Source organism: Canis lupus, chromosome 34 (genome assembly GCF_048164855.1).
Source record: "Canis lupus baileyi chromosome 34, mCanLup2.hap1, whole genome shotgun sequence".
NCBI lineage: Eukaryota > Metazoa > Chordata > Mammalia > Carnivora > Canidae > Canis > Canis lupus.
Window position 1 is genome coordinate 28,941,655 of NC_132871.1, and position 72,089 is coordinate 29,013,743.

At 34.7% G+C, this 72,089-nt stretch overlaps 1 long non-coding RNA gene across 4 annotated transcripts; it reads left to right on the forward strand.

The window, feature by feature from the left end:
• Positions 1-8,293: 8,293 nt before the first annotated feature.
• Positions 8,294-48,924, forward strand: LOC140624143 (uncharacterized). Of its 4 annotated transcripts, none has more exons than XR_012023671.1 (5): positions 8,294-8,788; positions 15,426-15,585; positions 33,746-33,939; positions 38,224-38,381; positions 47,524-48,924. It is a non-coding gene; the product is annotated as an uncharacterized lncRNA (long non-coding RNA). The 4 variants fall into 4 exon arrangements; XR_012023672.1 differs by lacking the exon at positions 33,746-33,939 and adding an exon at positions 35,513-35,601 and having other exon boundaries at positions 47,524-48,923; XR_012023670.1 differs by lacking the exon at positions 33,746-33,939 and having other exon boundaries at positions 47,524-48,919.
• Positions 48,925-72,089: the final 23,165 nt, after the last annotated feature.

Genomic DNA, 72,089 nt, shown 5'->3' on the forward strand with positions numbered 1-72,089 from the left:
CTCACACCCACCAATAATAATGATGATAATATGAAAAAATAATAACAAATAGTCATTATAACATAGTGTTTACTAAGTGCCGGATGCATTTCAAAGAAGTATTCACATGCATTAAGTAACTTAAACTTTACCAAAATTCTATGAATTAGGTACCATTATTAACCCAATTGCATATGTGAAAATTGAGAAGAAAACTTATTTAAGCAGTATTTACTAAGATCACAGAACTAATAAATGGTGGAACTGTGTTTTGAAACCAGACAATCCAGCTATAGACCCTGTGCTCTTAACCAGTGTGCCACAGCACCTTTAACTTAACTTCGAAGAGCAGACCTACAGAAGAATTTGCAAGACAACTGAGAGTTTTCAGAATTCTGCAATGTGCCATCGTAGTTTTCAAAACTGAAATCTAATTTTTAAAAAGCCAGAATATCTGGCCACATAAAGGAGACTAAAATATAGACTCTCTCTTCATTCCTGCTGCTCTGTACCCATAAGGAAATCTGTATGTTCTATATATATGTTTTAACATCCTTAATGTTAAAAAACATCCCTCATGCATAATGACCAGTTTTTATTAAAGTCTTTTTTTTTTTTTTTTTTTTTGTTATTCCCACGGCCGAACTCACTCCTTTTTTTGTGATCCTGGGAGACACGGAGCATGTTCCCCTTGTTAGGGCTCTGGGTCCACTAGGTGCCAGACCCCATGGTAAAAGTCTCCACAAATGAAAACTAGAAGTAGAAACAGCAAACAGAAGCAGCAACATACGTAGGATAATAGCAATAAGAAGTTTATGCAAAAACCTATTTGTTGGCCTGGCAGTTAATGACGGCAAATTGTGAATACATTGATTAGCCTCCATTTCTTCCAAAATCCTTGCCAAGATAAGAGAACAATCTTTCCAAAGAAGGGAGTGGTGATGATGGTGATGTATAAATCTACAAAATTAAAATGAATATAAAAAGAAGAAATAAGAATTTTTCGAAACTTGGACATATAGATGTATGGTCACTGTCTTAGAAAACTCCAAAAAGAAAACCCTATAGTCCCTATGGGAAAAGCCAAGAAGACTATGTGCACTTCAAGGTTTCACTAGCTGAACTTTGAAGTCCCCTTTTCTTCTAACATTCAATGTATTTTATTTATATTTGTTCTTGAAATTCTGACTATTCCAACCACCTTAGTTTAATTTTCTAACTCTAAGCTTAAATGGCAAAGTGTTAAGAGTTAAAGAAAACTTAAATTCCAAAACACTTTAAAATGCACTAATGAGAACTTTAAGTAAACTATTCATACTTATTGCAAATTTTCTCCCTCCTTTTTTTTTTTTTTAAGATTTTATTTATTTATTCGTGAGAACACAGAGAGAGAGAGGCAGAGACACAGGCAGAGGGAGAAGCAGGCTCCATGCAGGGAGCCCAATGTGGGACTCGATCCCAGGTCTCCAGGATTGGGCCTTAGGTTGAAGGCGGCACCAAACTGCCAAGCCACCCGGGCTGTCCTCTCTCCCTCCTTTTAGAAGGAGGGCACTGGGGCCGGGTGGCTCAGTGGTTGAGCGTCTGCCTTTGGCTCAGGGCATGACCCCAGGGTCCTGGGATCAAGTCCCACATCTGCTTCCCGCAGGGAGCCTGCTTCTCCCTCTGCCTATGTCTCTGCCTCTCTCTGTATCTCTCATGAATAAATAAATAAAATCTTAAAATAAAATAAAATAAAAAGGAGGGTACTTGTGATGAGCTCCAGGTATTGCATGGAAGTGATGAATCACTAAATTCTGTGCTTGCAACTGTTACAGTGTATGTTAACTAATTGGAATTTAAATAAAAACTTGAGTAAAAAGGATTTTTGTTACTTCAAATATTTTATTAATTTTGGGGGGGCAGGTCACAAATATCTTTTAAACTTTTTAATGCAATCATATTACATGGTTGTTAGGTGTAAGTACCCAGTAACACCTGAAAACAATAATAACAATATTGACAATAATAATAAAAATATAGTTAAATCAGTAACAAATAATAACAAAGTTCTCAAATACATAAATCAACACATTGGCAAAGATAAAAGAAAAATTAGAAAAATCTACAATTACAATTGGAGACAAACAACAATCTCTAAGTAATTGTGTAAGTAGATTAGAAAATAATAAATTGAACAACAACATCAATTAAGTTAACCTTAGGGATGTTTATACAGTCAAGTAGCCAAAAACAGTAAAATACTATATTTTTCTCACATTTGAATACCGTACTAATATTGACCATATGCTGAGCCATAAAACAATATTAAATGTATTTCAAAAAATCAAAGTCATTCAGAGCATGTTTACCCACTACAATGATATATTTTTTATTTTTATTTTTTAAAATTTTTTTACATTCAGACACACAATATTTTATTAGTTTTAGAGGCAGAGGTCAGTGATTCATCAGCCTTATATAATATCCAGTGCTCATTACATCACGTGCCCCCCTTAATGTCTGTCACCCAGTTACCCCAAACCCCCACCCACTTCCCCTCCAACTCTTAGTTTGTTTCCTATGATTAGTGGTCTCTCATGGTTTGTCTCCCTCTCTGATTTTGTCTTGTTTTATTTTTTCCTCTCTTCTCCTATGATCCTCTGTCTTGCTTCTTAAATTCCATATATGAGTGAGATGATGTAATTGACTTATTTCACTTATCATCATACCCTCTCCTCTAATTCCATCCACATCATTGAAAATTTCAGGATTTAACTTTTGGATGGCTAAGTAGTATTCCGTTGTGTGTGTGTGTGTGTGTGTGTGTGTGTGTGTGTGTGTGTATCCATTCATCTTTATCCATTTATCTGTCTATAAACGTCTGGGATCTTTCCACATTTCCACAGTTTGGCTATTTCACTAAAATGGTATTTAATTATAAATCATAATATAATAAGATATTAAGGGCATAAAAACCACACTGCTTATTGAGTAACCAAAGGGTTACTTGTGTTTTTAAAAGTTAATAGAGAAAGTAAAAGAGAAAATCACAACGAATCTAGAATATAAATGATTAAGTGATACTAAAAACATAATGTATCAGAATTCATGGGCAGCAGCCAAAGCAGCCTTCAGAGGTCACTTTCTGTATCAAAATGTTCTCACAGTCTTCCAACATCTTTGACAACTCTTTCTTGCTCTCCTCTGATGGCATTTCCCTCTCCCCTATATTCTTCGTATATCTTGGTATGTTTCAAGCCTCTATCCTAATCTCTCTTTTTTCTTATACTATGCAATCTCTAGAAGATCCTGCACATCTTGAATTACTAATGATTATTATTACGTCATTTACAATACAACTACCTCGGCACTAAACCTGACAGCCATTTATATATTTCAGATATGATTGTTCATAGATCCTCAAACTCAATTTATAATTAAACTTGATTTCACCATCTCTTTCGTATTATTTCTCTTCTTGTGTTATTTTTATCCATTAAAATCCTTTTCATAAAGCTGAGAGTCAATTTGAATTGTTGTTCCTTACATTCATTCATTCTCCTCATAAATTAACCTCCAGATTAAAGTCAGGGTGATAATTCTAAAAATGTAAATCTGATCATAATTCTTCTCTACTTCTGTTATCATCAAAGTCCTAGTAAAAATAATTGATCATTTTTAGACAGGTCTTGAGATTTTTTCTAATTTAAAGACAAGTAAAGACTTGAAGTGTTTAAACAGAAATAAGTAAACCTATGCAATATCAAATGACAAAAGACAACAAAGAAAATTTATTTTGAAAGGAGTTTATTCATGTGTAAATATTATAGAAATATTTAATGGAGCAATAGCCCAGGAGATATACCCTATGTCTTCTCAAAATTTGTTTGACAATTTAATACAGTCGACTAATACATAAATCAAAACTGAAAAATAGAAAATCTTGCTGTTAAAAAACAACTTTGAATAAATTTGTAAAGGATCAAAAGAGTAAATGTGTGCTAAATATAGTATAGATAATATACATAATATTATATATAATACACTATATAATATCCAGAGATCATTTAACTAAAAAAATAAGATGTAGATAAAAATATATACAAAAATTTTTGATAAAACATTCCAAGCTGGTATTTAAAAAAATATATATATGTTATACACTGAGCTAGCCACAATTCCCATGTCCCTTTGGAAGGACTTATAGCCTCTTCCCACAGTCTCTAGCTGTCAGCTCTTTCAGGGTTTACCTCAACTGCAGAGAAGACCAACTCCTCAGGGCTCACACTTCTTTGGGTGACTCATATCCCACAGCTGATGAAGAAGAGGGTTTCAGGGCAGCCCTTTTGATACCACACAGGACAGCTGGGGTGTGTCATGTATGCTCCAGTGTTCCACATGGAGTTACCTGAGGTGTTTAAAATTTTCATGGCAGTTCCATTTCTCTCAGTCCTGCCTCCCACCTTCTCTTCCACAGGTGTGGATCCCTAAGAAAGTCTGTATTAACATCCAATTGCAGGAAACTCAATCTACAAATATTCTTCATGGTTATGAGGAGATGAAGGACTTTCTCATTTTATATAGTACTGATCCATTCTACAATGAGCATGTTTTCTGCTTTTCCTTTTCACGTGTAATCCTATAAAGGAATTACATTACTCACATTCTTTTATCATCATGCAAAGGTTTGGAAATTATAAACTAAACTTTAAGCAGCAAAGGAAAATCTAGCTACTTAATTAAAATGACCAATTCTACTTGAAACTTTGAACAGAAAGAAATCAAAATTACAACTAAGAGGTATTTGGAAAATAACTATAATGAGCATGTTTTCTATGAAAACTTATGACCATTGTCTCAAAGGTTTACCTCGTGAGCAAAAATGCTATCATTTTTAAAAAGCATAACTAGAAAATAATCAATTAAACATCCAATCCATAGAGTTAGGCAGAAAAACTCTAAAAAATAAGAAGAAGAAATTAATTATGGAAAAATGAAACTACCAAATCAGATAAAAAGAGAAAAAATAATTATAGACATAAATGTGCCCAACATGTAGCTATATAGTACAAGGATAAATATCATTAAGAAAAAAAAATGGCAAAAATATTTACAAGCATGTGATTTAGGCACGTAAAAAAGATTATTACTATATATGAAAGTGATTTTAAACAATTAACTTGTAACTACATGCTAATAAATGTAGCAAGCTATAAGGAATTAATGAAGTTGAGAAAATATAAATTATCAAAATTAATCTGAGAGAATGAGTACATAAATTGCCTTAGAAGAAATTGACAAATATTTGAATTTGCAAATAATTATATTCAGAAATTATACTGATTTTAGATGTTTTCATGAGGTGATTTGTGGCTGATTTTTAAGGAATAAATAATCTACATGTCAGTTAGGTCCTGCATATTCTATAGCCTTATTGAAAGGAGTTCATTAATTAATTTTAAGATGCTTTTATGGCCTTAATATAAAAAAATCTGATCAGGGAAAGAAAGGTGGGGGGAAAGACTGACAAGTACCATTTATAACTATATGTTTATTGAGCATTCTAGCTTCTATGCTAAGGACTGTACATGCATTATACCATTTAACACGCTCAACCATCTGAAAGCGTAGGTTATTTTATTATCTCCACATTACACCAAAAGTACTAAGGCTGAGCTGGTTTGGACCAGTTGCCTAAGATTACAAGCTAACCTAAGATGCCAATGGGATACAAATTCAGATTTTTCAAGGCTTAAACTATGAATCCCTGTAGTCTGACTCAAAATATCATAAGTATGATATTAGAAGAATATCATCAAATAGAGTCTCAAAACTGATAAAACTGCTAAATGTGCTATTTTCTAAAAAAGAAAAAATAATTCAATATTCTAATATCTATGTATATGGTTTTTCACATCGATAGTTCAAAAGGGAGAAATATATTAACTCCTCAATATATGCTAAGAAGGTTATCAGAAATATTTGAAATGCTTTTCTAATTATACAAAAATGCTACTGTTCTATAAAGCTATGACTCGTCAAATTTGAGCTCTAAATATTAGTTTATTTTAAACCATGGGTTTTCTAGCACTTGGCACAATAGCTCATTATTATTATTTGCTTATATCAGACAACATTTCCTATAATGACAAAACATAAGTGCAATTCCTGTTAAAATTCATAATCTTTATATTCCCATATCTGTTGTTTAATATCTTACCAATACATCAAAGAAAAAGAAAAAAGCTATAATAAGGGAAAGAATTATCATTATTTGCAGAGAAGATAATTATTATTGTAGCAAAGTAAATCCACTAAACAATTGTTATACCAATTAAGAGAGTTCAATAAGATGACAAGTAAAAAAATAAATATTCAAAAATTAAGAGTTTCTTAATGAAAGCAATAACCATATAGAAATATAGTGAAAATGTTTCTGCCATAGCGAAAAGAAAATCTGAATATTCAAAATAATAATCATGTGCAGGTTCTAGAAATCATGTGCATGGTTTCTAGAAAACCATGAAATTTTAAAGGGAAAATATATAGAGAGAGAAATGACACTAATCAATGAATGAAATATTGATGCTGATCACTATTGACAGGGAGTCAATGCATGGGAAATGAGTTCATGAAACGTCTTATATATAGTAGAACTCAACAAATATCACACACAGTGGAGAAATCTAGTACCGCCTATACTGTCAAGATCATTAAAAAAATTCTTCCTCGAGTTGGAAAAATAAAAGTATATTGAATACAACCTTTGCATTAGAAAATGCTCAGGCAGATACGTGAGGAAGAAAAGGAAACTTTTTGTTATCGTGTTTGTATTTGTTGCTGAGGTAAAAAGACACCAGTGATTTTCTTCTAATCTATTCTTTAAAGCCTTTGCATTCTCCCAGAGTAAAATAAGAATTCAAATGGCACTCTGGCATATGACACTGCCTCATTTTTTTTCTTAAAGATGTTATTTATTTATTCATGAGAGACACACAGAGAGAGAGAGGCAGAGACACAGGCAGAGAGAGAGGGAGGCTCCCTGTGAGGAGCCTGATGCGGGACTCGATCCCAGGACCCTGGGCTCACGCCCTGAGCGGAGGCAGATGCTCACCCACTGAGCCACCCAGACACCTCAACGTGGCCTCATTTGATACTTGAAATCTGTTTTGAGATTTAGCTGCAGGTGTTTCTTTTGTTTTGTTTTGTTTTTTGTTTTGTTTTGTTTTAAAGTAAGGTGTAAGGTAAGTTACAAGAAAGAAAGAAAGAAAGAAAGAAAGAAAGAAAGAAAGAAAGAAAGAAAGAGGAAGGAAGGAAGGAAGGAAGGAAGGAAGGAAGGAAGGAAGGAAGGAAAGAAAGAAAGAAAGAAAGAAAGAAAGAAAGAAAGAAAGAAAGAAAGAAAGAAAAAGAAAGAACAAAGGAAGGAAGGGAGGGAGGGAGGGAGGAAGGAAGGAAGGAAGGAAGGAAGGAAGGAAGGAAGGAAAGAGAAAGAAAGAAAGAAAGAAAGAAAGAAAGAAAGAAAGAAAAGAAAGAAAGAAAGAAAGAGAGAGAGAGAGAGAGAGAGAGAGAGAGAGAGGGAGGGAGGGAGGGAGGGAGGGAGGAAGGAAGGAAGGAAGGAAGGAAAGAAAGAAAGAAAGAAAGAAAGAAAGAAAGAAAGAAAGAAAGAAAGAAGAGAAAGAAAGAAAGAAAGAAAGAAAGAAAGAAAGGAAAAAAAAGAAAGAAAGAAAGAAAGAAAGAAAGAAAGAAAGAAAGAAAGAAAGAAAGAAGAGAAAGAAAGAAAGAACAAAGGAAGGAAGGGAGGGAGGGAGGGAGGGAGGGAGGAAGGAAGGAAGGAAGGAAGGAAGAAAGAAAGAAAGAAAGAAAGAAAGAAAGAAAGAAAGAAAGAAAAGAGAAAGAAAGAAAGAAAGAAGAAGAAAGAAAGAAAGAAAGAGAAAGAAAGAAAGAAAGAAAGAAAGAAAGAAAGAAAGAAAGAAAGAAAGAAAGAAAGAACGAACGAACAAATTGTATCCCGGGGCGGGGGGAGGGGGTACTTTTATTTTGATTTTCCTTTTTTAGTTCCGAACATTTTTTCCTCTTAACCAAGACGTCCATAGAATGGTGCTAAATTCAGGTCACACTCTACGTAGGGCCCCGTGCGAGGAGCCGGGCAACATTCTTAGGCTTTTCTCCCCGTTACCAGTAAAAGCCCAGGGCCTCGCACACACCGGAGTTCAGTGAGCAGTTCTGGAGGAGGTGCAGCTAGAAGAAAGTCATGATTCGCCTGGATCGTGTTACGCAACAGGGAAGGAAACGGAAGAACGCACGGGGCCGGGGACGGGCCGTCGCGGGGCCGCGCACGGGGCGAGCGAGCGTCGGTTTCGGGGAGAGTCACCCCGGCTGAGGGCGGAGCAGGCCGTGAGGGCGGCAGGCCGGGGGCGACGAAGGCCTGTAGTTGACTGAAGCGAAGCGGGACACTTCGTCACGTTCGTGAGGGTCGCCGGTTTTCTGTGTGGAGGTTAACCTCGAGGGCTCACGGTGCAACTAAGGAAATTCGTTGGGAGGCGACTGGAAAGACTTTAGGCCCGACTTCGTGCTGGCCCGGGCCAGAGCGTCAGCGGCGCGGCGCTCGGCCCCCGTCGGACGTCACGTCACGCAAGAGCCCGCGGAGCGGCGCGGACGCCCCAACCCCCCCGGGCCTCTCGTCAGGCGCACGACGGTCCGCAAGTTCCTGCCGGCGCGGCCCCGGCGCTCCCCCCGACTTCCGGTTACTTTCTGCACGGGGGCCCTCCTGTGCGTCGGGCCTGCTCGCGGTGTGACGTCCTCACAGAAGGCTGCCGGAACAGGGCCTCAGGTAGACTTGCATTATTTCACTCTTGCCTTGCTTCTTCTTTTTTTTTTTTTTTTTTTTTTTTTAAGATTTTACTTATTTATTCATGAGAGACAGAAAGAGAGGCCGAGACCCTGGCAGAGGGAGAAGCAGCCTCCATGCAGGGAGCCCGACGCGGGGTCACGCCCTGGGCCGACCGCAGACGCTCAACCGCTGAGCCCCCAGGCGTCCGTTGCCCTGACTTTCTTCACTTCATAGCCTTTATCAATACCCATTTTTTAGATTATTTTTATTCTCCCTTTCCACTTTTAAAACATAAACATAAAAGAAAATATCCTATTTGGAAAAAAAGAAAAACTCATTCCAGCTTGACATGAAAATTGCTGTAGATGTTAATGATGTGACTTTACTGGGAAAAAGGTCTAAAATCTCAGAAATGCTAATTGAATTCTACAGTCATTTACAATTTGTGTTCTGTATCTTGTTCATTATGTTGTTTTCCATCAATTTGATAATTACATTTAATCATAAATATAAGAAAAATTACTAAACCTACATGTAGCTTCCCTCACATTTACCATTTCATCACATTAAAAAAAAAGAAATTTCTATTAAAAAAGGGGGTACCTAATCATGAGATCCACTACATTAGTGATCTAATATTGTCAATGTCTTCTTAGCACTGAGTATGTTCCTGGTCCCTAAATTAATTCAAGCAGTTTACTGAAGACCTTGGGGCCCCTGGGAGGCTCAGTCCACTGTGGCCTTCAGCTCAGGTTGTGACCCAGAGACCTGGAGCGTCTGGTGGGCCTCCCTGCTCTCCCTCTGGGCATCCCCACACCCCCCAATGTGGTCTTTCTTTCTTGCTCTCTCTCCCCCTCCGTTTTTCAAATAAATAAATAAAATCTTAAGGAAAAAAAGAAGTTTACTGAAGACCTTATATCTACAAAGCGACACAATTCAATTAGACATTTTTCTTGCCTTCAGAAAACTTTTAGTATTTTGCTATCAATTTCAGAATGGACATCTTAACAATATTGAGACTTTTCATCTATAACCACAATGTTTCTGCATTTATTTAATTTTTTAATCAGTGTTCCAGATATGGATCTTGGACATACATCTTAGATTTATACTTAAGTGTTTCATGGTTTTGATGCTATTTTAAATGGTACTTTTTCCAAAGTTCCTTAAATTTCCCATTCTTTTCCTATTCATATATTGCAATGCAATTGATTTTTGTATATTGTCATTATATCCTATGACTTTGCTTAATTTACATTAAATTTTTTGTAGATTCTCTGGAATTTTCTAGAAAGTCCCATCAATCTAAAAATTAAGACAATTTATTTCTTGTTTCCAATCCATATGAATTTCATTCATTTTTCCTATCTATTCCATTGTTAGAATCCCGAATATGATGTTGAATAGCGGTGGTAAGAAAAGATTTCCTTTCTTTATTCCATGTCTTAGGGTAAAAAAAAAAAAGCAGTATTTGAATAATGAAATATAATGTTAACTCTAGTTGTTTTGTAGATGCACTTTGTATAGATAAGTATTTTCCGTTATATGCTATGGATATTGTGACTTACAATTGATTGGCTTATGGACATTGAACTGGCCTTGGATTTTCAGGATAAACCCCACTTATCATGAAATATTTTTTCTGTTTACATATTATTGGATTCATTTGCTGGTAGATTGTCAAGTGTCTTTGTATGTATGTTCTTAAGAAATAATGGTCTACAATTTTCATCTTGCCTTTGCTTTTCGTAGCAAAGTGATGCTGGTCTCATAAAATAAGTAGTAAATAGTCACTTCTCTATTTTTCAAGAGATTGATACTATTTCTTCCTTAAATGTTTGGAAGAAATTAACGGTTGAGCCATGTTGTCCTGATATTTTCTCTGTTGGAAGACTCTTAGCTACAAATTCAAATCCACAAATAACAGAACAGTTCAGGTTATATATTTCTTCTGTAGTTACGTTTTGATGGAGACTTTCAGGATTTTATCCATTCCCTTAAAATTCTTGAATTTATAAGCTTAAGGTTATCTATAATATTCCCTTACTGCCTTTTTATTGTCTATTAGATCTGTAAGGATGTCCCGGTTAAATTGCCAGTATTGGTAATTTTGACACATTTTCTCTCTGTCACTTGTTCTCTGTCAATCTCTCTGTGCTTGGTCAATGCTGGCTAGAAGTCTATTAATTTTATTGAACGTTTCAAAGAACTAGCTTTTGACTTGGCATTTTCTGTTGAAGTTTTGTTTTCAATTTTATTGATATATAATCATATGTTAATTATTTCCTTTCTTCTGCTTGCTTTGTATTTAGTATTTGTTTCTAGTTTCTTAAGGTGGAATGTTAGATCGAGATGATTTGAAATCCTCCTTGTGTAATTCATTGTATAGTTTCTATTTTTATTTGTACTAATTATATAATAATATATTTCATATATAATTATTATTTTATAATAAATTATAATATGTTCTATAATATTCATATTATAGTTATAATGTTCAATTTAATTAATTTTCCTGCTAAGCACTGCTTTAGCTGCCTCCCTTAAATTTTGAAGTTTTTTTTTTTTTTTTTTTTAGGATTTTATTTATTCATTTGAGAGAGAGAATGCATGAGCAGGAAGGGCAGAGGGAGTAGGAGAAGCAGACTCTCTGCCAAGCAGAGAGCCTGAAGTGGGGCTCAATCCCAGGACCCCAAGATCACAACCCAAGCTGAAGGCAGACACTTAACTGACTGAGCCACCTGGATGCCCTGATATGTATTTTTTTGGGGGGGGTATTAAATGTTTTATTTATTGTTATTAAAATGTTTTCATAATTTAGTAGACAAAAAATGTTATCTTATTGTTTCAATTTGCATTGTTTTGATTTTTGGTAAGGTTGAGCATTTTTCCTAGCTTAAGAGTTTTATTTCCTTTTTTTTAAAATTTATTTTTTATTGGTGTTCAATTTACTAACATACAGAATAACCCCCAGTGCCCATCACCCATTCACTCCCACCCCCCGCCCTCCTCCCCTTCTACCACCCCTAGTTCGTTTCCCAGAGTTAGCAGTCTTTACGTTCTGTCTCCCTTACTGATATTTCCCACACATTTCTTCTCCCTTCCCTTATATTCCCTTTCACTATTATTTATATTCCCCAAATGAATGAGAACACATAATGTTTGTCCTTCTCTGATTGGCTTACTTCACTCAGCATAATACCCTCCAGTTCCATCCACGTTGAAGCAAATGGTGGGTATTTGTCATTTCTAATAGCTGAGTAATATGTATTTTTTAATGCATTTTAATTTTCATTCAATTAAAAATGTTTCTACTTTCTCTGGTGAATTGATCTCTGACCCATTTTTTTTTTTAATTAAAAAGATATGTTGCTTAATTTCCAAATAACTTAGGGTTTTCCCACTATCTTTCTGTTAATGATTTTCTCTTTAACTCTCTTATTTTGTGGGGGAGAGGGACAGAGGCAGAAAGAGAGAATCTTAAGCAGGCTCCACATCCAGGACAGAGCCCAAGGTGGGGCTCAATCTCACAATGCTGAGATCATGACCTGAGTTGACATCAACAGTCAGACGCTTAACTGACTGAACCACCCAGGCATCTCCATACTCTAATTCCTTTTTCATTAAAAAATAGAATCTATATGATATCAATATATATTAATTTCCTTGAAGTTTATTTTATTGCCTAGCATATAGCTACCTTGGTGAATGTTTCACATGGTCCTGAAAAGAACACCTGTCCTGCTGTTTCTCTTTAATTCTCTATTAGGCCAATTTGATTTATACTGGTTTTGTCTTTTTTTTGGGGGGGGGGGTTCTTTTATGTCTTTCCTGATTTTCTATCTACTGTTTCTATTTATTATTGAGAGAGAAGTATCGATATCTCAAAACATAATTTTGAAATTCTCTGTAGATCCCCCCCCTCCATTTCTATCATTTTTTGATGTGTTTTGATGTTTTGCGAGGCAGTACATTCACACTTAGGATTGTTACACCTTCTTGGTGAATTCATCCCTTTTGTCGTCATGGAATGTCCCTCTTCATCCCAGATACTAAATCTTATTTTTAAGTAATAAGTCCTATTTTAAAGTCTGCTTTATCTATCCGCAATCACTACAAGTTTTTTTTAATAAATGTTTATACAATAAGTATTTTTCATGCCTTTATTTTTAACCTCTCTACATTTCCATATTTAAAATATACTTCTTGAACTCAGCATATTGTTAATCTACCCTTCTTCTAATAATCTAACAATCTCTTTCTTTTAATCTGTTTGCTTAGCTTATTTACATCTAATTTACTATTATGATTGGATCTAAATCTATCAACTTCCTACTTGTTTTTTTGTTTGTTTGATTATTTTCTCCTTTCTTTTTAGGCCAGTTTTAATGTAACTGAGTATTTTTTTGCAGTTCTATAGAAAGTATAATACATTCCTAGTGCATTTACAAAAGGCCAGCTCTTTTAGGTAAATAAACAATAAGATAAAATACTTTAATTTTCCCAACTATCAGGAAATCTTCATTTCTTTGTATGGATTTGTTTCTGCATGGCACTGTAGTCCTTTATGTCTAAAAAACTTCCTTTAAAATTTTTGTGATGCAGTATAATGCAGTATAAATTTCTTCATTTGAAGGGGAAATCAGCAATATGAAGAAATTTACATTATTAAGGAGGTCTGTACCAGGAAGTGAGCTATTATCAGAGAAGATAACTTTTACCCAAAAACTCACCTGGGTAACAGAGCAACTCTTGTTTTCTCTTTTTTTTTTTTTTTAAGATTTTATTTATTTATTCATGAGAGACCCAGAGAGAGGCAGAGACACAGGTAGAGGGAGAAGCAGGCTCCACACAGGGAACCCCATGTGGGACTCAATCCCAGGACCCCAGGATCACACCCTGGGTCAAAGGCAGGTGCTAAACTGCTGAGCCACCCAGGGATCCCCCAGAGCATTTTGTTTACCAAACATTTCCTTCTCTCACCTACCAGTGTATTTAATACCACAACCACAGAAGGCCCAAACCCCTATCTCTTCCTTAGTTGAGAATGGTGTATAAATCGGAATGGTGTGGGTGATTTTGAGTCTCAAATTTTTGTGGAACTCCCATAGGTACGTAATTAAAATAGGCTGTTTTCTCCTGTGAATCTTGTTTGTCAATTTAATTCTTAGATGAGCCACAGATCCTCTTCCTCTTTCTCTGGTATAATCATGCACTTAGAGTGTGGACTGTTTGCTGGAGGATGTTTCTCAGTATTGCTCCTTTAAGAGCTCTGAGACCTCTTCTGGGTACTTGCATCTCAGAGACGATCTCTATCCCAGGTCTTGCCCCTCTCTGAGGAGACCAACCTAGCTTGTAACTCTGCTACCTAACCTCCTGCTTGGGGGTGGGGTCTCTGCTGGTCCAATTCAGACCAGTCTTAGGTAGACCTGTGCCACAGTGACACAAGACATCCAATAGTTTACACTTAGGACAATTTCATTCTGTTTTTTCAAAAAAGAAAAAAAAATAGGAATTTTTACTTAACTTTTCCCCAGGGACCACAGGTCTTCAACAACTCCGTGGGGCTCAACTTAGTGGGGCTGACCAGGTTTGCTGCTAGTTCCTCACCAGCGTAGCTGAATAGCTTTGCTCCTTAAGAGGAAAGAGGCCTGAAGGGGCTTCAGCCTCTCCTCTCTCACAGATCTGAAATTCTTAAGGTAGTTTTTTTCCAACTTCTTGCCCTGCCCTAATCTTTTTCTTATGCACCCCGGAAGGTCAGTAGAGAAGATCCCACTAGTGGATGTGAACTCCGCTTATGTCTGCTGCTCCCAGGGATTCTAGGACTGTAATCTCATGCTCTCCCGCATTCATCATTTATCCATTCATTAGAGATTTTAGGTGAATTCTTTTCCCTACTTGAAACAAAAGCTCTTCTGATTCTTGCTCCCACAGATACCCACTGTTCTTGCCTCACCTCCCCATGAAGGTGTATCTCTCTTTCATTTGATTTCAGACAACGTGGTTAACTTGAGACTTCAGTTTTAGTACGTTCAACAAAAGTTATGATTTTGAGGATTAACTGGCTTTTTCTTTTATTGAGTGACAGCTACACTTTTTAGTTTTCTCCACCTTAGATAGAAACCAGAAGTAGTTTGTTAGCAATGACATACTTCTCACATTAACCAGTTAATGTGTTGATTTCTTTCCTCTTCATTATTTTTTGGATTTCATTTTTTTCTTTTAGTTTCAATTTCCTTCTGTCTGAAGTATATCTTAGTATTTTAATTTTTTTAAAGATTTTATTTATTTATTCAGGAGAGACACACAGAGAGGGGCAGAGATACAGACAGAGGGAGAAGCAGAGTCCCTGTGGGGAGCCTGGTGTGGAATTCGATCCCAGGACCGTAGGATCATGACCTGAGCCAAAGGCAAATGCTCAACCACTGAGACACCCAGATGACCCAGTATTTTAATTGTTAATAAATTATATGTAACTGATAAAATCTTTCTGTATTCATTTGGATGGCATTGTCAGTTTACAGTTTAGGTAGAGAGATACTTTTAGGTAGTTTATATTTTCTTCCTGACTGTTTTTGTTTTCTCTTTGCCTTTAGCTTATTTTTGTTTTAAGATTTTATTTATTTATTCATGAGAGACACAGAGAGAAGCAGAGACACAGGCAGAGGGAGAAGCAGGCTCCCCGCGGGGAGCCCGATGCAGGGACTCCGATGCAGGGACTCCATTGGATCCCAACCCAGGACTCCAGGATCAAGCCCTGAGCCAAAGGCAGATGCTCAACCACTGAGCCATACCAGGTGCCCTTTCTTTGTCTTTAAAATTAGAAATTCTATTATAATGAATCTAGGGTTTTTTTGGTTTGCTTGCTTATTTGTTGTATTTAACTTGTGCATTTCAGAGCTCAGTGAGTTTTCAGAACAAACCTGAGAACTCCTCTTTTTTGCTTATTTGTTTACATATTGGAAAATTCCCAGCCATTATTTCTTTCTATGTGTCTTCTTCCCAATTTCCCTTTGTCTCTTTCTAGAAGTGTTAAGAAATACATGGTGGATTTTCTCATTCTACTTTTCATGCCTTTAATCCCTCATATTTTCTAGCATTTTTGTCTGAATTCTGTTTCATTTCCTCAAATCTGTTACGCAATTCACTTATTTTCTCTGAATGCATCTATTTTAATCCATCAATTGTATATATTTTAATCCATCTATTGGGTTCTTCTCTTCAGTGAGTACACTGTAGTATTTCTTCTATTCTAACATGCATGTTTTTATATTTAACACCTCTGAAATTGTGATATATTTCATACATAATTACATATTAAAATTGTTATCACCAAATGTGTGTTATTATTAAGTGGTCATTGTTTCCACATGTATAATTAAAAGCCTTAGTCTGAAACTTGTAGAGTGTTTGTGAGTCCATTCATTTAAAAAATCTTCATGTAGATTTTGGGTTTAAAGATGGAATTATATTGCTCTTAGTGAATGCCAAATAACTGGCCATGCATCATACCTACCTCTTATCTTTCTCATAGTTACATATGTTACCTTTAAATGGCACTTCATTTTCTTTTTAAAGATTTTATTTATTTATTAATGAGAGACACAGAGAGAGAGAGAGGCAGAGACACAGACAGAGGGAGAAGGAGACTCCATCCAGGGAACCCAATGCGGGACTTGATTCCGGGTCTCCAGGATCACACCCTGGGCTGAAAGCAGGCACCAAACAGCTGAGCCACCGAGGGATCCCTAAATGACACTTCATAGGGCCAAATGGATCATATTTTACTTAAAAAAAATACTTATAAGCTAAAATAAAATGATGATATAATTTTCTGTCATTTGTCATTTAGTTAAAAGTAATAAAAATCAACCAGTATTTTTTAAGATTTTATTTATTTATTCATGAGAGACACAGAGGGAGAGAGGCAGAGGGAGAAGCAGGCTTCCTTGGGGGAGCCCCATGCAGGACTTGATCCTGGGACTTCAGGATCATGCCCTGGGCTGCAGGCAGGCGCCAAACCGCTGAGCCACTCAGGGATCCCAAACCAGGATTTATTGAGAAGCTACTATGCCATGTCACTAGGTATATATGATACTGGTTAAGAAAATGGCACTTGATTCAGGCACATGCCAGCAGACTATTTTTCCACTCTTCCTAATGACGTGAACCTAATTTTGAGATTAACACATTGCTACCAAGAATAAATTCTATGTTATCCAGCCTACATTATAGATATAGAAGGCCATGCAGATAGATTCTGGACTATCTAATATAAGGAGAAAAGTTGTGTGGTACTTACTGGAAGGTGCCTTCAGAGGATGAGACAAATCCTGTTTTCCTTCTTCACTTTTCCTACTGGTTGAAATATCAACGTAACGATTGGATCTCTACTTGATATCTTTGATAACTTGGTGATCTGCTGAGTAAGGCAGGAGAGAAAGAGAGAATTCTGATTTCCTGATGGTACTTTGGAGTCACCATGGTAGCTCCAGCTCTGGTCTTTTTTTATGTGGCTGTATATATGTAATTTTGTTAAGGCACTGATATGTTTTCTTGTTAGATGCTGATGAGCTAATCTTAGCTGAATCATCTTTTAACTTTTCATCTTCTCATGTGTAACATTTGTATAATTACAGTAACTATTTCATTAGGTTGTTTGTTGTAAGGAATACATAAGGTAATGTATTAAATTGTGAAGCCCGGTTCATGGCAAATAAAACCTGTTTTAAAAATGTTAGCTATTTTTATGCATTGTAAAACAATTGGTAAGGTGGTTTCTTCCTTTGAGAACCTCATTTATCATGAAGTCCATATTTCTCTCTTTTTTATCTTCTACAATCCATGAAGCCAATAATAGTGTGATTTGAAAATTATTTGAACATATAAAATTTATCAGACTAGCTAAAGAATATATTTTATTCCTTTTCAAAGCATTTTATTAAATGTTATTTTGTTCGAAAGAAAATTATTTCTTGTATATGATGCATATGTCATTTATGATTACCGTACAGTACAGTCCTTCCATGTATAAATAAAGTCCACTCAGACTTTTGTAGAGGAAACTAAGAGAATTTTATTTGTCTTTTTTTAAGCATAGGTACTATACAGTGATTTAGGCAAAAGTTTTAATATGCATGTTCAAAATTTTGGAATAAAGTGTGGTTCTTTAATACCTATAAAATTGTTCTACTTACAGTGGCTCCGTCATTAATTTTCTACAAAATATTCCTGGAAGATCAACCACTTTTTAGGTTGAGTGAAAAATGTATAAACATGGGGGATTTTATTTTAGCCTACTGGAAGCCAGCCATTGAAATTTCACATCCTTACTCGTTTACGTGAATCCAAAGTTACTGACAACCCTGGAATTACATTGCCTATGAGATTACATATTTTTTGAGCCAACAAGGAGATATCTGCATGTCAGGAATGAGTTGCATTGTTGTGATTGACTATGTGTCCCCATGTATTAGAAGGCAGGGTAAATGGTAAAGAGAATCCAGAAATCTTTTCTTTGAATCCATATCACAGATAAGGTGTCTTCTGAATTAGTCTAATTCTCAGTGGGTGTCGAATCACAGAAGCTTCTGCAGCAGACACATAAAGAGACCTAATTTTGTTGACGACAGAATGCACATGTTGTGTTATGGAGGCTGTCTTATCACAGTCCTTGCATACGTACAGCGCAATTCTGCAATGCCTTTGATAAGTACTATTTCTTATTTTATAGAAAAACAGTAAGTAGTGACATAAAGCCCATATAATTTGCTGGCTTGTATGTTAAAGCTTCGGATAAACCATCCTTTCTTTTGTCTTGTCCCCCACACTTGCAGAGCAATCCCAAAGTCAAATTGCTGTACCTTGAGAGGATTTTTTATACTCTGGCCCCCCAAATAATACCCATTGAACGTGTTTTATTTTTCCATACCTTAAATGTGATCTTTAACCTACTTCTTTCTTCATTGTGTTATCCATGAGTGAGGTGCATATATAAACCTTAAGATGCCTGTTTTGGTCAACGAGACATACATTTTAACATCCCCCCCCCCCAAAAAAAAAGTAATATTGAAAATGATGTTTTATTGACTCAGAAAGTGAAAGTGTTAATTATCCTGTGTTGGAACAGCACTTACCTTAATACTGATGTAAAGGCAGATACCATATTTATCTTAAACTACCCCAGAGCAAAGAACCTGTGAAGAAGACAGTTACCTTCGGAACCATATTTATCATGTAAATAGCTCAGGAAAGGATACTGCCAGTTACATCTTTAAAATACAAAAATGCATGCATCTCACTATTTTGTAAATGCCAGAGAGATGCAGCATCCGTTAGAGTTAACGGTGCGGCACTTTTGTGTTCAGTAGCATGAATCATTAATCATGAGACAGGCCATATTCTTGTACTGCTTCTGCTTTCATTACTTGGCCTAATTAAACAGTTCTCTGAACTGGAATCTCAGATTCCTCTGTTACAGATTATCATTAATTATGGTGAAAGTGCTCAGAGATGTTGGACTCAATTATATTCTACTCAACTCTGGCATCGTGTGATTCATTGCGCAGTCTGCTCTGCAGATGTACTTTTCTTATCTCGCACTCCCACTTTTGTAAATTGGGCTCTGGCAGCCAACAAACTAAGAGTTATGTGCTGCGTTTTCATTAAAAACATGTTGGAGAAGCAGAGACCAATTAAGGATTCTGTATTTTATAAGGAGTGATGAGATGAACGGTGGATTCTGGGAAAATTAGCTCAGTGAAGAAGCAATCTCAATCCCATTGTATTGCTAAATTTGGCATCTATTTTCTGTTCAGGGTTCAACTGGTGAAGTCTCTGGCTTGAAACTATATATATATATATATATATATATATATATATATGATTTAAAGTATATCAATGTATTGCTAGTCAAAGAAAGAAATTCAAAATTTTGTTTGATACTGTGTGAGCTACTGGAAAACATGCCCAGTGGCATATGCCAAGCACATTATACCTCCAAAGATACTAATTTCATCAATTTTGACAGTAATTTTTCATGCTCTCTAATGAAACTTGTTCCATGAGCACTTGGTCTAGGCAGGGTGGAGTAGTATATGGCATAGACTGAGCCAGAATATCAGGATTTGCAGGCTTTTCGTAGTATTTGAGGTGTGCGTTTGGAGGAAAAGGAGTGTATGACTTAACATATGGCACATGCAAATCAAATTATCCCAAAGTAGTTCTATTGCATCTAGAATTTATTTGAGGAGTCTCTTTTTTTCTTCTTTCCTTTCCTCCTTTTCTTCCTTTAAGAAAAATGAAAAGATTTTCCTTTTGCTTTGAATATTGTGGAAATTGTGTGCATTTCAAAAATGCGTTTTAGCAATTAAAAAAAAAGCAGCAAACCTTATGATAGCATGATTTCTAAAGTTTTCCCATTGGCTACAAACCTACACAAAAAAGCCAAATGTTTAAAATGAATGGCATTAAAACATTTCATAGAAAGACAATGTGTTTATCTAATTTAAACTTGAAAACTACAAAAAAGAGATCATTTTTAATTATAGATTATCCATTAAGAAGTTGGATGGATTTTGATAGCTCACAGATCATAATTAGGAGATTTATAGAAATTAAACTACAGTGATAAAGTATGCAAACACATTTGGGAAGAGTCTGAGAAGGATATCCAGTTTTCCTTTCTTAGCATGCATTTTAAATTATGATAGAAATGATCTGCTTTTAGAACAGCTGTTCTTAAAGTGAAATCCATTGTCATTCAATTTACTTCTACTGTCATTTCTTTTTAAAACATAACAAATTATCAAGATATTTACCTGAAAATATTTATTTAATAAAAAATGAGTATTGATACTGATTTGGATAATATGGAAAGTTTGTGTTATTGATAAGAAAAGATAATTATATAGTTCAATAGGAAGGTTTTTTCAAAAATGTGAAATGGTAGGATATGATTTCACATCTCATTTATAAGGAAAAAGCTTCAGAGCTCTACTTACAAACCAATCATTCACTTAATTGCTGCAAATGGATTAAAGCCAATGTTTCCTACTTGGTAAACATATTATTCTTACCAATATGTGAGAAAAATCTATAAACATGATTTGTTCAAGGTAAATATGAGGTGAAGGATGCTCCCTTCCACTATCTGATTCCACTTGAAAAGGATAGTGCCAAATCAAATTGTGAAAATCGCTGCCTTTTCTCCCTTTGTTTCTCCTATGAGAGGTTAACAAAAATAACACACGAGTAACTCTTATCACAAAGCTATTCTCAAGGGTGAAATATGGACAGCAGTGTCTTGGTTCAAGTTAACTCAACTTGTCACATGTTTTATCGTTATTGCTAGTTTTCTGTTTTAACAAATATTACCTTTTTCTATCCGACATTAAAAATTGTTCTCATTCTCATCTTAAAGCCACTGTCCTACATTTAAAAATATGTATTGTATCTATTCGCTCACAAGAGCAGCTCCAAAAATGAAGTATAAATCCTTTGTCCTATTTTCATTTTTTCTAAAAGTTTCTATTTTGATATTTTCTAAATGAAATTTAATTTTTATGATTTCCATTGACTACATGTCCCTTTCTCCTGAATGCAGGTCAGGAAGAAAATAGAATTAAAACAATGTGGAGGGAAAAAAAAAAAAAGTTCTAGATGTAAGCCTTTTGGCTTAACAGTTTGTAGGTTTTCATATCCTGAAGTAGTTTCAGGTTTTAATATATATGAAAATCAGTGGTCTTGTATCTATGCATATGTGTCATCTATAATATAATTTTGACAGATGGTGAGCTGGATAAATCTAGTCCCTGACTATCGAAAACCTTGGCTTGACTTGCACTCTACCAAAACTTGTTTAAAAAGGCATTCACATGTATTTATTTTTTAAATAAAGATGCATTTTCTGGCCTGCCCTTATTTCTCATTGAGATGCTGGCATCCCCATCTTTGACGGTCCCATATACACATTTTACCTGAGCTGTTATGATTTTTTTCATAGGATTATTCCATGCATAATGTTGATGACTATACTATCTATATCTCCTCCTTATTAAAAATAAATATGTTACCTTGCCCCTGTTTGCACCATCTAAAATTCTGACAACAATATCTTAGTTAGAAAAATACAAACCTAGAAACCAGGAAGCAGTTTCTCCCACTAGCAGCTCCAGACAGACTGCTCATTGAAAATGTAATACACTGCTGCCGTGTCACAGGTCAGCTGGCAAATGGCAATCTGAATTTTAAAAGGAATATGAATAAAATTCTGTTTTATTTTGAAAATGAACTTTCTGCCCTCCATCATGAATCCAATATATGTCTTAATCTTCTATGCTCTTGAAGCCTGCGGCTCCTGGCTGAGTCCTTTGACTTCTGAACCTAATAAGGAAATAGGTTGTTTTCTCATCCTCGTCTCATTTTTAGAAGGGCTGAAACAAACAGTCCCCTATTTCAAATGTAATTGACAAAGCATAAAAACATGTATGTTATATAATTTTAGGTTTACAACCAAGCTCAGCACTGGGATGTTTTATTTTTAAATTTGATTAAGATGTTATACCTTTGGAAATGTGCTGTCAAGATTCAAAATCAAAATTTCCAAGTGTACGATTACATGTTTACCTTAGAACTGTACATGTGAGGCTGATAAAGGATAGAAGAGATAACGGTACACTTCAATTGGGAACATTTTCATTTAACCTGAACATTATTTGTAGCCACAGAGAGAGATGTATAAGCAGAATCTTAAAAATATATTTATGGCCATTGTTGCTGTTTAAATATCAATGGGGTGTGTGCTGTGTGTGTAGCTACGTTGCTTGTTTTTTTTTTTCTAAATAGAAGTTAATTCATCATTATACTCATATCTTCCTAAATTGAATGTTTCCACATTCATTTAAATTCATGACTTCTAATTAGAAAATAAAATGCTCTTCTTTCCAGAAAAAATAATATTTTGAGTTTTGAGTGTTTGTCCTCTTATTTAAAAATCTTAAGAGTGATATATTGCCAGGTCTTAATTACTCCTGTTCTTTTTTTTTAATAAAATAATTATGGGAACCACTTTCTAAAAACACTGAAAATGAGTGGAAGTAGGCATGCTATGCTGCTATCATATCTCATAATTATATTTGTGTAGCATCACAATCTAACTAATCATTCTAAGGAAATAAATGCTGACATTTCATTGAATGTGTGTGCAGGTTGCATGAGAGAGGCACACATGCACACTTGAACAGAGAGTTATTTTAATAGATTATTTTTAGGCCTAAAATTTGTCCCTGTTTTTCAGAATACAGCTATATTTTAAATTTCTCGGAGTATTATATGGTCATTCTAAGCTTATAGCAATTAATATATTTATGATGACACTTTAATTATTAAATATTACAAAGACCGAGAACTTTTTTAAACTTAAAACAGCTATAGTCAGTCCCCATCCCCTTTCCTGATATTCCAATAATACAAAGGTTCAAATAAAACATAAATTGAAATGAACTCAATAGAATCACTTACAGATCACCAAATAACTATTGAATATCCAATGCAGTCCAAATGTTGAATTAATAACTATACAAAGATGAATATGACATGATCTAGAAACAAAAAGATGGATCTTTTAGTTGAGGTGATCAGATGAATAATATGATAATTGCCATCCAGTGAGACTAGTAAAATACAAGAAGTAAGTAAAGTTGAGTTGGAAGCACACAGCAGGGGAGATAACCTGGCTTGGAGGAAGAGGAGCTCAAGGAAAGTGTTGTGGGAAAAGTCATGCCTAAGGGTATTCTTAAGGGAAGAGATGGAATAAATTACATAAACTGAAGGTTAGATTATCTTCCTATAGAGTGACTATATTATGTAAGCATGAAGTTTTTAAATGTGTAAGGGAAGGGATTTATATGTATGATGGGTAACTGAAAATATAAACTATGGATTCCACAGTGTGCATTACTTCTTAACACCAATTCTACTACTTCCCCATTGTATATCAGCCCTGTAGTTTGGAAGAAATTAGTCCCAGGTACAGAGATATACGTTGCTTAGAGTAAGCCAAATTAAGGTATTTGCATTTCTATGGAGAGTTATTTTTCTAGAAACTTAGCTTTATGTAAATCATCTTACAATGAAGCCTTTAGAGACATCTTATCTTATTTCACTTGTGAGTACATGACCTGGTTGACAATCATACTGCAGGATAGAGATTTTATTTCATGGTCAACAGAATAGTGAACTCTTTCTTCCATTAGTATGAAGGCAGTAAGGATCCTAGAACTGTAGACATCATGTCTACATTCCAAACTAGAAGAAGGACAAAGAGTAAAAGGGTACACATGCAACTGAGTCAGCCTCCAATCACCAGAAACCATACCCAATGAAGTATGTTTATATCTCAGTGACCAGAACTGTGTCTGATGTCTACACCTAGCTTCAAAGTAAGTAAGAAATGTATTTTTATCTGGCACACATACACTCCAAATAAGTTGGAATTCTGTTAGTAAAGAAAGGAAGAATGACTATTCGGTAGCATACTGTGTCTAATATACAGTCACGGACTTCAAAGTGTTTATGTCTACTATGGGTAGACATATTAAAATACAGCCTACTTGAAATTCTACTTTAATAAGTGTATCAATAATATATTGCTTAGGAGAGAATTGTCTTTACATGGTGGGCTTTTACTTGTAAGAGTTTAACGGATTACATTTTCCTCTACAGAAATTCAAGGCAGTTTCTACTTCTAATACACAACAAACTCCAACATGATAGAAAAACAAATACGTAAATGAACTAATAATTTCTAAATGCCAAAAAGTGACATTATGTCTGGACTGATTCTCTGATGCTGTTTCAGAAGAATCAGCAAAAGCAAAACCAAAGTAGAAAGCCAATGCCATGTTCATGATCTTGAGGCTTTTCTTTGGAAACACTTTTAAGCTGCTTCTCTGGGAAAATGGTGAAGCATAGTGCCCAATAGCCTTGAGGGTTAACCTTTTCAGGAGTTAAAATGTACCTTGTTAAAAAAATTCTGTAGCCACTTAATGGGAAACGATGACAACTGCCCCAGCTACCTAGAGAAAGCAATGGGTCCTCCATTATTATAGGGCATCCCAGTACAACATCTTCTGCAGAGTTTATACAATTCTCTCAAGCATGGAATTTTTATGTGACAGAAATATCACCAAACATCTGATGTTGGACCACACCTTGGTATTAAGTGAAACTAGTAGCCAGGATAACACATTGGAGAAATCTAAAAAAATAAAATAAAATAAAATAAAATAAAATAAAATAAAATAAAATAAAATAAATATATATACATATATATATAAAAGTTTAGTTAATAGTTAGCATATATATCAAATAAGAACAGGTGATTATAAGAAAATGAGAGAGTTTGGAAATGAAACAATATGCCTATTGAAATAAAAATTTTGTCATGATATGAGTTCTAGATAGTAGAATGGATGTAAATAAGAAGACAAGAAAATCTGCCTTAACAACATAAAAAGACATAAAGTATGAAATTGAAGTTGAGAAGTATAGAGAGTATATTCAAAAGTTCCAATATATGTCTAAGAGTAGGTAAAAAATAAGATAATAGAATTAATAAAAAGGGGGTGGAGAGAAGAAGATTGCTTACATTTTTTTTCCTCACAAAACACAAGAAAATATTTTACTAAGAAACATCAGATCGTTTTTTTCAAACCACAGTGTTTTTATAGTTCATGCACAACAGAATGAGAAAAAATTTGGCCTCGAATTTCTCAACAAAAAGAGAAATTACTTTAAATCCACAGTGCTTTTCCTAGCCCTATAACCATACAAAAACTAAGACAAAATAGATTTTAGTAATACAGCAACAAAAGGAGTTAACCTATTATACATGCTAGTAGAAAATTCACTTCAGAAAGTAGAGAAGAAAAGAAAGAAAGAAGAAAAAAGCAATAAAAATGAATTCAAGTTAAAAAAACAATGAAGGGCAGCCCGGGTGGCTTAGCGGTTTAGCACCACCTTCAGCCCAGGGTGTGATCCTGGAGACCCAGGATCCAGTCCCATGTCAGGCTCCCTGCATGGATGGAGCCCGCTTCTCCCTCTGCCTGTGCCTCTGCCTCTCTCTCTCTCTCTTTCTTTCTCTCTCTCTGTCTCTCATGAATAAATAAATAAAATCTTAAAAAAAAAAACAATGAGCAACCCCAATTAAACATGAGTCTAAATATAAATATTGAAAGTATTAAGTATTTACTTTAATAACAGTGTAAAATTATTATTCTAGATTATAGAAGTTTGAGTATTGGTCAGGGATGTTTGGCAATAAAAGTTAAGCAAAATAAAACTATATGAACATTCTTATCTTCAGTGTAGTGTATGAGATGGCGGAGAATATTTTCACAGGTGAAAAGGTAGTAGAAGACTTTTTTGACAATAAAAATAGTCAAAAGAATATGAAAATTTGACTTTTTCAAAATGACACTTAATAGACAATTCACACAAATACAAACAAAAATTGAATGGCCAAAAATCAAATGAAAAGATTCTGACATTAATATTCCCCATAAAAATTCTTATTGAAAACATTATGTTACTATGCATCTACTTTAGAGGGGCTAAAATTTAAAAGACTGACAATACCAAGTGTTGACATAGATGTGAAATTGATACGCTGCTTGCTGGAATGCAAAATAGTACAGCTTGTAAACTACTTGGCTAAAATTAAAAATAAAAACAAAGCCAAGAATTGAAAAGAACTAAAATAAGCAGAAATTTTATAAATTTTCATGGGAATATAAAAGGCACAACTATTTGAAAAACTGTTTTAACAGTTTTTAAAATACATTTAAATGCACATAAGTCCAATCAAGCCATTCTATTATTAAATATGTCTATAGTAGAATAAAAATGTGTCACTAAAGACCCAGCAGATATTCAAATAGCAAGGAATACTATGAAACTATGAACATAAGTTCCAAACTTAGATAAAATAGAACAATTCTTTGAAAAGCACAAGCTACCAAACTCACTCAAGATGAAACAGATACCATAAATAGTCCTATACTGTTAAAGAGATGGAATTAAATTTACAGTTAGAAAACATTCCAGTAATGTTTAGGCCCACATGGTTCACTGATGAACTCTAAAAGCATTTAAAAAACAAATAAAAAGCAATTTTGTACAATATAGTCCAGAAAATAAAAGAGAAACAATTCTTATCCAATTTTATGAGGCCAGAAATACCCTGATTTAAAAATCAATGAAGACAGAACAAAGACAACTACATACTGATATCCCCATGAAGATAGAAAATACTTGAACAGAGTATTACCAAATCAAATCCAATATTAAAAAAGCAACACATCATGACCTAGTGGAGCTTATCCCAGGAATGCAATATTCAATATTTATAAATTAATCAATTAGTTGATCATAATTTACAGGATTATATCAATTGGTACAGAAAAAGCATTTGACAAAATTCAAAACCAATTTATGATAAAACTTTTAGCAAACAAGAAGTAGAAGGGAACTTTCTCAATATGATAAAAAGAATTCTAGAGAAAAAAAAACCCTACAGCTGATATCATACTTACTAGTGAAAGACTAAATGCTTTCCTCTCTGCTTCTCCCTCTGCCTGTGTGTCTGCCTCACTCTCTCTCTCTCTCTCTCTGTCTCTATGAATAAATAAAATAAAAAATCTTAAAAAAAGTGCTTTCCTCTCAAGATAGAGGATAGGACAAGAATATCAGTCTCATAGCTTCTATACAACATCTTATTAGATTTAGTCAACTTAATATGAAGAAAAAAAAAACCAGAAGTATAAGATACACAGAAATTGGAAAAGAAGAAATAAAACTCTTCCTTTGTATGGACATGACTGTCTACATGGAAAATCTTAAGGAATCTACCAAAAAGAGAATTGTAGAACTAATGCAAGAGTTCACCAAAATTACAAAATACAAGGTCAACAAAAACAGAAGGAGCAATTATATTTCTATATACTAATAATGAATAATTGGAAACAATTTTTTTCAAGATTTTATTTATTTACTCATGAGAGACACAAAGAGAGAGGCAGAGACAAAGGCAGAGAGAGAAGCAGGCTCCCTGCAGGAGTCGATCCCAGGACTCCAGGACCATGCCCTGGGCGGAAAGCAGGCACTAAACCGCTGAGCCATCCAGGGATCCCCAGGAAACACTTTTTTTTAAATAACATATCTTGTAGCTCTTGAATCATGAAACATATACCTACAAATCTAACAAAACACTTAATGGGACCTGTATGCTAAATCTACAAAACACTCATATGAAAGAAGATCTAACTACATGGAGAGACATGATGTGTTCATGATTTGAAAACTAAAGTTCAAAGACCTGAATATTCACCTAAAAGTTTAACACAATTCTTACCAAAATCCTAGCAAAATATTTTGTAGATATAAGCAAGATTACTCTATAATCTATATGGCTATTGTCTTCAGAATTTCATGCCTATGTGATTCCTGTATGTAAGCCTATTAAATTTGTTTTTTCTTGTTAAAAAATTAATAATAAATAAAATTTATATAGCAAAGGAATTAAAATAGCTAAAAGAATTTTGAAACAGAAAAATAAGGAGAGCAGAATTATCATACCCGATTTCAAAACTTATTATACAGCTATAGTTAACAATATTGTGTGGTATTGGTGGAAGGATCAACATATAGATCAGTGGGACAGAATAAGGAGCCCAGAATAATATCACACAAATACAGATAGCTGACATTTGACAAAGATGTAAAATCAGTTCAATGAAAGAAAAATATTCTTTTCAATAAATAGTTTTAGAGAAATCCAATATCCACAGGCAAAACAAACAAATAAACAAAAAAACCTTGAAATTAAACCTCATATCTTATGTAAAGAATTAACTCAAAATGAAATCACAGACTTCAATATAAATGTAAAACTATACGACTTTTAGAAGATATTATATGAGAATATTTTTGAGAACTAGGCCTTGCTAAAGAGTTTCTAGATATGACACTAAAAGTATGATCCATAAAAGAAAAAAAAATCAATGGATATTTTTGGAAATCACATATATGACAAAGGATTTATATCCAGAATATGTACCAAATTCTCTAAACAGTAAGAAAATAAACAACCAACTTTAAAAACTGGACAAATGACTAAAATAGACACTTCACCAAAGATGTACAGCTGGGCAAGAAAGACATGAAAAGTTTTACAGCATCATTTGCCATCTGGAAGACGCAAATAAAAACCATGATGAGTTAGCACTACACACCTGGTTGAATGGCTAAAATATTCTTTCAGAAAATACCAAGAAGAGCAAATGTTGGTAATAATATGGAACAGGAACTCTTATTTACTGCTGGTGGAAATGCCAAATGTACACTTGGAAAACAGTTTGGCAGGTTCTTACAGAATTAAATCTACTCTAACCTTATGTCCCAATAATCCTACTAGTGGACATTTACCCCACAGAAAGGGAAATTTGTGTTTTTGCCCAAACCCATGTAAAGTTTTTATTTATAGTAACACTATTCATAATCTCTAAAGCTGTAAACAACCTTAAAGCCTTTCAATAGGTGAATGGTTAAACAAACAGTATTGTATCCATACAATGGAATGCTATTCAGCACTGTAAAAGGAATGGATTAGCCAGGTGATCAAGGTTAATATCAATAGTTGATAGTAAGTATCCATGATATTTTGTGATGAATGTGGCATTTTATTTTTGCCATCTTCCCAAAGACCCATAATCTTTTTCTAATCATAAGAAAAACATCAGACAATTCCCAATTGAGAGGTGTTCTATAAAATGCCTGACCAATGTCCTCAAAACTATAAAGACCGTCAAAAATAAGGGGAGTCCGAGAAACTGTCACAGCCAAGAGGAGCCTAAGGAGACATCAGCAAATGTGATGCAGTATCATGAATTGATACTTGGCACAGAAAAAGCATTCTTTTGAAGGACTTAAATATACTTTTTATATTGATAAAGTACATTATTTTATCTGTGTCTTTCTACCCTAAAATACATTATTATTGATTACATACAAGATGAGGTGAAGTATTTGTAAAGTATCCGGTAAAAATAATTAATATACAATATTCTACATGAGATGGAATCTTATGAACCTTTAGGTCTGAAGTGTTCAATTGATCATCTAAATTGTACTGCCCTGAATGGACTTAGAGTTGTTCCTTCAAACCATGTTTTAAAAAGGAAGGATTGGGCAGCCCAGGTGGCTCCGTGGTTTAGTGTTGCCTTCAGCCCAGGGTGTGATCCTGGAGACCTGGGATCAAGTCTCACGTTGGGCTCCCTGTATGGAGCCTGCCTCTCCATCTGCCTGTGTCTCTGCTTCTCTCTCTCTGTCTCTCACAAATAAATAAAATTAAAAAAAAAGAAAAGAAAGAAAGGATTTTACATATTCCCAGAATTTGTGCAGAAAAGGGAAAGCACATTATTGGCAATTTCTACTTCTCATATCCAAAGTAATGAATTCACACAAAATCAGGAACCCCCCCCCCCCAAAAAAAAAATCAGGACCTTCACGTTAAGTAAGCATAAAAAGGAAAAAAGAAATCCTGGATTGGAGATATAATAATATCCCTGAATAACGGTTAGGCTAATTCATCAACAGCAAAGGAATTCAAGTGGTCAACAGTCTTGAAAAATGCTTTATTGGAATGTGTGATTTATGTGCAGAAGATGTGTTTGAAAAGACCACAGCTTAAAAACTGGTTTTTGAACCATCTCAACAACCAATTGGAAAAAAAAAGAAAGAAAGAAAGAAAAGAAAATCCCTAATGGACTTGACTTCTAATGTAACCAGAAGCCTGGTGTAAAATTTCCTTTATAACATTTTCCATCACAGAAACTAAAGAGAACAAAGCTATTATATTTGGAAATTGTTGGAGTCTGAAGTTTCAGAGGAGGAGAAGCAACAGTTTTTAGACATGTGGGGTGACTTCTTTTTTGGTTTCATTTGGAAGAATATGGACTTCACAGTTCTTGCAAGTACACCACAGAGCGTTCAAGTCTATACACTTGTCATGGTGGAGGAACCGAGAGAAACACACATGGGAAAGGAGAACGGACGACAGGAGAAAGAGAGGAGACCTGAGAAAGAACTGGAACACGACATGATTCCGTTAACGAAAGGTAAAATGAAAGAAAAATGAATAATGTAAGGACTTTGTAATATCTATATTGGTTCCTTAATAGTGATAAATATACTAATATAAGAAATTAACGGGATCCCTGGGTGGCGCAGCGGTTTGGCGCCTGCCTTTGGCCCAGGGCGCGATCCTGGAGACCCGGGATCGAATCCCACGTCAGGCTCCCGGTGCATGGAGCCTGCTTCTCCCTCTGCCTGTGTCTCTGCCTCTCTCTCTCTCTCTCTCTGTGACTATCATAAATAAAAAATAAAAATAAAAAAATGTAAAAAAAAAAGAAATTGACAATAGGACAACGTGGGTATGAGATTTATGAGGATTCTGTATACTATGTTTATATTTTCTTTATCAAAGAGGTCATCTTACAATGTAAACTTCACTAAAATATCTTTAAGTGCATGGGAAGAAACCTTACAATTAAAGTCAAATGTGAAAGAAAATATTTCAAAACAAAATAAGAAGCTAACTATTGATATGTACAATTAGCTCTTGATAGGTAACTATGAATCTTGAAGACATTACTCTGAGTAATAGAACCAGTATCAAAAAGTATGGTGTATGGTTCCAGTATGTTCTCAACAAGACTATAGTGATAGAGAACACCTCGGTGAGTTTCAGGCATTTGGAGTCGGTGAAGGATTTTACTACAAAGTGGTAACACTAGGAAATTTTATGATATAGGGGAGATAGTTTATATTTTTTCTGTGATTGTGATAACACAAATCTACACATTAAATTGAATTGTTAAAATTCAAATAACTGTACCTCAAAAAAAACAATTTTATGTTGATTAAAAAAAAATAAAAAGTAAAGAAGCAAGTTACAAAAAATGTGTATAATATGCCACCTTTGGTGGGAAGGGGTAAGAAAAAAGGACATACAACTCTACTGGCTTCTGTTTGCGTAATAATTATCTGGAAGAATAAAGAACCCACTAACACCGTTACTTGTTGGATTGAGCTGGAGGGAGGTTTTTCATTCTTCATCTTTTAATATTTTTGAGTTTGTTATTTATTTTGAAATTCAATTAAAGAGGAATATATGCCTACATAAAGATTTTTACAGGAATGATCATAGCAATTTTATTAACAGTCAGAACCTAGAAACAACCAAAATGTACATGATAAGAGAGATGGATATACAAGATATGGCATACCCACATAATGAAATATTACTTGGCCTGAAAAGTAATATGGATTATCTCAAAAACATTATGCTAAGTAGATAAACTCAATTACAAAAGATAACATAAATACAATGTGGTTCTGTATGTATATAAAAATCTAGAAAAGGCAAATCTACTCAAGTAGATTTTAAAATGGATCAGAGGTTTGCTGGAGTGGAGGAGGATGGAAACTCTAGGAAGGAGTTGATTGCCAGTGAGCTTGTGGAAACTTTTGGGGTGATTAAAATGTTCTATATCTTGATTGTGGCAATGGGTTACACAAGATAATATATTTGTCAACTTTTACCTAAACTTATACTTAAAATGAGTGTATTTTATTGTATATAAATAAAATTCACCCAAAGGTTTTTTTTTTTTTTAAGAAAAGAATAGATCTCATTAAAAGGTAATCTTTAAATAAATTTGGAATATTTGAAAGGGAACAGAAAAATGGTTTGGAGAAATTGATGTCATTTTGTTTATTTCCATTTATTTTCATACACTCTATAAATGAGCTGCTTCAATTGGTAAATGCCTGATTGATCTATTAAATCTTGAATGTAAATAATAGGCATTAGCTTCAGAAATCATTCCATAATTATGAATATAAAACTATGCTGTCATTGTCATCTGTTATTTTTAAGCATGGGAACAGTTTTTTGTAGTGTTCAACAGAACAAGGACCAAATACCTGTGAGCAGCTAGAAAGAGAACCATCATTCATTTGGCAAAGAGCAATAAGAGAGTGGAAGACATGCACTGTGATAGGGGATTAGGGTTTCTAGAGAGCGTGGCCCATGAAAACTCTTGGTGACAGAAAAGCTATCTCACCACCTCCAATGGTATTTTTTCTGTTTTTCTTTTCTTGTCTTAAAAATTGTATGAGAGAATTCATTTCTCCTTCCCTTTCCCAATCCTTTTAAAGGATTGCTAACCGAATTGGTCTGAAAAAATAGTTAATTGTAGTTTAATTAGTGTTTTCTTGATTAATAGCCAAATTAAATGCCTCGTTATATATTAACTGGCCATTTGGTTTTCGACTTATGTGAACTTCCTATTCAAACTTAACCACTTAGGGATCCCTGGGTGGCGCAGTGGTTTAGCGCCTGCCTTTGGCCCAGGGCGCGATCCTGGAGACCCGGGATCGAATCCCACGTCGGGCTCCCGGTGCGTGGAGCCTGCTTCTCCCTCTGCCTGTGTCTCTGCCTCTCTCTCTCTCTCTCTCTCTCTGTGACTATCATAAATAAATAAAATTAAAAAAAAACTTAACCACTTATTTTAATAGGGTCTTTCTTTCTTAATATACATATGCAGTCTTTATAACACTAATCTTTGAAAGTCACATGTGTTACACATATTTCTATTTGTGGTTTGTATTTTTCTCTTATTTATGTTTTTTTTCGTGTTTGCTTCTGTAAGTGTTTTGTATCTTGGGTGATTAAGCTATCTGGAATTTATTTTTGTGAATGTTTTAAAATAAGAATAATTTTTCTTTCCTATTTGGGGGTAAATGGGGGGCAAGCAATTTTTTGCCGGAAAATTTATTGAATATTTATTTTTCCCATTGATTTTTAAAAATATCTTATTTATTTATTCATGACAGACACACAGAGAGAGGCAGAAACATGCAGAGGGAGAAGCGGGCTCCCTGTGGGGGAGCCCGATGCGGGATTCAATCTCAAGACCCCAGGATCACGCCCTGAGCTGAAGGCACACTCAACCACTGAACCAGCCAGGTGCCCCTTTCCCATTGATTTTTAATGTCTTCAATTACATACATCTAATTGCCATATTTAGGTGGGTCTCATTTACAAATTGAAATTAATTTACAAATTGCAAATAATTCATTTATAGAGATATTAAACCAAATGAAATTAAGTAATACAATGCTGATTTTTTGTCCTTTTTTTTTTTTTTGCCAATGCTAAGTCACCTGAATCATATTAACATTATACTTATTCTTAATTATAAAACAGTTCCAATATTGTCCCTTTTCTTCAAAATCACCACACTTATTATAGGCCCTTATTTCTTTCACATATTTTAGGATCAGTTGTTATGCAGAATAATCTTTAAAATTTTGTTTGAATTTTACGGAAGAGTTTGCATTGTATCATATTAAGTGTCCCCAATTATCAACGTATCTATTTACATCTCATCCTCTATGTATACATTTTATACTATTTACTGATGTTAGATTTAATCTTAGGTATTCTATAGTCTTTATTACTTTTCTGGTATTATCTTTATATTAAATTATACTTACATGTCTTAATAATGCTTTGCTGGCATAAAATATAGTCTGATTTAGAATAACATATTGTATCCACTAATATTTCCATAGATATGCCTGGAATTTATAGGTAGACAATTCCTGTCTGAAAACTATCTTTTTCTTTTCTTTTTAAATTTCTATGTTTTTCTTTTACTTATTTCAATGTTTAGAATACCTAATATCTGTTCATTATTGAACAGAAGTGTGATAGAAGGCATTTTACCTTGTATATAGATTTAGGGGCAGTTATTGCATTCACTTTGAAGAATAATATTGTGAAAATTTATGGTAAATAACCTTTATCAAGGAAAATATTTTTTTCCATTTCTAGTGATACAATATGTAGTACATTTTATCATTGGTTTTTCCTTCATTTATTGAAATTTTGATGTATTCATCTATATTCATAAATAGGATTGGTTTTAATTATAGTTTCTCCGATACATATTGCATTGTTTAATATAAATGTATATCACCCTCATAAAACGATTTGGTAAGCACTAAATTGTTTCCTTCTTTAGAAGAATTTTTATAATATTGGTCTTATATTGCTTAAATACAATATACAATATACCCATAAAATCATCTATAAAAGAGTCTATTTTTTGAGGAGTTTTGGTTATGTTATAAATTTTAGAAACTCTCTAGGTTTTCACTTTTTTTCTTATGTAAATATTTAAAACTTAGATTTTTCTTTGGGTATCTATCACTTTAGCAACATCCCACACATTTAACATTTTCATTATTGTACAATTCTAAATATTTCTAGTTTTTATTATAATTTCTCATACGACCCACCAGTTATTATTCAAAAATAACCTATTAAATAGGTTTTGGGGGATCCCTGGGTGGCGCAAGGGTTTGGCGCCTGCCTTTGGCCTAGGGCGCGATCCTGGAGACCTGGGATCGAATCCCACGTCGGGCTCCTGGTGCATGGAGCCTGCTTCTCCCTCTGCCTGTGTCTCAGCCTCTCTCTCTCTCTCTCTCTCTCTCTCTCTCTCTCTGTGACTATCATAAAATAAAAATAAAAAACAAATTTAAAAAATTGTTAAATAGGTTTTGGGGTTGACTTTTTCTTATTTATCTTTATTTTAGCTCCTTCTAGGTTAGAAAACACATTCCAAGCAACAATTACTCCCCTAGAATTTTGTTGTTGCTGCTGTTAAGATTGCTTCTGTGACCTAGTACGTGTTCAATTTTCATTAAGTATATAATGTGTGCCTGGAAAAATGCAAATTCTCTAAATGATAGGGGTATTGTATATATCCATAAGAATGTATATTTATTCCAGTAGTTTATTGTCTTACCAATTTAATTTCTTCCTAATTTATTAATAACTAAATATATATACTAAAATCTGTAGTGGTGGATTTGTCCTTTTATCCTGATAATTTTGCCAATCAGTGTCTGTATTTATTTGGAGCTATGTTAAATGAAACAAAAATTCAGAGGTGTTATGGGGTATGTTCCTCCTATTTTATTTTTAAATATCCATTTTAGATCTGTATATTAGCTTTACAAGTATATTTATTTTCATATTACTGGACATATATTGGGCTATTTAGATTGTTGGTTTATCAGTTTAAAAATAACTTTATCTTTTAAATACAATGTTCAGTGCATTTATATTTGTTATGTTTATTGATTTTTACTCCCACATTATTATTATTTTTTTGCTTCCTATTTCCCTTCATTTGCTTTCCTTTCCCCTATATTTTGATGACTTTTATTTTTTTAGATTGGTCAAGTGTTCTCTATTACATTTTTGTTATACTGCTATGGAAATTAATCATTTTATTTCTCTTCTTTGGATATTAATCACTTTTAATCTCTCTAAATAGCCTAGGCAAATGACAGTAATTATTTTTCCCATCCTCACAAAATTTCCAATTTTTAAATCCCCAAATCCAAAAACTATTTACATTTTATATAATATTCAGTATTCATTAGTAAAATAACTATTTTTACTGTAATAGACTATTCATTTGCCTACACATGTATCAGTTTTTATTGTTCATCTTTGCTTTATGTATCTCATTCCTTTATTCTCTTAATTTATTCTCTGATCGTTCAGCCTTTCCTCTATCTCATTTTCTGAAACTGTCTCTTTTTCCTTTATCTCCCTAAATTACAAGCTAAGTATATATAAAACTGAGGCTTAACAAATATTTTCTTTCCACTCTTTATTTAAAAAAAATTTTTTTTAAATATTTTATTTAATCATTTGATAGAGCTGCAGGTAGAGGAAGAGCGAGAAACTGGCTCTCCTCTGAGCAGGGAGCCCAACATGGGGTTGGATGCCCAGGATATGACCTGAGAGGAAGGCAGAAGTCAGATGCTTAACCACCGAGCTACCTAGGGCACCCCTTCTCTCCACTCTTTAAAGATATCTCCCACCTACCCTCTCCCATTAATTTATGGCTTCTGTGGTATTCTTGAAAATTTACCTGTAATCCTAAATATCATTCTTTTTCAGGTAATCCTATTTATAATCTCTGTTTGCATTTAAGATGGTCTCCTCCTTTTTTTAGTGAACTTTGCTATAATATTTTTTTCCTAAAAATTTTATTTATTTATTCACAAGAGACACAGAGAGAGAGTCAGAGACACAGGCAGAGGGAGAAGCAGGCTCCATGCAGGGAGCCCGAGGTGGGACTCGATCCTGGGTCTCCAGGATCACATCCTGGGCCGAAAGCAGCGCTAAACCTATGAGCCACCTGGGCTGCCCTGCTATAATATATTTAATTATCTTGCTAAGGATTTATTTTGTATCCCACTTAAAAAAAAAAAAAAGCTATTTTTAAGTAATCTCTACACCCAGCATGGGGTTCAAATTTACAATCCCAAGATTAAGGATCACATGCTCCATGGAAAGAACCAGCCAGGTGCCTCAGTGTATCCCACTTCTGAGAATTCATGGATTAATAATGCTGAGAAATTTTGGGCCATCAAATACAATTATTCAAATTGTATTTGAAATTCAAATTCAAATACAATTATTTCTATACTTTCCTTTTTAGAACATTGCGCAGTTATTTAGAGGCTATTCATTGTGTCTAACCTTTATCTTAACCTCTTTCATATTTCATGTCTTTTACTCTAGCTATATTCAAAACAATTTTCAAATTCTTTTATTTTGCTAACTCTCTATTCAACTATGTCTAGTCAGCTGGTTAACTTGTCAACTAAGACTTTATTTAATTCTGTTTTCATTTCTTAAAATTAAATATTTCTGTTCAATTAACTTATGCTTTATTTTATATCATCTTGTTCTATTTTTTTGATTTTCTATTCTGCAATTTTTCCACTTACTAAGCATATGAATTATGTTATCTAGAGTCTAATCTTGCTATTTTTCTTGTACAAACACCTAATCATAGTGTATTTTTATCTCTCCATGTGTTTTGTAATTTTGCATTGTGAGATAGATTTTATCTATTGAATTATTTTCCACCTTGCATTGGTCATGTTTACCTCTCAAAGTACCAGTAGAAGAGCCACTTATTTCAAATCATCATAGATCTATACTTTTATAAAAAAAAATAAAAAGTAATTATTAGAATAAATTGAATTAACAGAGACTTAAAAATAAAACTGCTAGGTTTTAAAAAATATATTAGATCAATTTTACATTAATTATTCTGTCAAATAGCTATAACATTTCTAACACTCTCAATTTCTGTACTTACCTTATCACTGATCAGTAGCAATCAGTTCATGAACCAGCACCAATCCACAGATCACTACCCAAAGTAACCCTAGAGTGCTCTAGAATGACTTTGTTTTTGTTCTGTGTTACACAACAGATCCATCATTATTATGAGAGAAAAATTTACTTTTAATTGTTGTTTGAAAGATTCTCAGATTGTGTGGATAAAATAAATTTGAACCTGAAACCTACTTAAAGTTCAAGCCAACGTTTACAAATTTTGAGGAGACATATTCATTCTTAACAAGAGACCAGGTAACAAAAGATAATTTTCTTTTCCATCTCTTAATACTAAAGGATGAATGTTTTTCCTGTGTATCCATTTCCTCAGGGCATGGTTTTTTGAAGTTACTGGTTTTTGTAGAAATCCCAGTGGTAATAGTCCAGCATATGTGGGCACAGACTCATGACCCTATTCCTGAAATTGACCATATCTTTCTATCCAATTGATCTAATTTCATTCTTGGTCAAACAACCGTAGAATCTAATACAAACTGATTTCTTCATTTTAAGTCATGGCCTCATTTCTTACCTCTGCATTGAAAAGTATGTTAGATTTCATCTTGCAGTTCTGATACTTTATCCAATAATTTTTTCCATATTATTCAGTCTAAAATAATTCTCCAACCTGGTACATCCTAGAACCTAGAACCTAGATGGAGCACTGATACCTATTCTTAAATTTGAAGGTCTTTCTTGGCTTTTTTGTAGTTTTTCTTTATGAGGTGCTTAAATTTTTATGAAAGTTATTCACTACATAAAATACTGGGTGATCTCTTGTTTGCAACCATGCAACTCAAAACTGATACCAATATGTAATTTTTTAAAAAAATTACTAGATGTAACTATAAAGAACAAGATAATTTACATAAGAAAAGACAGAAGATGAATAGAAACTTATACCTTCTTCCAATTCCAAAAAGGTTGGAGCTATAGCCAACTACTTGCCTATACAGGAGACATCAAAAACAAAATGATACCATGATATAAAGTACAGGGTACATAAAGTACAGGGTACAAATATATAGTATCCAAATTCTAAATAAAACAAAGCAAGAATTACAAAATTAATAACAAATTATTCCAAGTTTACTGAGTGAAGCCAAGAGAGCATACAATTTATTAATTCAATTTTGGATATTGTTCTAGGCACATCAGTCATAGGAGTTAATAATACATAGAGAAAAAATAGCAGAAAAAACTCAGGCCAAAATAAATGTATTCATTTATTCTATTCAATATTCTTTTGATTGTGGAAAGTTCTAAAAATTAGGTAATAAACATAACCTATATTAAGGTTGAGGACTCACAATACTGAAGCAAGTTATATATAGTGGTCAGAGAAGACTTTCTCAAGTAATTTTTTAATTGTTATCTTAGAAGTGACAGGAATCTGCGTAGGAATATGGAGGAAAGTGTACCTCTACCCAGTTACACATTGGATTCAACTGAGAAGCTTTTGGAAATATTCAACCATTCCTACTTCCCATTTTCAAAAATCTAATTTTATTGATTTGGGTTAGAGCGCAGCCATGTTTATATTAAAGCTCCCTTGGCAGCCTGAAATGTGCATCTGTGGTTGGAATCATTGACCTTGGAAAGTGAATCTTCAACTTCTCTACACATTAAAAGGCATCAAGAGGGTCTCAAAAATTGCATTTCCTAGGCGACATACATGGATTATATCAGAACCCCTAAAGGTGGGTCTCAGGCATCAATATTCTTTCATAACATTTCAGTTGATTTCCACGTGCAGCTGAAGTCTAGAATCTGAGTTATAGAGGAAGAATGTTCTAGACCAGAGAAAGAGCAAATTCAAAGACCTCAAGCAGGGACAACATGTTTTCAAGACTAGCAAGAAAGTCAGTTCTAATGGAAAGAATAAACATGTTCACAAGGTGATTTGAGAATGACAGTTTTAATGGGAATCATCTGGCAATGGTTAATCAGGAGAAAGAGTTACTATAATTTCTATTGTAAATATATCTTCTTGGCCACTGGATGGACATTAGGCAATATATTCATAAGTGTCAGAATAGATATATGTTTAATTAGTCCAAGAGAATAAATAAAATTTAAAATAAACATAAGGAAATAACTAAATATAGGAACAAAAATGGAAAGAATTATAAGGGAGTATATTGCAAAATGCTAGGCAAATAAATTCGAAAATCTGTGAAATGTTTTTAGTAAAATATATATAAACTTTTAATAGACCAATAAACAAAGACTATATTGTCACACTATCAAAGAGCTATCTATAAAAAATGAACAAGTCTGTATTGTTTTGTTGGTAAGTTATTTCAAATAAAAACAATGAATAAACAAATCCAAATATTATTTCAACTTATCTGAAACATAACTTTCAGAACAAAGCTTCTAAATTCATTTTTAAAGCCTGTCATATCACCAATAGTAAAACTTGACCAAGATACCAAGCCAGACAGCCAAAATAACTATAGACAAATCTCACTTACTAAAATGATACCAAATTTCAAAAGAAAATATCAAATCAAATTAAGTAGATGTACAAAATAACATTCTGTGGACAGACAGGTTTCATCCCAGACATAGGAAAGGTCATTTACTTTCATAAAACAAGCTAAAATAATGTATTAGTTATCATACAACCAAAGACAGTTATAAATATTGAATTTGTATCTACAGGAAAGCTAATAAATATTTAGTCACTCACTCCTCACATTAGTTCTATGGGATGCCATATGACTGGATTCTACTGAGCTTTGCTAGGCTATGTTGAGCTGAGTTGGACCGACAGGATCCTCTGAGGACCCAGGGTGAAGGACAAATACATCTGGAGCATGCTGTTCTAAATGACATGGGACAGAGAGGTAAGGATGGGCAAAACGATACAAACCCATTTAAAGCTTCTGCACCTATGGTCAAAGCAAGTCATGTGACTTATTCCAAAATCCATAGAGTGGAAATGTGTACAATGAGTGAAGGGAAACAGCCACCATAAAATCTGTCCCTCAAAATAAACATGTGTTAGTGGCCAAATAAAAATCTTTACTATCCTAAAAATAGATGGATTATTTTTTGACATAATAATATAGAGATCGAGCTATTAAAACCCAAAAGTCAACATACATTTTAACAGCTTAACACTAAACACATTTTATTTAAGTGCTAGAAATGAAACAGATGCTTCCTTTATCAGTACTATTGAACAATATTCTGGAAAATCTAGCCAGCGCAATTAAAGAAGAGAGGGAAATAAGTGGCATACATATTTGCAAGAATGACAATTTAACACTTTATGCAGATGGTATGACTATATAAGCAAGAAAACTCAAGATAATAAACTATAATCAACAAGCAGTGAAAGAATTTAACAAAGTGAATAGAGAGCCAATTAATACAGAAATTGGCTTCCCTATATATAAACAATGGCAGGTTAAAATATAAAGAAAAAAATTATTATCACTTATATGCACATAAATAATATTAGTAACAATCATAATCATTGAGTATACCTAACCAGATATGCATGAAATCTATATGAAAAACACTATAAATCCATGATCTATTATATGCCAGGCATTTTACAAATGATAGCAATAGTCTTGTAGGTGTAGTAAGAAAGACAATGTTCTTTGATAAGAAGCTATATTATTATAATTCTTACAAAATAAATTCATAAATTCTATTCAATACCAATTAAAATTCCATCAGACTTTTCACTTGGGGGCACTTGACAAAATGACACCAGGGTTCATAGGGGGGAATAAATATGTGACAATATCCAAGAAATTTCAGAAAAAGACCAGTAATGAGACCCTTATCAGATATTTAAAAGGCCACTAATGAGGGACTTTTAAAATAAATTTTAGTTCTTTTATATAATAATTAATATGAAGCTATTAAAAATAGATGTGCATTTCATATGCAGACTTCCAAAATATACTATTTTAAACATATAAACATAAATAAAATTTTAAATTTAAAAACACACATGAAGGATTTCTGAACAAATAAAAGAAACTATTAAGTGGTTATATATTCAGAGAGGCACTAGTGGTTTTCTACTGGAGAAAAAAAAATTTGTACTTTTCATTGTTTGATTGCCTTTTTGTCATAAGTGTGTATTATTTAGTTTCTATTCTTAATTGAATTCTCAAAAAGCTTCCCAATGCTGATGGGCTTATGATGTGTCTAGGAATCACAATGAAATTTGTATCAATAACAAATATTATAATAAAACTTATTACAGAACAAAAAAAATTCAGATCAGCCTATGAAACACCTTAATGATTTAATTCCTTAAATTGTGGACTGTACTATTAATTTTAAGATATCCATTTGCTTCTGCAGACATATATTCCACATACATTTCTCTGATTTTAATTGTAATATTAATGCTAAAATATGAAGGGATCCCATTTGACAATAGCTGAAAATTATCTGAGATTCCCCTTAATTTTGAGAGTTTCTATTCTTTTTATCTCACCGTGTGGATGTATTACTTTTCAAAGGAGCTAGCCAAAAATATCTGGAATATTCTGATTAGTAAAGAGTGCAATGACATTGCACTGAGACACTAAAAGATTACAAACTTTGAATAAAGAGTATTGTGACAGAGTGTGCGATAAATCTCCCATTTGCTCAAGGGACTAGATAACTGTAGCTTCTTATCATGAAAAAAATAAGTATTATTTAAATCTCATTCTTCACTGGTGTTTCACAACTCTTCGCCAAAATATCCAAGCCATTGTGACTTTTAAATATGAATTTTTCAATATCTGAAATGCGTGAATGCCTGAAATAACTTCCCACAAGAGATGGAAAAAGTTAGCTAAGGCTTAATGGAAAGGACACATACCACGTACCTTACTTGCAGCAGCATCACTAAAACATTTTCGCCCAGGAATCTGGCCCTGAGGAAACATATTTGATGTTGAAACAAGGTCTCTTTGCTAGTTATTTCATTGCATGTCCATCTGCTGTGTTGAGAGCTTGCCAGCTCACAAACTGGTCTGCTATTTTCAGTAAGTATGTGCCAAAGCAGCACATGGTTTAGACTGGCAGATTACATAAGGCTGCGAGTATCCACTATAATAAAAATTTAGTCTTTTGCCCAGTGTGTTTGATCCTTAAATTGCTCACTGTGCATTCATTAACTCTCCAAAATTCCCTTGAAAGAGGTGACATATCATTAGTTTACTTTATAGTTAAGGAAACTTGACAGGAGATGGAGTTACTTAACCAGAGCCACAGGTAAATCTCAGTGGGATGTCTGGCTTTGCTTACCTAGAACTATGACTTCTCACCTAAGTTTTTGATACATCAGGCAAAAAAAAAAAGTTATGTAATTCATTATAGTATAGACTGTGCTCACCATAACGGATATGGATATTTCCTAAAAGTAAGAATAATGCTTTTGAAATAAGGCAACAACACATATATTTGCTACCATTAATTCTGATGTATTATGACTCTGAAAATCCTTGCTTACAAACCAGTAATTGAACTACTATTGTATTTTCCTCTTACAAGTCTATTTTGGTGCCTCCTTATGCCTTGGTGGACTGGTAGTCTCTGTACCAGAAGAGCCAGACAGAGGAAGCTGTAAGAATATTGTCTAGTGCATGGAATTCTTTAGAAACCTTTGAGCATAACTTCTTTGGAAAAATACGTAGATAATTTTATAAAAATTTGTCAACTTTTACAATCATTTTAAAGTTTAAAATTATGAATGAACAAAAGTTGTGAAAATGTATGAACACTATTTCTAATAACTAAGTATCGTGTTATAGCAACGTTTCATGAGAATCATAGTTTAAAATAGGAGTTTTGAAATTTTTGCGGTTCTTTAAATCAATTGAAGTTTATTTTCTTGATCAAAATAAACTTCTAGGCCTGTAAAAAATGAAATTTACAATTTTGATAGGCTATTTTGTTAAGGGCTTTGATGAGAACCGAGACAACATACTGATTATATTTGTGAATTGTGTGAATCTGAATGAGATATAGAAAATGTGTACCTATTATCAATATCTAAAAAATCTTGATGGGCAAAAAAAAAGTAGATAAACCATTATTGTCATAATGTGGTACCATCAAATGTAAGGTCAACTTGTTCTAAAGTCTAAAAAAGTCCAGCTTTACAAGAACACAATAAGGAAAGCTTGCCTAGGAAAAAAACCTATGTAACAATCGCACTGGAGTTTTAGTTAACCTTGAGTGTGATGTGGCCAGACCATCATACTTAGTTTGGATCACTATATTTTGAAAGGAATTTTAGTAAACAGGAATAGAGAACACAAAGTAAGATCATCAAAGACCCCAAAAAATGATAAAATGCTTAGTTTCAGTAGTGAGATTATTTAACCTAGAGAGTTTAAATGAGACACAATAAAATTTTTAAATATTTGAAAGACTGCATGTAAAACTTTATTTAGCCAAGATTTATATGATTCCAGAGGCAAGAATAAAATCCAACAATTCAATGTTACCAAGGGACAGATTTAAATTCAAGTTAAGGAAAAAGTTTCTTTAAATAAAACGATCTGAAAATGAAATGGGCTTTTTAAGAGAAAAATGCTTGAAGGGCTTTAAAACTATAGACAACAGTTTGTAAGTTGGACATAAAAAGGGATCTATCTATCGAGTTGGGAGGAAAAGTAAGAGATTTGGAACATTATACTTTAGTGGGCCTTTTAAATTCATACGCAATTTAAATGAAAATCCTCTAGAAGTCAAGACCAATTGGTTGAGCTAATACCGAATACTTACATATATGTGCATGTATGTTATATATATTTTATGCTTATTCCAGTTTAGATACAAGCATGTCTGGAGAAGTGGAAGGTTTTTTTTTTTTTTATGTTGTAGAAGTTAAAGTTTTAGTAAATATTTATTCACCCTTTAGGTTGGAGAAATTTGGATCCCATTCTTTTTAATCCGAGTTTGTCTTTGAAATCACTTGACTTCCTCTTAACTGTTATAATGATTCTCCGCTGTTTACATGGTTAAAATGGACTAGAGATAAAAGCGACAGCTAGGGCAGTGCGTACAAGGACAGAGAGGCGAGATAGGGGCGGGTTCCTTGAAGATGACAAGAGGAAGCCTGGATTTGCTGTAGGAGGCAAGAGGCCACGAGTAAACGGATTCAGAAGGCAATGGTTTGGTCTGAACAACAAGAAACAGGGAAATGTTAAGCTCTCAAAAGCTTTCCAAAATAAAAGGGACACGGAGAATATAAGATTTGATATGTCCTAACCCTGCTATCTAACTGAGAGACACACAAAAGAAATGGGCAGATAAAACTGGCATTTATCAGGAGTGGAGTAGATACACCCTTAACCTGGTGACTCCATGGGCCGACTACAAGCAGGAGGCTTACTCGTCTGGAAGGCGAGTTCAACACCCACAAGGAGGGATAAGACCTCAACAAAGAAGGGCGGAAGTGAGCCTAAGGACAGGAGGTGGAAGCCTAATGGGATTGGGCAGCGATTCCCATTTCCAAGAGCAAAGATGACTTTTAAGTGACTGCGTTTTCCATGTCCCTGTGCCAGTAGATGGGTGTTGGTGACCCTGCCTGAGGTATAGAACGTGGTGGATTTGCACACTTCTGCTAGGAGCTACGGTTCATTCTCTTTTCTGTAGCTACAGTTATTTACCTGGAAACAAGGTGGGGGGGAAAAAGATTCCCTTTTATCTACATGTCTGTATGCCTACTCAGGATATGATTTTAAAGGGCTTCAATTCTGTTTTTTTTGTTCACATATATAATATAGAAGGATATCTACAAGTTCTTTGTTATATATGTTTATTATATATAAATATATATATAAAGTTTTATATTTATTTCTATTTTCAACTAATAAGTGGGTTTTACCAGATGTTGCTAGTCGAGGAATGAAGTGGGCTATGTCTCGTTATTATTTAAAATAGGGCTGCTTACTAGGTTATAGGACTGATTTCATTAAAGTAACATTTCAGGTTCTAAATCCTCTTGTATACTTACAAAGTTGAGGTCTATCTGCAGAAGTCAAAATTGTTTTCAATAAAACTCACCCTTAGAGGGGTTAGTTAGTTCCAAGAAAGAAAGCAGTTCTTTGGCCATCCTCGGGTCATCAGCTCCCAGTTATGTGTTCACTGTTTACGAAGCTCTGTTTTGAGGAAATGAGGGCGTGTGCGTACAATAAATAATAATTTGGGGTGTTTGTTCACCTCTCAGAATAGGATACTTGGAGACAAATCACATAAGAACATGAGAGAACAGGTAGGCTCCAAAAAAGGGCATCAAGCTGTAGGATACAATGTAAGTAGGAAAATATAGGCTATATTCAAGTCCTAACTTTACTCAAGAAGAGAAGAGAGCTAATGAAGATCTCCAGGTTGGAGACTGATGCTGGGTGATGCTGGGTCTCATAAAAAAAAATGAGCAACTCTAAAAATTACCAAGAAAAAAACAAGATAGTCCCTCTTCAAACTAATTCTATTAAACCCTTTACTCTTCTTTCTCTCTCTACGTCTTCCATAAAACAAGAGTGAGTGACTGTATTGTTAGGTATGTCAAGCAGATGACAGGTGTCTGAATCCCAATAGGGGATTGTATGAACGAAAATGCCCTCTTGTAAGGTGAGGAAGAATCTGATCAAACACTGCTGGGTACTTACAGTGGTCACATCATTCCCTTGATCTGAAATTCAGGGAATTTCAAATCTATCTTCCAAGCACCAGAAAATTCTGAAAATTCACCTGTGGGATGACAAATCACACCTTTGCAATGTTCCATGTGAACATATTGAAAGACATCCTCTTCATACTTTTTCTTTTTTTAAAAAAGTTTTATTTATTTATTTATTTATTTAAGAGAGAGAGAGAGAGGCAGAGACACAGGCAGAGGGAGAAGCAGGCTCCATGCAGGGAGCGGGATGTGGGACTTGATCCCGGGTCTTCAGGACCACAACCTGGGCCAAGGCCGGCGCTTAACCACTGAGCCACCCGGGCTGCCCTCTTCATACTTTTTCTGACTAGTGGCTTCATACTTCATATTTTTTCCCTTTTTAAGAGAGGAACCTAGATCTACATTTCAAAGTACTATGCAGTCTCAGTACTAATTAATTAATAAGACATCCAAGAAAAGAAATACACGTGAAATAAATTCTCATTTCTTTTTAAAAGTCATTTATTTAACCACACTATGAGTGTTATCCTTATGATCTTTAATTTCTAAAACACTCTTATGGCTTAATAGCAAGTCATCTGAATCATCAGGTTTATCCTATACTTAAAATACAAGTATGTGGTCAAACTCCACTTTGAAATAATTTTTTAATAAGTTTATAATAAAAAAATTTAACTAAAAGACATTTATAAATGTATGTGTGAAACATTCTTTGACATTCACTTCTTTTCTTCTTGACAGTAAAAAAGTTTCAAACATGGAAATGGACAGAAAAGTACAACGAGCAAGTCTAACTTAAATAATCACTTAAACTTAAGTCGTGGAAGGAACGTTTATTATAATAGAAGTACTTGAAATTACATGGGAAAAAGCTACGACAATTGGCAGATTATGATTCAAGCACCTGTAAATTTTTATGACACTGTAATGTTTTAAAAAACGTAAGAGTGGGGACTCCATATGCTATTCAGTTTAGGATAAATTAATAAAATTCTGCATATTATTATCTACCTTAGTGATATTTTTGTGGAGTCTTCAGTTAAATTCAAACTACTGTAAATCAATTCTGTAATAGTTACTGAAATAAAGAGAAAGAAGATAAAACCTTGAATAAATGTACCCAGAAAAAAACATTATAGTCTTGGCATGTTTATAGTTCAACAGGATATTAAGTTAGCAATTCAGCAAAAAATGAGCCTTCCAAAATATTTAAAAGTACTGATTTATTCTTTCATACAACCAGACTAGTGATTTCTTTAAAGATCTCATCGATGTATAGACATTTATTTCTCATTGAAGCCCCGGATAGTTTATTGCACTTTAACTAGTAACCCAGGAGCTATTTTTTTTTTTAAAGAGAGGAAAACCAGTTTTTCACAGTATTGAACACATGGTTTGGGAGGTTTCGCTGTATGAAATAGGGCAAGGCTACTTTTGAGAGTCTGCTATTTATCTCTTAAAAAAAAAAAAAAAAACCACTAAAGTTTGACTGACACTAATTTCCTGAACAAGATACCCTGGAAACTCCAGTTTATCTCATAAAATCATAACAGACAGGGTTTGTGATGTCCCCTCTGCAAGATTCTTTCTTCTGTCAGTTTATAGCATTTGAAATGACGGAGGGAGATGCGTTCCTTTCAGATGCCATCCAGGAGAACAGAACCTGTCACCAACAGTGTAATGTGCTGTGTATTATCACTCTGAGTGATCCAGAGGCCTAGAGACTGTCATCTTTTTAGACTGTACAAGTCAACACAAATAAAACTGAGGAGGCAAATGATAATGTCTGAGATAGAGCCAGGCTCATTCTGGCCATTACTTTTTCTTCAAACCTTAGAGATGACATGATGTGAAAAATGAGCCTATGCCTAGTTCAGTGCCCATTAGTGTGTGAGCACATTATCTTCCACTTTTCACATTGAATCTCTCTGTACTCACTCTGCCAGTTATAGCTCGGCAGCCTGTCAGCTTAAGGGGTTTTAGGCTCCCTTTTTCCCCTCAATTTTATGTAATTATAAATAAAAAGTAATATCATCTCTCTGTCGATGTAATGCAAATATTTTGAGCTACTTGTTCACTAAATTAGTCACAGTATTTCCTAAAGTTTTTTAGAAATTATTCTTTTGCAGCTAGATTACTTGCCTGTTGTTTTGAACATAAAATAACCACTGAGAATGATTTTAAAAAATAGAATTTCAGTTTAAATAAATAAGCTGATTATTTTAATCTGCATTGAGTGAGACTTGATTGCCCCTCTCACTTTCTATCTCTGACAAAGGTTACAGTTTTCCATATCTAAATACCTCAGATATTCCTTATCGAAAGGGGAATAAATAGTATAATTTTGTACCGTGTAAAAGACTCAGGAATATTTGTTTTCTGTTAGTAACTTATTGCTGAAGAAAAGCCTGATGAGTATTTTTACAATCCTGTCAGTTGCCAGGACCTCACTTTGCCTCCACAGACATAAAAGAAACCATCTTTGTGCCTGGTGATGTGGAGAAATCAATTAATTTATCATATCACTCTTTAAGTGTCACATTTTTTTTTGGCCTAGGGTAGCAAATTGAATTATGAAAATGTACTTTTCAACAACTCTATTGGGTAGAAAACCTGACAGCCCTCAAAGTGTACATCTGCCATCTTCCAAAATAGATGAAGGCACACGTATGTGTGCGCGCACGCACACACACACACACACACACACATACACACAAACATTAAATAAAAATCCCATTTTTGAAGAGTTCACTAGCATTATCATGTTCACTAGCATTATCACCAGCTAGATCAAATTCCTATTTTTTTCGATTTGTAATCTTCAATTATCCCCAGTGTTCTCAAACATAACTACCTATGTGTAGGTAGAATTAGGCACATTTAAAAAGGATTCCTAAGGGTATATGTACCAAACATGAGAGTGTTATGATTCAGTTATTTAAATTACAAAGGGCTTTATTAAAATAGAATAAAAAAGTTGTCAGTATTTAATATGCCTTGAAGGATGTGATTGGTGATTTTTTGGACAGTTACTGCGTATTTAGTTTTGCCATAATACCCTCCCTTACTATTGCCTTCATGTTGGATTCTATTCGATTTTGTGGCCACAGAAAGAGCCTAAACAAATCTGAGAACCGTAGAAAAGAAGCTGAATTTCTTGTTAGTGAATTTTCACATGCATCCTATAACAGGAGTGTAACAGCAGGTTTTATGATGAGCTTTGTTTTATGTTAGAGTCATCAGCCTTCCCCTCTTAGACTGGAGCGTTGTTTGGGTACCATAATTTCTTACATCAGAAAATAGTTTACAATGTTTTCAGTTCTTTACTGAAATGTCAATGATAGACATTACTGTCTGTGCTGAAGTTAAATGGTACCACATTGGAACAATGGTAGATGCAGAGTATTTATTTTAACTTCGTCTTCCATTTTCTTCTGCATGGATTATCATCCCATGTTATTTATGGCAAGAATGATGGCCTGAATGTACAAAATTGTGTGTACTGTCTGAGAGAGATATTAGAACAACCATGATGACTTTCGGTGGTGAATATTTTGTCCAGAAGTCACAACAATGTTGGTGACATTAATTGAGGTTTATTTTAAAATTTTGATTCAAATAACAAATAGATTAGTAGTCCAGTGAATGACCACCTTTGAGAAAAACCAAAACCTTAACTTATGGGAAGGTGCAAGATACACAGTGCATGTTATAATAAACTATTTCACCTCTTTTGCTTATGCAATATTTCAGAGTTTTGTGTCAGCCATGTAACTATTTTATCTAAAAACTGAAACATTCAAATAGACTACTATTAAACAGACAAACTTAAAACATTTTATTATATTTTTAAGTGATTCTCTAATGTTACTTTTTCAAAAGAATCATGGAGATTAAAATAGCTGCAGGTTTTTCATACAAACAAATACATACAAATACAATAATATTGTATTTCCTAAAAAGAAATACCTTTTAAAATTTTGAGAATCTACTTCAGCCCCAATTAAGTGAAAGAAGTGAGTGATTTTTTTCAGTCTTTATGATGAAGCCCACGGCTTTTTACTTTCTTACTATGATGTTGCCCTTGGCACATCTATTCCTGAGAGTAGCTACCAATACTAAAGTAAAATGATATATTCATTGCCGATAGAAAGCTGGCATGAAGGTAATCCAATTCATTGGCAAGAAAAGCTTGTTACCAAAGACATCCAAATAACAAATAATCTATAGTAATTTGAATTTTACTCCCAATCCCCTTTTTATTCAGAATGAGCTTATTCTATGTGTATTATTTTCATATTTTGTTTTCATATAAAACTGAATGAACAATGCATTCCTGTATTTCCAACACCTGTGGGTTTTTTGTTTCACTCCTTTTATTTTCCTTACTCATAAAAAATATTAAGTATCTTAGTTAATCCAGTTGTTATATTTTCCAAAGTAATATCTGGCTGGTGGTCTTCCTAACCTTGAATGGCCCAATTTTCTAGATTTAATGATGACTAGATTTAGTCATCCCAACCCTTTTTCACTCTCCTTTTAAAGAAAAAGTTTTTTTTGTTTTGTTTTGTTTTTCTGTTGTTATTGTTGTGATTGTTTGTAATTGAGGTCAAACATTTCTCCAGGTTTACATATTATCTTTATGCTTTATTTGGTTATCAAAACACTTGCAGATTCATTTTTACCAAAGACAGTATATTTAAAAATTGATTAATAATCCATAGGCATAAAATCACATTGCAAAAGAATTTTTATGTTTATACTTTTAAAAAGATATTGATATACCCAGAAGAAGAGGAAAAGATTAACTGTTCAGGACACTAAAATTAGAGGGGAAAAGGAATGGGAGGCGGGATCACTTGTGCTAAAGATTTAATTGATTAAGAAATTCTTTGTATTAGAAGTCCTATGATATTAAAGAAACCATCCCTTATTGATATGCTTTTTAAAAATGTTACTAACTCTTTTAAAAAGTTTTTATTTCATTGACACTAGGTTTCACAGATTTTCCAACTTCAAATAAACTCTTTACTTGCCATAATTTTATGCTACTAAAGTAAGTCATCTTGCCAAGGGATTAAGGGATGTTAGAAGGAGAGGGCCAGTTTTGTGCATCTCAAGATGATCGTATTATTCAAAGCAGAAAATCTGTAATGAATCTTAAGTAGATTTATGCAAATAGTCCAAAATCCACTGGAAATGTATCTGGTAAATTAACTTTTTTTCCCCCCCTTCCAGTGTCCACTTGGGAAAAAGTGTTGCTGAAAGATGAAATGCAAATTAATTAATTAATTAATCAATTGATGCACATTTTCTTTTTTCTTTTTTTTTTTTTTGATGCACATTTTCAATACCAGAGTTGTCTCAACTTATTCTATTGTTGCTTATGCAATAATGGTGGAAGTTATATGCTACACAAAGGTAGAAGACCCATCAAAAAGATAGCCATTAGAAGCAAATATCTAGGAGCACTTGGGTGGCTCAGTCAATTAGGTTTCTGCCTTCAGCTTCTGGGATCAGAGTCCTAGGATCAAGCCCTGCTGAGCAGGGAGTCTTCTCCTCTCTCTGCTTCTCCACCCTGCTCAAGCTCTCTCTTTGTTTCTTTCTCCTCTCTCAAATAAATAAATAAAATCTTTAAATAAATTAAAAGCAAATATTTATAACTGTTAGGAACTTTGAGTCAGGACAAGATAGTCCCCCAAAAAACTAAGATATTTGGTTGCACTGCTTTTTTTTTTTAATTTAAAGATTTTATTTATTTATTCATGAGAGACAGAGAGAGAGAGAGGCAGAGACATAGGTAGAGAGAGAATCAGCCTCCCTGCGTGGAACCTGATTTGGGACTAGATCCCAGGACCCAAGGATCATGACCTGAGCCAAAGGCAGACGCTCAACCACTGAGCCACCTAGTTGTTCCAAAAATCTATTTTAATAAGTAGAAACTAAGAGTATTATATAAAGATTCCACCAGAAAACCTGCAAATCCTCTGAAATATTTAAATAAAAATGAAAAATAAACATGTATATAGTACATTAATTGCATCTTATGTTATATATTTAAAACTTTCACGCCCTGTACATAAATATGTCCAAATGAAGATGAATTATATGAGTCATTTCAATAATTAAGTGACATCTCTACAATTGAAATAAAACAATGTTCAGATTGGCTAAAAAAGGAAACCTAAATTGACTGGTTATAAGAGATGCATATTAAAAAAGAATTTCAGAATTAATAAAAATGAAAAGATGAGCAAGATATACTGGGGAAGCAAATGAGAACAAGGAATCATGATCTTGATGATAAACAAAGTAAAATTCATGTTCAAAAAGAAAGAAGTGAAGGAAGTAAGGAAGTAAATGAAAGGAAAAAGGAGGGAAAGAGGAAAGGGGTGAGAGAAAGAAAAGGGAAGGAAGCAGGGAAGGAAAGAAGGAGGAAAACTAGAGAGGAAGAAAGGGAGAAGAGTGGAAGGAGGGAAAAATTAAACAATGCAGTCACTATAAAATACTAAGTGTAAAAGTCAAGTACAGAATCTGCTAGTAATATTTATGTTAATAAGACAGCAACTACTTCTATAGAAAAATCATGGAGAATTTAAAAGGTAAATGAAAAGAAAAACAATAATAATGAGTTTAACACATCTCTCCAAGAGTGATTGAGGAAAAAAATATTAGGGGAACATAGTTGTACGTGATCCATAATGTAGATTTCATTGGTCTTGATGAGACGTGGCCTAAAAAGACGAATGTGTTCGAACACTGACATTTAACAATTATCTCTTTTTTAATATTAATCTCACATTTATAAAAATATAAATAATACAAAAATCTTCTGATGATAATGCAAATAAAAAAGCAAATTAGAAAATAATGAAGTGATGGTTCAAAGAAAGCCTTCCTTTTACTTAAGTTAAAAGTATGTCATTCATTAATCCATTTATAATCAAATGACAACGGAAGTCCTCAGAATTTCAAGAAAGTACCAGTAATAAAAACAATATTTAGGCACACCTCAGAGATTTTGTAGGTTTGATTCCAAAGCTCCACAATAAAGCAAATATTGCAATAAAGGGAGTCAAGGAAATTTTTTGGTTTCCCAGTAACATGTAAAAGTTATGTTTACACTACATTGTAATCTATGAAGTGTGCAACAGTGTTGCATCTAAAAAATGCACATACCTTAATTTAAAATACTTTATTGCTGAAAAATGGGAACAGCCATCTGATTTTTCATTCAGCGAGTTGTAATAACTGACTGCAGATCATCATTAACAAATACAATAATAATGAAAAAAGCTTGAAATATTGTGAAAAAGATCAAAATGTGACACGGAGACACAGAGTAAGCAAATGCTGTTGGGAAAATGGTGCCAATAGACTTGCTCAATGCAGGGTTACCACCAATATTCAATTTGTAAAAAATGTAGTATCTGCAAAGTACAATAAAGCAAAGCACATAAAAACAAATTCTGTCTGTAATAGTATGTATGAAACACAGCCAGTGCGGTGTTCCAAGGCAAGTTCACAACAGTCCATTCTTATACTAAATATATTAAAAGTGAGTAAATAATTAAAACATGCAGGTCAGAAAAGGTAGAAAATGACCAAAAAGTAAACTCAAAGAGCAGCAAATCAAACTTAATGAATAAAAATAAATAAATCATCTTAAGAAAACAAATTAATGAAAAATAATAATACATAATAATATTACTATATACATATATAGTAATGTATACTAGAGAAAAATATGTAAATACTTTTTTTTTAGAGGTTGGAATATGATACATGATTAGAAACATAATAGTAAGAAAAAAATTATGAGAAAACAAAAATTGCCAATATCAAGAAGCAAATGGGGACATCACTATATATTTAATGACAATTTAAAATATTATAATAAGATGCTCTAAACTATTTTATAACAATAAATTTGACAATTGTATAAAATTGCCATATTCCTTGAAAGCACAATTTACTAAGAAAACAGAGGAAATAGAAGCACATAGTATTCTAGTATCTGTTAAAATTGAATCACTTATAACAATAACAACAACAAAGAGCTTTGTATAGAAAGTAAACTATATTCAAATGGTTTAACAACCGAATTTTTTCCAACATTTAAGGAAAAAGCATTACCAAACTTGCATAAACTTTTCTTGCAAACACAAAAGACATAGAATTGGAGGGGTAGCACTTTTTAACTCATTTTAGGCTGGCATAGCCTTGGGTTTCAAGAGATGATATGGACAGATGAATATTTCTTTTAAAAATAGATGTCAAAATTTTAAACTGTTGTTAAACAGTTGAATACAGCAGTATAAAAAGGGGAAAACATTTACACCAAATGAGATTTATTCCAGGAAGACAAATATTCTCTAAGTTTTGAAAGTCAGTAAATCTAAATTGCTATATGAAATTAAAATGGGAGAAAAACAAATCATCCTTTAAATAGATACAAGAAATACCATTTGATAAAGTTAACATCCATTCATGAAAAAAGCTTTTAGCAAAGTTTGAATATAAGGGAACTGCCTCAACCTGGTAAATATCACATGTAGGAATGAGATATTGAAAATGCTGCCCCCGAGAATTGGAATTAAATGATAACATAGGAATTATAAAGAAATACAATTAAAGTGTCATTGTTTTCAGAATATTTCCCTTGTCATTTTTATTTTTTCTTCAGCGAGATATCCCATTTACTGAAATTTATTAATTTCTTTATTTTGCTGTTGTCTTGGCTATTTCTGTGCTTTCCCTGAAATCTGTGAGTGGTGGTTCAAACTATTTTATATTATCAAGTTAAGTACGTATTGCTAAGAATTCTTCTTAGAGAATTACTTTAGCATCATCTCATAAATTTTAATATTGATTTTCCTGATTTTTTCTAAAAATTATTGATGTTTGGCTTGACAGAAGAAGAATATTTATTTATTTATTTATAAAGATTTTATTGATGTATTAATGAGGGACACAGAGAGAGAGAGGCAGAGACACAGGCAGAGGGAGAAGCAGGCTCTCCTGGGGGACCCTGATTCGGGAGTCGATCCCAGGACCTTGGGATCACACCCTGAGCCAAAGGCAGTCGCTCAACCACTGAGCCACCCAGACGCCCCAGAATAATACATTTTTAAATAACTTTATAATGATCAGATGGAAGCAAGTTGTTTAGGAATTATTACTAATTTCTTATTTATTTGCAGAGTTACCAACAAATAGTGCCAATATTTTTGCATTTAATAAAAACCAATGAGACTTTACTTGCGGCCAAATATATCTTCAAATGTTTGTATATTTTCAATGAGTTCATGAAAAGAAGACCTTTCTCTATTATCAAGGTATACAATTATATTGATTAATCTTATAGGCATTATTTTTATAGGTATTATCAACTGACTAACTGAAAATCCATTTTTACTATTCTGTATTTCCTCTGATTTCCGCTATATCAATGTGGCTTCTAGGTTTTCTCTATAAAAATATATATATTTGTGTTGTGCCTTTATTTTTAATTGTAGCCTTTGATTCAATAATTTGCATTTGTTTCCTGAACTTTATTATTATTAGTTTCAAGTGTACAACACAGTGACTCAACATCTCTATGCATTATGCCGTGCTCACCACAAGCACAACTACCATCTGTCACCTTCCAATGTCATTGACTGTATTCACTATGCTGTGTCTTTTATTCCCATGACTTATTTCATAACTGGAAGCCTGTACCTCCTACTCCCTTCATCCATTTTGGCCATCTTGACACTCCTTCTCCCCTTTGGGAACAATCAATTTGTTCTCTGTATTTACGAGTCTGATTCTGCTTTTGGTTTGTTTATTCATTTTTGTTAGATTCCACATATAAGTGAAATCACATGGTATTTGTATTTCTCAGTCTGACTGATTAACTGAAGTCTATTTTAATTGATAAGAAGATCCAAGTATATTTTTCTTTCTGTTTACATTTGTTTCAGACATGTTGCCTACAATTTTCTTTTTAATGTCTCCAAATCATTTTTCTTTAATTGGGTTTCTTGCAAATAGCAAAGAGTTAAATTTTATGGATAAATTTGACTACTTCTTCTGTAACAGGTGAGCTACACTTATTTCCATTTATTTTAATGATGTATACATATGTTTGGCCTTAGTTTAGTTGTTTTTGTAGCTACACAAACATATATATGTGTACATGTATATAAAACATAGAAATATATACATATAAATGCATATATATGCATATGTATGTAAAATACGTTCTATGTGTCATATACACACAGATATACATAGGATTTATTATTTTGCTGCTTTAGCTCTCAGTTAGTGTCTTTATCAGAAACTCTGTCCTGATCACCTCTGGACTCCTGTATTACATTGATGGCCTCTTTTGTTAGACTGCACGTATTGGTTTGCTGTTATGAGCAGTAATAAAATCGGCTTGTAGCTCCTTCCCAACACTCACTTTTTTCAACAGTGTCATCTTCCTTCATCTTTGTCTCTGTATGGTAAACGAGCTTTTACTTATAACAGTTCATTTGCCATCTTTATCCTTTGACAAATCTGTAAATTTATTCTAGTTCCTAATATCCTCTCTTCTCTTGACCTACAGAATAATTATAAAAATCCAAGGTCAGCCTCCTTTGGAATTTCTTCTCTTGTCCCCAGATTTGGTTTACAACGACATTTAAGAGGGAGAGAAATGGGGACATTTCATCTGTGGCTTCCTGACACCCGCTAGCTAAAGCTATAGGCTCAGTAGTGCTCTTTAGTGAACATGAAAGCAAAATTGTCTTTTCTTTTTTTCAAGATTTCATCTATTTCTTTGAGGTAGACAGAGAGAGGGCGAGCGAGCGAACGCATGGGCAGGGGGCCGAGCTGCGAGTCTGACTTCGAGGGTCAATCCCAGGACCCCGTGATGATGACCTAATCCCGAAGGCGGACACTTAACCGACTGAGCCACCCAGGTGCCCCCACAGTTGTCTTTTCGATTTAAAATCCCCGGCCTCAGTGTCAGCTAATGTGGTTGAGAAAGCCAGCAAGAGCAGTCAAATGAACTCTATTGCCTAAAACACACGCCTCTCAACTTTCTTTCTTCTGTGATTGCGTCTTGGACTCAGCGGCCTGTGACCGCGAGGACGTGGGAATGCGGCCTCCTGTTTGCTAAGGCGTTAAGGGCTGGTAAGGCCCATGGGCCAGGCCTCTAATCCGAGCGCTCCGTCCCAAGGGCGACGTCTGGACGTTCTGACTTAAAAATGCTGTGGACAGAAAGTCACACCGACTGTGCTGGATCCGCCAAGGCCAAGTCTTCGGCAACGAGGCGACCAAACGTTCAGCTTGGAGACGTGTTTTGACCCCAAGTACTTTATGTCCCTAATGATTTTCTGGGTCCAGTTACCGAAGTTCCTAGTCTTTGCAGCAGAAGCTGGTAACATTCCCTTTGAAAATAATCCACTTGAAACCAATTAGAAGGTGAATCTGAAGGAGACGGAAATCTGGCGACGCTCGTGTGGGACACTGAGCTCCTGCGGCTGGCGGCGCGGGCTCCCCGGCGCTCTCGCCTCCGCCTCCGCATGCTCGGGCCGCCGCAGGCACCGGCCGCCAGCAGCCTCCCCGAGCCGCCTACGGGCGGGCAGGGCCAGGGCCCCGGGGGCAGGCCGCGGCTCGGGGACCCGGAGACCCGGAGACCAGGCCCAGGCAGCAGCTCGGGGACCCGGAGACCCGGAGACCAGGCCGCGGCTCAGGGACCCGGAGACCCAGAGACCCGGAGACCAGGCCGCAGCTCAGGGACCCGGAGACCCGGAGACCCGGAGACCAGGCCGCGGCTCAGGGACCCGGAGGCCAGGACCAGGCCGCGGCTCGGGGACTCGGAGACCCAGAGACCAGGCCGCGGCTCAGCGCCGCCCGGGGGCTCGGAGGCCAGGCCCAGGCTGCGGCTCGGGGACCCGGAGACCCGGAGACCCAGAGACCCGGAGACCAGGCCGCGGCTCGGGGACCGGAGACCCGGAGACCCAGAGACCCGGAGACCAGGCCGCGGCTCAGGGACCCGGAGGCCAGGCCCAGGCCGCGGCTCGGGGACCCGGAGACCCAGAGACCAGGCCGCGGCTCGGGGACCCAGAGGCCAGGCCCAGGCCGCAGCTCGGGACCACCCGGGGACCAGGCCCAGGCCCAGGCCTCGGCTCGGGGCGCCCAGGTCGCCGGGCGGCGCGCTCCCGCCTCAGCCCCGCAGCCCGCGGCCCACAGCCACGCAGCCCCCGCAGGCTCTGCGGCGCCTCTTCCTGCTTCTTCCCTCTTGATTCATCTCTTCCAAAAAATATCTTGCAGAAGTCCATTACATGTGACTCAGGACGCGATAGTCTCCATATTTCTTATTTATTTATTTTTTAATTTCAGTGTAGTCCACACCCAGCTATGTTGGTTCCAGGTGTGCATCGTGGGCTACGCGGCGCTCTCCTTGCTTTTCTCTGACTGGAAATGTCTATTTTGCCTTTCTTGTTGCGTGATAGCTTACCAAAATATAGATTTCTAGATTGATGATTTTTTTTCTCAGCTTTTTGACGGTAGTGAAGACTCTCGATTGCATTAATTCTTGTGTAAGGACGCTTGTCATTATGTCAAAAGTCATTTGAATTTTTTCCTGATTTTTTAAAGATCTTAATCTTTATGTTTAATATTCTGCAGTGTTACTAATGTGTGAAGCTATGAATTTCAAAATGTACCATTAAGCAAGACCCATGTTTTCCAAATCTGAAGATTTGTGGCTCTGTTAATGCTGTAATTATCTCATTCCATTTTAAAAATATTTACTTAAAAAAATAAAATAAAAATAAAAATATTTATCTTAAATGCCTTTCGATCTACATTGAACCTATTTACTCCATCTTTTTTACCTTTATATATATATTGTGTGTGTGTCTTTTATCTCTTAAAACAGGATTCCAAATTTTTGATTTTATGTTTGCCTCCCAAATTAATTTTATGTTTGTCCAATATAGGATTTTTTTCTATCCACTGAGTTTTAAATCCCATTTTAAGACTTCTTCATGTATACATTTTTTAAATAGGACTGTTCTTTTTTCATAATATATTATTTTTACTATAGTGACTATTTTACAATTAAATATTAAGCTTATTACATGAGAATTCATGTTATCTAGAGTTCATGGATGTACTAATTTGCAATGTGCATATGTTGACGTTATACTATATCATCATATTAAGTAATTTATAATTTTGTGTGTGTGAAGCTATTTTCAGCAAAATTGTTTTATTTTTCCACTGGACTTCCAATGCTTTCTGCATTGTCGAAGTTCTATTTCTGCCAGGTTTTTCAGCAGTTCAGATCTGAATGGCAAGTTAGTGATGTGAAGAAGCAAAGACCATGTGGCTTCATTCTGATGGCAGGTACATACCATTTCCAGACAGAGCTGCAGCAGCTACTCCGGATGTCTAGATGGGATCCTCAGAAGTAGGAGAAAAGAGTAAGAAGGTTAGTTGTGTGTCCAGGAGCAATGCTGATGGCATATTCATCAAATTAGTCCTGATTGTGATTGTTGGTCCTATTTGAACATTTTTCAGGCCAGATCTCTTATTCTCTGCTCCTTGCCTAAATTTCCCAGAGTCAATTGTTTTCACTTACGTTTACAAATGATGGCATATACAAATTTCTTTACGTTTATTACTTATCAACACATCTAATAATGTTCTACTATCAAAATAAGTAAATTCTTATTAATTTTAGACAATGTTTATCTTAGATTTAGGAGCCCTGTTAACAAAAATACAATTATGCTTTTATTTGATGTTATATTTGAAATTATATAAGTCAAATGTGAAAGAAATACAGATTCACTCTAATTAGTAAACCTATTTTTTTCAAGATTTTATTTATTTATTCATGAGAGACACACACACAGAGAGAGAGAGAGAGGCAGAGACACAGGCAGAGGGAGAAGCAGGCTCCATGCAGGGAGCCAGACGCAGGACTCGATCCCGGGTCTCCAGGACCATGCCCTGGGCTGAAGGCAGGCGCTAAACCACTGAGCCACTCGGGCTGCCCAGTAAACCTATTTTCTTATAAAAATATTGATTCATACCATCAGTGGTCCTGACTGTATGATATTCCTTTGCTGAAATAAAGATCTATTGAACCTATTTCCAAGTAGAAGGCAATGAGATAATATCCAATCTCTTCCTATTAAAACTGACTGATTATAGCCTAGTAAGCAAATATGTTTAAGTTTTGCAGTCTTATCATGGGATCTTATGCAGTCCTTTAAAATTATGTCTAAAAAAAAATTTGTAACATGTAGAAAGAGCACATTATGACATATACATGGTTTGAATTAGATTGTGGGAAGAGAATAACTTTTTTATCTCTTGAAGATAATAAATGTTAAAAATAACTATGGTTGTAAAGGGTGAATTTTCAATATTTTTCATGAGTCTATATCCTATTATGTTTACTCTGTGTATCCTGCAATCACTGTGAGGTTATTTGAACAATTGTTTTAGTTAAATTAACAATGCTTATATTTTTGCATAGAAATGTCTGAATTTTAGTGTAGAATTGATTTATAGAAATGCATTTACTGCGGTACCTGGATGGCTCAGCTGGTTAACGGGGTGCATTCAGTTCAGGTCATGATGTCAGGGACATAAGATCGACACTTGCATCAGGCTCTCTGCTCAGTGGTGAGTTGGTTTCTCCCTCTCTCTTGATGATCTCTCTAGCTCTCACTCTCCCTCAAATAAATGCATAAACTCTTAAAAAAAATACATCTACTTATTAAAGGCCATAAATTTTTAAAGAAAACATACATATTCAGTCAAATTTGTTTATCTATGGGTGCCTGGGTGGCTCAGCGGTTGAGCATCTTGCCTTTGGTTTAGGTTGTGATCCTGGGGTCTCTGGATCGAGTCCCACATCGGGCTCCTCACAGGGAGCCTGCTTCTCTCTCTGCTTGTGTCTCTGCCTCTCTCTGTGTCTCTCACGAATAAATAAATACAATCTTTAAAAAAAAATTATCTCAGTGTTTAGAATATAGCATTTTATTTAATTATATTTCTAGAGTTTGGCTATCCCTATTGTACAATATAATAATCCAATTATAAAAAAGAGATGGAAACAAAGAGTCTACTTTACAAATACTACTTATTAGAGATGGTTGGCCAATAAAGAAAAACTGGTGGGCTACCTCAGAGCAGGCCAGGTCTAAAGAAGCTTATATTAGTGTTCCCTTTCTGCTATTTTGGTTTTGCATTTTATTAGCTAAATAAATTGTTCATTTTTTTAAAAAGCCACACTGTAAGGAGTGATACAATATTTAAAAAGGAAAAACAATTTATAAATATCTGGAGAAATTATTAGAAAAAAGGTAGAGATTGCATGTTCAAAAATTATCTTTAATGGCAGGGTTTTATTGGGAAAAGCCTGCTTGCAACAGTTGCATTAAACTGTTTAGCTTTTTTTCTGTTATGTCTGGCCCCTTTAAAAAAACAATTTTTGATCGTTCACTACTTCTAATTTTTTTTAAAGATTTTATTTATTTATTCATGAGAGACAGAGAGAGAGAGAGAGAGGCAGAGGGAGAAGCACGCGCCATGCAGGGAGCCTGACGTGGGACTTGATCCCGGATCTCCAGGATCATACCCCGGGCTCTGGTGGCATTAAACCACTGAGCCATCGGCTCTGCCCCACTACTTCTAATTTTTAAAACTAACTCCATATTTTCACTGTCACTTTGTTAGATGGTGACTTTTTTGGAAGTATTTTCACAAATGCAATAAACATTAACATGTCAAAGGGTCAATGTCTCTATTAATGTGAAAATAATGTAACAATTTTTGTGGGTATGAAACATCCTATGAAAGATGAATAAAAATTGCAGTTGAAGAATGTACATTATTCATCTTTAGTTTTATAGAGTAAATTTGGTACTTTATTTCATTTGAATCCTTAGAAGCATAATAGGCAACTTGCAAAGATTTTGCACATCTGTTAAAATGCAACTGGTCTGTGCGGTCCACCACAGTGAAGTGCAAAGGATTCCACCACAGACTATTTTCCCAGACTGTTAATTCCCTTCCCAGATGGTACTGCAGAAGGCAGCATGAAGTGTATGACTTTTTTAGCCAATTCAAGAAAAATTCTATTCTAAGAAGAAAATCTCTATTCTAAGTATGACATGGAACAGAGAGATCTGAGGCTGAGTTCTTTCCTGTCACTACATCACTGTTACTGGCAAATTCTTTCTCCTGGAAAGAAAGGTGGGAGCAGCCCCTCACATTCATCAGCAATGTGGTATTTGTGGAAAATAGAGTATAGTCTATTCTATTGTAAACCAATCGATTTTCTTTTTTTTTATTTTTAAGATTTTATTTATTTGAGAGAGAGAAAGAGAGAGCATGAGTAGGGAGAGGGGCAGAGGGAGAAGGAGAAGCAGATTCCCTGATGAGCAGGGATCCCCATGTGGGGCTCCATCCCAGGACCCCGGGATCATGATCTGAGCCGAAGGCAGATGCTTCACCCACTGAGCCACCCAGGTACCCCACCAAGCCATTTTCTAATCTTTTTTATCATTTTAGTCCTTTCTGAATACATAATATGTGATAAGAAGGCCTTATGGATACTAATATGCAAATACAGTATATGCATATTTACATTAAGAATATTCTAGTCTGGAGTACCTGAGTGACTCAGCGGTTGAGCATCTGTCTTTGGCTCAGGGTGTTGTGATGCCAGGGTCCTAGGATCGAGTCCCACACTGGGCTCGCCACAGGGAACCTGCTTCTCCCTCTGCCTGTGTCTCTGCCTCTCTCTCTGTCTCTCATGAATAAATAAATAAAATCCTAAAAAGAAAAACAAAACAAAACAAAAAAAAAGGATGTCCTAGTCTTTTTGTGCATTAATTCTTGTTACAGGAAAAGAGAGAACCACTTTTAAATGGCGGGTGGTGGGGAGTGGGGGGGGAGGGGGCAGGAATCCAGAAGATTAAAAAAAGAATAGAATTTTATGTTTTGTTAAAGCTAAAGGAAAACAGAAATTATATGTATTAATATTTATTTTTTTAATTTTTTATTTATTTATGATAGTCACACAGAGAGAGAGAGAGAGAGGCAGAGAGACATAGGCAGAGGGAGAAGCAGGCTCCATGCACCAGGAGCCTGATGTGGGATTGGATCCCGGGTCTCCAAGATCGCGCCCCAGGCCAAAGGCAGGCAGTAAACCGCTGCACCACCCAGGGATCCCTGTATTAATATTTATTACTTTCCATTTTGGTAAGGCTTAGCTTGAGAATCAGCTCTCTGCCAGTCTCACATCTGATAATGTATACGTTTATAAAAATTAAGTGTGGTGCAACATTAGAAAGAATATACTATATAATTAAAATGTGGGATCCCTGGGTGGCGCAGCGGTTAAGCGCCTGCCTTTGGCCCAGGGCGCGATCCTGGAGACCCGGGACTGAATCCCACGTCGGGTTCCCGGTGCATGGAGCCTGCTTCTCCCTCTGCTTGTGTCTCTGCCTCTCTCTCTCTCTCTCTCTCTCTCTCTCTGTGACTATCATAAATAAAAATAAATAAATAAATAAAATGCACATATGTAGGTTTTAGATTAAAATACTTTAAGAAATGTTGAACTGCAGAGTTGCCTCTATTTCCATAATCTCGTCCCCAAGTCACAGATGCAGGCTGCCTCAGGAGGAAACTAGGAAATACATGCCTCATCCATTTGCCCTGTCTTCTGATGCCATCCATTGGTCAAAAACAAGGAAGGTGAGAGGGCAAAGTTGTCAACTGGTGCAAGTCAACTTGTTTGAGAAGGTGAGATGAGAAGGGTAGGTAACAAATCAGAAGAGGCACACAGAAGTAGAGTGAAAATGTGGGTAATATTTTTTTGGCAATAAAAATCCATGACTGTCTCTGGTTGTTCTAGATATATTTTGTGTACTTTTGTTCAAAGTAAAAATTAATTTCATATGAGACTCGGCACTTTATCAGCCTTTGGATCATCTGACTTGATCGTTGACGCTAGAATGTAAGAAATAGAAAACAAAGAGTTACATTAATTTGATCAAAAGAAAGGTCTTAGATGCAAAGCTAGCTTGTGTGATCTAGGGGGAAGAAATTTATGTGGAGCATGGCATTATCCTCTAAATCAAAGATCAGCCAACTTTTTTTTGGTAAAGGGTCAGATAGCAATTATTTAAAGCTTTGTGGACTATATGGTCTCTGCCACAGCTAGGCATTTTTGCCACCCTAGCTCAAAAGCAGCAATAGACGATAAGTAAGCAAAGAAATGTGACTATGTGTCAATAAACCTTTACTTCTAGACACTAAAATTTGCATTTCATATACTCGTCATCTCCCTTGTTTCCCTGGGTATATTCTCTAAGGCTATGAGAAAATCAACTCCCTACATTAATTCAACCTTTTTACACCTACCTTATTCATTTTTTCTACTCAACTATATCACCCTCATCAGACTAAAAAGACCACTTACACTTACACACACAGAGCAGGTCCACTTATTTCTGCTAATTAAAAGTGCTTTTTTGTAACTCCTTTTATGAGAAAGGAACTAAATTCAGTTTGCAAAATAAGAACCAATGTACCACACTTTTTTGTGTGTTAATATTGACTATAATATATTTGCTAAAATTATCCAACCCAGTAGCATAAATCATGATCAAAAGTGCTATGCCATAAAGACTACTGTTTGATTTTAGTTTTATGATAAATCCAATATTTTCTTTTACTGTATTTAGTAAGTAAAATAGTATAAAAACATCATTTTTAAAAGATTTTGCCTTTTAGTGAATTGGTTCTAACTGTACTGTGTATGAGGCTTGAAATAGTTTCCCTTCTCTTGGTCTATATTGGCATAGTTTAAATAACCTAATATAAAATTTCTCCTGCAAATATTCTTTATATTTGGGAGAAAAAATAAGAGTGGAGGAAGGAAGGAAGGAAGGAAGGAAGGAAGGAAGGAAGGAAGGAAGGAAGGCTTTTACTGTATTTAGTAAGTAAAATAGTATAAAAACATCATTTTTAAAAGATTTTGCCTTTTAGTGAATTGGTTCTGTGTATGAGGCTTGAAATAGTTTCCCTTCTCTTGGTCTATATTGGCATAGTTTAAATAACCTAATATAAAATTTCTCCTGCAAATATTCTTTATATTTGGGAGAAAAAATAAGAGTGGAGGAAGGAAGGAAGGAAGGAAGGAAGGAAGGAAGGAAGGAAGGAAGGAAGGAAGGAACGGAGGGAGGGAGGGAGGAAGGAAGGAAGGAAGGAAGGAAGGAAGGAAGGAAGGAAAGGAGGGAGGAAGGGAGGGAGGAAGGAAAGAAAGAAGGAGGGAGAGAGTGAGGGCAGGTGAAAGGAAGGAAGGAGTCTGAAGTTGAAGCTACTTTAACCAAGTATCTACAAAAAAGTTTCTTTTTCCCCTAGGTCTGAGATCTAGCCAAGCCCATACACCATGACTATTCATCACTGCTATTTAAACTCATGAAAGTTGAGAGCAATGACTTGGTAATTCCGAATTCACCTGCCGAGCTCATCTAGTCATTATGTGGAACTTTGCAATGTCCCACATTACACATGCATCTGCTGCACCGTCATTTACAGATGCAATGAGAGAAAACCTGTTAAGATGAGTCTTTGGGAGAAGAAAAGGCATATAACAAATACAAAAATTAAAACACTCAGGAATAAGGTAAATACTGAGAGTAAGAACTGGGAATGAGACAAATATTGGATTAAGACAAATACTGCTGCAGATTCCAATGTCAATTCTAACAGTGCAAGTTAAGATTGGATTGTGTTGACCGTTGAAGATGAGCAGCTAAAGCAGAAAGCAAGAAAAAATCTTCTAGGCTAGAATTCTATGTCATTGAAATTTTTCATTGCAGGTGACTTCAATTATTAGATTATTAAAACAAATTTAAGCTTAGTAGTATACTCTTAAAGGTAATCAAACCTAATAAATTAATATAGCCTAAGAAATTTAAATTGACAGCTAATCATAACATGTGAGAGCCACCTGAACCTCTGAAGTGCTTTTATGTATTTTTTATTATTGCAGCTAATTTAGCCACACATATCTCATACCTATGAAGAATTTTAATTGTAAAACACAGGTATTAAAACAAAGAACTTTTCGCTCATTTACCATCAGTGCTGAACCTATAAACTCATAGTATTCATTTTATTATTCTAATGTATTTTAATATATCCAGGTGTAGTACCATGATTATTGATGTTCGTCTGAGAATCTTTTCCATTGGAAGAGATTAGAGAGGCAGTTTAGTGTAGCAGTGAAGGTTTGGGCTCTGAAATCAGACCCTCTGAATTTAAGTGTAGGTCCCTCTAACCCTCAGATATGGATCCTTGTACAACTTGAGTAAACTCAGGGGAGGGTGAACCTGGGCTTTCATATCAGCCTCCTCCAATGTGGGGTAAAGGGAAAGAGTGGGGCTTAAAAGCTATCAGCCATCAAACATCAAAAATAGAGCTGGATTCTTTATTGCACTAGGTTATTTTGAGAATTAAGTGCTCATGACAATCCTTGACACTCAGGAAATGCTCAGTACAAAAAAAATGCTTGGCAAATCTTAGTTGCTGTATTTTATCAAAACTGTTGTACTGGAATGTGTCTAACATGTATGGTGGTGAGAGAAAAGGAGACATAGTCATGAGCTTAGAGGTTAAGTGTGCTTGACTAGAATGATGGGAGTGAGCACAAAACCCTGAGAGGCACACAGTGGAACTAGAAGGCATATGGATACCTTGATTCCTCATATCATAGCTTCTTAGGAAATAAATTAATTCTATCATGTATACTTCCACTGTGTTGCAATCAAGTTACTGTGGTCACAGTTCAGAAATAACCTTTTAAGTGAATTACACTCCTTCTGGAACAGATCTGTGGACAGTGCTTCAAAAGGAAAGTTGTTACGATGGAAAATTAACAGTAAAAAATTCCAACACCAAAATAACACTTAGCTTTCTTCGTAAATCCAGAGGAGTATAGCTAAATTATATAATGGGCCCTATGGTCACATATGCACAGGTACAAAACACTTCTCCTTTCATCTCTGTGTAATAGAACTGGTGCAAAATCATTTCTGGTGCTTGTAAGCTGCTAAAGCATGCCTTTGCTACGGTTATCTAAGAAAATAGAATACAGTCTTAAGATGGTCTTGCTCTAAAAGGCTGCAGGTATCTTTGCCATTTCTCAGCATTTCCTAGACATTGGAATCTTTTTATTTCCTGGAATTCCCCTGGCCAGAGAAGCTGTGAGATCAAGGTGATATTAAACTAGACCTTCTACCATATAACCTCTAGAACCCTCTGTACTTAGAACCTGGTCGTGTAGATGAGTTTGTGCACCGCACCCCACTCTTTACCCTCACATTTCACTTCAGGTTGCATAGACACATCAAGAAAATATTTTAAAGGAATAGGCTTGCAAAGAAATAGGCCTTAACTTAAATGGACTAAATATCGGGTCAGAGTTCTTGGAATTCAACTGGCATGTGAGCTAATGTAACCATTTTTCAGTTTGCTATAAAACAAATATATAACATATAGCTGGAAGTTACATTGAGAGGGATTTCCTAGTGGTCAAATAGCAAGCTGTCACCATATTAATCATCATAGACAGTTGAGATATTTTATTTATTAAATACCAGCAGGGTTTATGTTAATATTTAGCAGTTTCACATCCCTACTTCCATTAATGGCATCAACATCGCCCATTATCCAAGCTTAAAGTTTTTAATACACCTTTGATTTGTTTGTTTGTTTGTTATTCAAGTAGGCTCTATATCCAGTGTGGAGCCCAAAGCAGGGCTTGAACTCACAACCCTGAGATCGAGACTGAGCTGAAATCAAGAGTTAGACACTTAACTGAGCCACCCAGACGCCCCAAATGCACCTTGTTTTGATCCTAAACATTGTTCTCCGTAAAAACCTAAATTGAAATTGAGAGATTAAATTGAGCATTGGTTACTCCAACTCCATGAGAATTATCAAGACTAGCCTGAGTTTTGTTATTCCTTTAGCTGCTTTCTCTCTCTGCCACAAATAAAATATTCATTTTTTTTTATTTGTTTCTAGGACCATTTACTACTTGTGTTCTCTTTTCATGCCCTAACTGTTCTTTCTATGTTAAATCTATGGCCCATATTTTATTCCCAAACTTCCAAATTGTGGCATTATTCTAAGGCAATGTCTTTGTTCTTTACCTATATTCTTTGATAATTCATCCATATTTACAGTTTGGACAAAGGTATAATTCACAACCTCACACTCTGTCCAGAAATCCAATTACACACTTTTCAGTGACTAAGTGATTGACTATTAATATGTCAAAATCAACAGATGTAATTACAGATAACTGGCTACATTCTAACTCTTCTTTGGATTTCTTTATTTCATGGAACCACCCTCTACTCAACCATTTGAAAAAATGGTCTTGATTTCTTCTACCTGGGAAACATGTCTATTTACCCTTCAAGTGTGTCTTTTGCATCTCTTCCCCTTTTAAAATTTCTATTATCATCATTCTAGTTCAGTTACCAATTATTCATCACAAACATCACTGAAATAGCCTCCTTACTAGTTCCACCCACCTAGAGTCTCTTTTCTGTGTTAACCGCACATTGTATCAAGCTAAATATTTCTAGAGTGCAACCACTCTGCTGAAAAATATTCACGGTCAAATCATGTTTTCCCTGAACTTCAAAGCCCCACATTGCCGTTTCAACTTGCATCCAACAACTCATTTACACATACTAAATGCTTCAACCAAGCAACACTACAAATACATAGTTCCCTAAAAACCTCCTATGCTTCTCGACTCCACGTTATGTACTTTCTTTTTCATTCTTTGTAATTCCTCATCAGTTAGGACAGTCATGTTGCCAAATTTTAGCGATCTCTGAAGATTCCAGTCAAATACCATTTTCCCAATAATGCATTCTTTCAACAACCTCTTTCAACTTGAATTATCTCTTAGCATCCATTGTATTTGTTTTCACATTTTTAAGTGGAAAGCATATGATTTTCCATTATATTTATCTCCTTATAGAATATTAGTTTCTTAAAATAAGGATTATTACTTACTTATTGCTTCTATTTTTTTTTCATGCCAAGCACAAACCTTTCATGAAGTAGTCACTCTTTAAATATTTTTGTGAATATGTGAATACTTTAACATCATAGAATATTTTTATTTAAGAAATGAAAACCTTCTTGTGTAATAATGATAAAGTAATTGAACAAGGTCATACAGCTTGTCACTGATAAGGCTGATCCAGAATCATCATACAGAGAAGAAAAATAAGGGTCAGAGGAACACAGACGGTTTCTAGTCCTTATTTTTAGTTCTGTGTTAGTAAGGATTTTGTTCAGTTATAAATGAATGAAAACACAAGCACTTGATAATGCAGACAAAGGCAACATGTGAATATTTAGAAAGTAGTTATAGTTTAGAGATGTTGATCAAATATCTAAACTCATCTGATTAGTACTTTTATCCTTGAAAACAAAATTTGCACAGATATAAATAAAGTATTTTCATTTTTCTGGAAATCTCAGTTGCATTGCTGCCGAAGAGATCAGCAATTATCCAGGGACCAATTAGTCTGTTTGTGGATTATCTACACCCTGTGGATTCCTCCTCTTTGCTTTCCTCCTTATCCTTGCCTTTTGACCACTTCACAGTTGTTAGCCAGGAGAAAAAATTAAAGAAATAATAAAAAGTAGATAGCCAGGAAACATGAAATTAAGACTCTGTAAGTTATTGTACATTCAAAAGAACTGTTACTATTCATTAACTGGATCTTTTGAAGGAAGCACCAGACAACTCAACTAAAGAGCAATTAACTTATGAAATTTTTCAAATTTGTTTATCTTAATTATTTGATTGTTTCATCTTGAAAACTCAAACTTCTTGCATAAGCTGATAACAATAGTAATTAAAATCACATTGAGAGATTATTCGATATTGTACTACTTTATGATTTTCTACATATGCACAATTTGCTAAGAACTTGTCCAAAGAACTTTACTAAGGCTTAAATGCTCTTTTAATGTCAATGGAGAATATTTCTGTGCAGTTTATTAGCTACCACTTCCCATTGAAGCCCTTCTAGTCATAGGGAAGTTCCCAATACAATTGGAAAAATCCATCTTCAACTACTAACATGCACTTTTCTATTTATGTACAGTTGGAAGGGGTCCTAAAAATCAATTTGCAGCATTGCCCACTGGGGAATATATTCTTTATACTTGAATTTCATTTTGGCAGAGAGAAATTTACCTGAACACATTTTAAGCATTTTTTAGCTACATTCCATGTGTCCTCTGTCATTTTGGGCCAACTCAATGTTAGTGATCTCTGTGGATTTTTCTTTTTCCCTCGGGGGCTCTGCTCAGGGTTTCATGAACGCAATGAAGAATTTCCCCTCTCAACTGTCCTGGGACTACTCTTTTGTCTCTAAGAATAAAATTCTATTCCTGACACATAATGATTTTCCTCTCTGCTTAAGAGGAGACCCAACTTTTAACAGTTCCTCCTTATTTAACTCTTCTATCACATATCTTCTTTGCACTAAGTAACCCCCAATTATATAGGAATATTTAAACTATTGGTACAGTTTAAGTAGATATAGGAATATTTAAACTATCATTTAAACTATAAATTTATTTATTTTTACTTTCTTAATATATTATATAATATATATGTATATATTTAACCTAGTGCCTCTGGACATTTGTACCCAAATACAAAAAGGGAATTTATGAATTAAATTGCAAATGTATTCTAATATATTCTGTGTACTCGATTTTATCTCAAAATCATCCAAGGAGAAAGGAAAACACTAGATTACCATTCAGAATCAGGAAACAAGAGAGTGTTTCTACCTGGGAACCATGAAATTTTGATAGTAGATGTGATTGCAATTTCTTCTGCAGTATTTTATGAACTGAGTGAAATTTTACTTACTCTCTTTTGCTTATCCTATTCACCAATATTCACACAACACTATTATCCATTTTCCTTACTCTTAGAAAATTTACCAGCACATTTTTTAAATTTTTATTTTTGATCTGTAGAATTCTCTAGAGTGAAATAGCAAAAGATCAAGTGAGAGCTATACGTTGATGCCAATTTTTCTACATATACAACTTCTTGATTCTTCATTTTATATATTTCAGTTGAGCATACAAATCAGTCTTCTAGAAATAAAAGCGAAATGATGATTCCTTAGAGATATGAGTGGTTCAGCGTACATGACACTGCCAAATTTATTAGA